General features: G+C 35.9%; 7 protein-coding genes across 10 annotated transcripts; 2 read left to right on the top strand and 5 right to left on the bottom strand.

Moving 5' to 3' along the window:
* The first annotated feature begins 5,680 nt into the window (after window positions 1-5,680).
* On the top strand, window positions 5,681-9,300 carry LOC110937666 (tRNA-specific adenosine deaminase TAD1). Of its 2 annotated transcripts, none has more exons than XM_022180113.2 (11): window positions 5,681-5,881; window positions 5,965-6,085; window positions 6,724-6,878; window positions 6,985-7,125; window positions 7,228-7,341; window positions 7,920-8,086; window positions 8,205-8,281; window positions 8,359-8,478; window positions 8,598-8,682; window positions 8,779-8,904; window positions 9,130-9,300. In XM_022180113.2, exons 1-10 carry the CDS (start codon window positions 5,737-5,739, stop codon window positions 8,890-8,892), a joined length of 1,239 nt encoding a protein of 412 aa, XP_022035805.1. In that variant the 5' UTR covers window positions 5,681-5,736; the 3' UTR covers window positions 8,893-8,904; window positions 9,130-9,300. The 2 variants fall into 2 exon arrangements, with proteins under 2 accessions (XP_022035805.1, XP_022035806.1); XM_022180114.2 differs by having other exon boundaries at window positions 6,985-7,119.
* Window positions 9,301-10,579: 1,279 nt separating this feature from the next.
* LOC110937667 (bifunctional protein FolD 4, chloroplastic) lies at window positions 10,580-13,474 on the bottom strand. Its single transcript, XM_022180115.2, has 5 exons — window positions 13,137-13,474; window positions 12,079-12,407; window positions 11,753-11,989; window positions 11,505-11,672; window positions 10,580-10,942 (listed from the first exon to the last, which is right to left on the bottom strand). Exons 1-5 carry the CDS (start codon window positions 13,345-13,347, stop codon window positions 10,772-10,774), a joined length of 1,116 nt encoding a protein of 371 aa, XP_022035807.2. The 5' UTR covers window positions 13,348-13,474; the 3' UTR covers window positions 10,580-10,771.
* Window positions 13,475-18,400: 4,926 nt separating this feature from the next.
* LOC110937668 (K(+) efflux antiporter 2, chloroplastic) lies at window positions 18,401-26,336 on the bottom strand. Of its 2 annotated transcripts, none has more exons than XM_022180116.2 (21): window positions 26,116-26,336; window positions 23,317-24,844; window positions 23,059-23,230; window positions 22,892-22,982; window positions 22,679-22,815; window positions 22,528-22,587; window positions 22,330-22,449; window positions 22,170-22,238; window positions 21,571-21,636; window positions 21,389-21,478; window positions 21,209-21,313; window positions 20,990-21,118; window positions 20,716-20,925; window positions 20,472-20,621; window positions 20,326-20,379; window positions 20,179-20,237; window positions 20,035-20,101; window positions 19,772-19,948; window positions 19,102-19,158; window positions 18,822-18,896; window positions 18,401-18,736 (listed from the first exon to the last, which is right to left on the bottom strand). In XM_022180116.2, the coding sequence occupies exons 2-21, from the start codon at window positions 24,804-24,806 to the stop codon at window positions 18,614-18,616; spliced, it is 3,501 nt and encodes a 1,166-aa protein (XP_022035808.1). In that variant the 5' UTR covers window positions 24,807-24,844; window positions 26,116-26,336; the 3' UTR covers window positions 18,401-18,613. The 2 variants fall into 2 exon arrangements, with proteins under 2 accessions (XP_022035808.1, XP_035844615.1); XM_035988722.1 differs by having other exon boundaries at window positions 23,317-24,867; window positions 26,116-26,273.
* A 9,079-nt stretch (window positions 26,337-35,415) lies between these two features.
* Window positions 35,416-38,418, bottom strand: LOC110937670 (LIM domain-containing protein PLIM2b). The gene is made up of 5 exons (XM_022180117.2): window positions 38,269-38,418; window positions 37,961-38,060; window positions 36,869-36,894; window positions 36,700-36,792; window positions 35,416-35,985 (listed from the first exon to the last, which is right to left on the bottom strand). The coding sequence occupies exons 1-5, from the start codon at window positions 38,401-38,403 to the stop codon at window positions 35,629-35,631; spliced, it is 711 nt and encodes a 236-aa protein (XP_022035809.1). The 5' UTR covers window positions 38,404-38,418; the 3' UTR covers window positions 35,416-35,628.
* Window positions 38,419-40,743: 2,325 nt separating this feature from the next.
* Window positions 40,744-41,577, top strand: LOC110934083. The gene has a single exon (XM_022177276.1). The coding sequence runs from the start codon at window positions 40,744-40,746 to the stop codon at window positions 41,575-41,577; it is 834 nt and encodes a 277-aa protein (XP_022032968.1).
* Window positions 41,578-42,596: 1,019 nt separating this feature from the next.
* On the bottom strand, window positions 42,597-48,426 carry LOC110937671. 2 transcript variants are annotated; one of them, XM_022180119.2, is made up of 14 exons: window positions 48,320-48,426; window positions 47,663-47,722; window positions 47,343-47,544; window positions 47,037-47,111; window positions 46,862-46,963; window positions 46,731-46,762; window positions 46,528-46,641; window positions 46,268-46,382; window positions 45,306-45,496; window positions 45,104-45,220; window positions 44,432-44,512; window positions 44,127-44,356; window positions 43,465-43,504; window positions 42,597-43,361 (listed from the first exon to the last, which is right to left on the bottom strand). In XM_022180119.2, exons 1-14 carry the CDS (start codon window positions 48,341-48,343, stop codon window positions 42,816-42,818), a joined length of 1,929 nt encoding a protein of 642 aa, XP_022035811.1. In that variant the 5' UTR covers window positions 48,344-48,426; the 3' UTR covers window positions 42,597-42,815. The 2 variants fall into 2 exon arrangements, with proteins under 2 accessions (XP_022035811.1, XP_022035812.1); XM_022180120.2 differs by lacking the exon at window positions 48,320-48,426 and adding an exon at window positions 48,217-48,289.
* A 2,162-nt stretch (window positions 48,427-50,588) lies between these two features.
* On the bottom strand, window positions 50,589-55,877 carry LOC110937672 (phosphomannomutase). The gene is made up of 12 exons (XM_022180121.2): window positions 55,713-55,877; window positions 54,099-54,183; window positions 53,394-53,438; window positions 53,196-53,262; window positions 52,858-52,934; window positions 52,675-52,710; window positions 51,843-51,898; window positions 51,662-51,761; window positions 51,485-51,580; window positions 51,305-51,394; window positions 51,157-51,208; window positions 50,589-50,894 (listed from the first exon to the last, which is right to left on the bottom strand). The coding sequence occupies exons 2-12, from the start codon at window positions 54,165-54,167 to the stop codon at window positions 50,833-50,835; spliced, it is 750 nt and encodes a 249-aa protein (XP_022035813.1). The 5' UTR covers window positions 54,168-54,183; window positions 55,713-55,877; the 3' UTR covers window positions 50,589-50,832.
* Between the last annotated feature and the right edge of the window lie 14,656 nt (window positions 55,878-70,533).

A 70,533-nucleotide genomic window follows, 5' to 3' on the forward strand; every position in this document is an offset into this window, starting at 1 on the left:
ACGATACTTATGAATCTGTGAAGGAGAGAGGTATTCGAGTGAAGAAGTTGATAAACGAATTGGCTGTGGTCCCTGTTGAGTATAACAACCCTTTTAATTTAAGTATTGCATATATGGTCCCTGTTGTTATAGAGTTTTACAAAGAGGGGTTTTAACATAAAAAGTTAACTGGGTTTAGTTGAAAGGACACCGTCCGTTAATGATTGCAAAGATAAAGGACATAGAGTGTATTTTTTAAAGTTAAAGGACAGCGCCTGTCGAAACATTGAAACATAAAGGACGAAAAGTGCATTTTAGCCTAATTTTATATTATACAATTATTGGGTCAATAGATCTATTACCAAGTTACTACTTAAATATACATGGACACAAGTATCTATTTTTAACCACTCATAAATCATCACCTAAGTTCTCGCATTATATTATATAACCCTACAAAAATCAATTTGGGTTGCCTCTTAAGAATGAAAAATTGTGACTTTTAGAAACCACATATACATACCCTTTGCTTAATTATAATACAATGCTAATTTATATGTAAAAACTTTCATTTTCTCTACAATGCTAATTTATATTTTAATTTGTATGTGTTTAAATAATAAAATATAATTTCAACTTAAATTAAAAGTACAAATTAAGATTAAAAAAAGATCACATAAATTACAAACATACATACACTAACAATGAAATCATAGGATATTAGATTTAAATAACCCTAACTTTCACTCATTGACCAATATCACTCTAAACTTTCGATTTGTATCACACCTCTCCCAACTTTCAACTTATTTTCCTCTAACACACTCAAACTAACTGAACCCTAACTCCGTTAGTTTTTTTTTTTTTTTTTTTTTTTGCTGATGTTGCACTTTGTTTGATGACGTGGCTGCTGATGTTGCACTTTGCTTATTCGGATCCACATGCGTTCGGTCCATCATCAGTATTTTTTTTTTTTTGCATTTGTCCTTTGAACATTTTGATGGATCCTCTTTTCTATCCATAATTTTTCTTCCTTTGCTCAGTGAGTTTGTCGACAAGTTCTAGTGCCGTCTTTGATTTTGATTTTGTCTTTGCCTTTGACTTCTTTTTGCCGATTGAAAGAGGCAATTCTTCAAATGCGGGTGGCTCGTCATCGAGATTAGTCCCGAAGTCCTCAATCGAGATCAGAATGCCATTAGCGTTGAGATTAGTGTCGGGAGTGTGCGTGTATGAGGCTAATGTGCTATAGTCTCCCGAAAATAAATCGATGTCTTAGTTCTATTTGGTTAGAAGGTGACCGGGTCGTGCCATCTTGGCTCTTCTTTGACGATTTTCCACACATGCTCGTACTTAAATACTACTTTGCACTCTTCATGGTGGCTACAGTTGAAAAAGTCAGTAAACTTATGAGTTGAAGTTGCTATCATGTGTTAGTGTGACTTTAAATTATAGGCAGATCGACGTGAAGAATCACTTTTATTACATAAATGCTTATTGACACGAGCCCAGAAATCAATGCTTATTGGGTACCCAAAGTTGAGTTGTTGCCAATATTTGAGTCAGACAAAGATGTGAGTATATGCACGAGCAAGAATTTCTTCATCTGTTACAAACCAGTTATATACTGTGACCATAGGCTTACAAGATGACGAGACTTCCCCTTTTTCTTTCTAGCAACACTCGTGGATGGGGCCGATGTCTAGTGGCGGATCTAGAAAATCTTTATATGGGCAACGTTTCATATAAAAGGGGTAACGAAATCGAAAAAATGTCAAAATTTTCCAAAAATATACACTACCGCCAGAGCGTCAAGGGGTAGCGGGGGCTACCCCTAGTAACATGCTAGGTCCACCCCTGCCGATGTCCATCACGATTGAGTGTGCACAAAGGATGGAAATTGTTAAAAATTATGAAATTGTAGATACCCCAAGTTCGGGTTATGGAATGGTGAAAATCGGGTAGTTGAAACTTGAAAATGTTTGAAACCAAAGTTTGGAGTCGAGGTTTGGTTTGGCTTTGGATTTGTGGAATGAATTAACAATTGTTGAAATGGGTGCTATGATCCATTATTGAAAGAGATATGATTGGTATGAGGAGTGTTAAAGTTAAGACCGCCCGTAGTGGGGCGTTTTTTTTTTAAATTTTTGCCCGAAAACGCCCAATAACGCCCAACCCCCCATTACAGGGGGCGTTTTGGGGCGTGGTTTTCGAAAAAAAATCGTCCCGGCGTTTTAAATATAACGCTTAAAATCACATGGGGCCCACTTTTTTGACCGTTCTCAAACGGTAACATTCCTTTATTATTTTTTTTAATTTAAAATATTCCCACTATAAATATATACCCCACATTCACACCATTTTTTATACAAAAACTCACTTTCTCTCCCACTTTCTTCTAACTTTTATAAAAAAAAAACCCACTTTCTTCTAATTTTTATACAATCATGCATCCATACCGCCCTCCTTTTGGTGTCCCCGCTAGACCCGCAAACCCGAACACAACCCAACCGCAAACCCCGTACAACCTTCAAGACATGGACCCGAGCTTTTTAACTTACGCGGCTTACTTGAGTGGCGCCCCTCCGTTTGTTCCACCCACTTTCGGCTATGGTCAAGCCGCCGGGTCTCAACCGTCACAACCCGAAGCCGAACCCGATGTGAAAGTCGTACCGGAGACGCAACCCAAACCGGTGCAAGAAACATCGAAACGCGGCAAAAGGTCGCATAAGAAGAAGGATAAGGACGCACCGCGGCGTACAAAAAATATAATCAAATGGACGAAGGAAGAGGAATACGCGTTGACTCGGGCGTTTGTCGACATTTCGGAGGACGAAGAGACCGGTAACTATTTTATATAAATATTATTTTACTTATTTTGTTAATTTATTTTTTAACAAACAACTTATTTTTTTTTTTGTAGCAAACTTTCAAACGGGCCCGGTTTTTTGGGATAGGGTTCATGCACTCTTCTTTAGCACGTGGGGTCAAGGCGAACATCGGGACAAAGACTCCATTTCTAGCAAATGGACCGACATCAACAACAAGTGTCATGCGTTCCAAGAAGTCTTCCAACGTAACTACGATAATCGGCCGAGCGGTGAAGGTGACGTGGGGGTTTTAACGAAGAGTTTGGAGGAGTTCGAGAGGACAAAATGCCCTTTCACGTACTACAAGTGTTGGGAGCTACTACGAAAAAGTCCAAAGTGGGCGGTAGTTAATCCAATGACGTCTAGTAGTAGACGTCGGGCTAAAAGGTCAAAAACATCATCCTCCGTTGACCCGTCAACTCCGACATCGGATGCCCGCAATGTTGATTTAAATGAGGCGGTGGACGTTGACGAGGGCATTCAAGAAGAGTTGGTCCGACCCACCGGTAGAAGAAAGGGAACCGGGAAAAAAACGGTCGAGTCGTCTTCCGATCTCGAGTTAAAGGATGACTTCGAGGAGATGAACCGTCGTCTCCAAGACATTCGCGACCTCGGCCACCAACGTTATGAGATTATGAAGGAACGAGTGGCCGAAACCAAAAAATTTAACGAGATGCAAGAGGCGAGACAAATGGAAAAGGACATCGAGTTTTTGTCCAAACCTATCGACCACCTACAAGGCGATGCGTTGATCCTTGCGCAAATGCGTCGCCAAAAAATTAGAGAAAAATATGGACTCTAGATCATGTTATTTTTTTATGTTTTTTTTTATTTTTTTATGTTTTTTTTTTATTTTCTGTTTTTCAGCTTTTTTTCTGTTTTTTTTTTTATTTTCGGTTTTTTTTTCAGTTTTTTTTTTATTTTTTTTTTTCAAGTAATGTAATTTTATTTTTAAATTAATGAAGTTTTTTTTTGTGTTTTAAATTAAAAAAAAAATAATTGTGAAATGATTGTAAAATGATTGAATGGGGGTTATTGGCATAATGCCCCACTACACCACTTTTGCTATAATGCCCCCTTGCTGACTAGGACGCCACGTGTCGTATAATGCCCTATGATGGGGGCATTATAAGCTTCTACCACTACACATGGTCTAAGTATATAATTTTTCTTTAAACAAGTAGCTATTAAAGGCATTATTACTAGTTTTATCGTTTTGAAGATTGGTTGTTAAAAGATTTTAACTTTTGTTTTAGTTGTGGCACCTTTATTTATCGTCCGTAACTAGTTTGGAATCTTGGACTTGATTTTCGAAGGGCCCTTCGGACTTCCTCCACAATACCCCTTGCTCGGATTTGGGGGATTTAAAAATTTCGGACGCTTTCACGCAACAAGTATTGTGGGTGCACTAAACACTAAACTAGAAATTTTGAAGACATGTTTGGGATTGCTTATTGAAACTCCTTGTTGACTTATTAACTTTTATAAGTGAAAAAAGTGTTTGGCAACTTATTAACTTTTATAAGTTAAAAAAGTGTTTTGCAAAGTGACTTGACTTTTTAAGAAGTTGGGGGGAATGTGATTTCTGCAAGTTAAAAAAGGGCAAAGTGACTTTTGCCCCTCCTTAGGGGGTAAGGAGTGGAGGCGGCAAACGGAGATCACCGATTCGGCAATGGGCGGCAAACCACTGCCAACCCCATTGCCGCATACAATGTTGACGAAATTGGGTTAAAATCGGTGATGCTTTACCGATGCGGGAAAGGAGAAAGGAAAGAGAGAGGGGGGTGTGGGGTGGGGTCCATTCCAATCTCAACCAATCACACTTTTTTCCTTTTTTTTATTTAAAAACTTTACCACTTCACCAAATGTTTAAACCATTGCCAACACTTTTCAGCAAAGTTTAAACATTTTTGACTGATTGACATGGCACGCTCTAATTAGTCGGTTTTTTGGTTTACCACTCCAAAGTGTTTAACCACTCCTTACACCCTTATGACTTTTTGAGAAGTTGAAGGAATGTGATTTTTGCAAACTTCGGAAATGAATTCCACATAATATATGGATAAAAAGACATTTCTATGTTGTATTTTCTTCTAAAACTACCATCTCACTCTTTTAATCTTTAGCTATTATTATCAAATCCATTTTTTATTGAACTAAATTTCGTATAATGTAAAAATATTTTAATTTAACAAGGAATTTAAACTTTTACTCACTAGATTATACTAACATCACACGGTGTGGGCATATAAAAGTGGCGTGGTGGTCTTTCCACGTCGAGAACACCACCCTTTGTGGTGGCGTGGACATGGCAAGGCGATGAGGGCGGGGAGTTTTCCACCGGCGTGGGGGCATTGGATTGTGAGGTGTAGGCTCTTGATTGGTGGGTGGATTTTAAATTTTACTTTTTTATAAAAATACACTAACAATGCCGCTCCCACTCCTTTTTTATGCCCCACACCACTTTTCTGACGCGTGTTGACGTGGCAGCCACATGTCGAATAACGCCACCATTTCACGCCCCCACACACCGTGTGGTCTAAAATATATAACAATCAACGTCTAAAGACAAAATAAAAAAAAAACTAGAAAGAGCAACCAAAATAGTTAGAAGTCAAAGTGGAAATGTCTATTTCCGTGAGACTCAAACCTTCACCACTTTACTAAGATAAACACCAGATAGCACTAGGCCAATAGACGATCGAGAGATTCTTTCTAAGGATGTGAATGAAGGAAAATGTAAAAAGTTTGTCATTCAAGACAAAACATGTTAACTAAAACATAGTAAAGGGACTATATCTATAACTTCCTTCATATAAATACGATTCTTCTTCACTTTATCAACAATTATCCACTCCATCGCCCTTCATTTCAATTCCCTCCATCTCCAATGACTTCACCGGAGAAGAAACAATGGGGAGACAAGGTTTCACACACGGTCTTCTCGGCCTACAACCGTCTCCCCAAGAAAGGAAAACCCCAAGGCCGTGAAGTCACCGTTCTCGCCGCATTTCTCACTTCTTCCCCTTCTCAAGGTTCCCCTCCCTCAATTATCCATCTTATTTCATTTCCATTTTATTATCAATTACAACTTGAAGCTGAATTGGTGAATTTGCAGAATTGAAAGTGGTTGCACTGGGAACAGGAACTAAGTGTATTGGGCGTTCGCGTTTAAGTGTTGCTGGTGATGTTTTGAATGATTCTCATGCTGAGATTGTAGCCAGAAGAGCTTTGCTAAGGTTCTTTTTTTTTTTTTTTTTTTTGAGACTCTGTTTTCTGAATTTATAGCATTTTTATCTGATATTAAGGTTAATGCATTGTCACCCTTTAATGTATGATGACAGAATTGGTGAAATCTGGTTGCTTTTTATGAAGATAGAACTATGTTTTTGAAGCCCCTTTTAAGAGCAGAGTTATACTTTGACATTCATAGCCAAACAGACAAATATTGACTTTAAAGTTATTTAATTTTGGAAAAATGGTTTGCGAAAGCTTAATTTTTACAACATTTACTGCAAAGTGATAAATGTAGCCTAAATTTGATAATAGTTTTCATGCTAGAGCAGGCTTCTAGGACTGGGAGACGGGAGAAGTAGCGTTGACCACATAAGTCAAACACACATCTTTTTTGTGAGTTTGTGTAATGATATGAGTATTATAACCTTTAGACAGAAGAGTGAGTGATTTAGTCGTCGACGGATTGTTGTAGCCTGTATGCATGTATATGATTTCATATATTGTTAATAGTCTGCGACTTCATACTGACTTTTTGACCTATCAAAATTCGCTAACATCAAGTCATATTTTGAGACCAGGATGTTGTTTTTACTACTACTACTTTGATTTTAAAACAAAAAAAAAAATCAATCTTTTCCAGATACTTCTATTCAGAGATCCAAAAGAGTAGCATGCAGCTTCCCGGTGCAGCTGCCGCAGACTCCCTATTCTATAAGGAGGCAGGAGGTTTTGGCGGTGGTAAATACAAGATGAGACCGGGCTGGCAGTTGCATTTATACATATCACAGTTGCCTTGTAACTTTTCCAGGCTATCTTTTCTTTATTTTGTAACTGAGTTTATTATTTATAACCTCTTGGAATAATTCGTTAAATCGTTTTTCGTATATTCTACTTGTTGTAGGTGGAGACGCCTCCCTGAATTCACAGCTTTTCCCTTGCTTGAACAGCTCTGTAAAAGAAGGTTGTTCTATATCCTCGACAGGCAAACTGAATGATCTTATGGAGGAAATCTTGGAGTCAGCTATGAAGAACAATGGTAACCGTAACTGTAACTTGTGATTTTATCGGATCAGTTAACATATCAAGATTTTATTGTTCAGCTATTCTTCATCACCTGCGTGTACTAAGCAGATTTCGATTTCAGGTGATTGTTCTCATGTCATCGGCACTGTCCAAAGGAAACCTGGTCGCGGTGATGCAACTTTGTCAGTTAGCTGTTCTGATAAAATTGCGCGTTGGAACGTTGTTGGCGTCCAAGGTTCGTTATAAAATCTTTAACGTACCTGACTGTCCTTTTTTTGGCACCAAAATGAACATTTGACCAGTCAACGTTACCAAAATGAATAACGAACGCGTCTGTGGTAGACACGTGTAGATTTTGTGTGAGATTGTGCCATGGGTTTCCGCGCCTACTTTTTTTCTTTTCCACCACGATGTTTAAACGAGCATGACTTTTTTCATACGATAGTATTTTTTTTTTTTTTTATAAAAAATACACCAAATTAAAGGTAATAAAATTCTCTTTAATTTGGTGTAAACTTTTTTCAAAAATATTAACGTATGAAAAAGTTATGATCGTTTAAAAGTCATGGTGGAAAAGTAAAAAAAAAAAATAACTAAAGATGATGACACGTGTAAAGTTTCTATTGGCTGAAGAGTATGAGTCTTTGCCAGACGCAAAAATCAGGGATTGCGTCTACCCCAGACGCAATCCATGTTCAATTTGGTAAAGTTGACTAGTCAATGTCCATTTTGGTGATTTTCCCTTTTTCCTAAAATATATTCTTCTTCTATAGACAGGTCATTTGTAACTAAAAGCTCATTTATGTGTTGCAGGGGCATTACTTTCTCACTTTCTACAGCCGGTTTACATTTCGTCAATAACTGTGGGGCAATCTCGTAACTGTTCTGATAAGGAAGTAGAAGAGCAGTTGACAAGGGCTTTGACCGACAGAGTACTACCGTTATCGAAGAAACTAACAAGTCCTTTTAAAGTGAATAAGGTTGTAAGGTGCTTAGATAATCCTTTTAGTTTAGTTTCTACATTAATTAATCATTTACAAATTACAAGTACGATTTCTCATTTCCCGCTAAATATTAATGTTTGTTTATGATTGGCAGCCGTTATTTTCCGTAGCTTCGATACCTCTTGAGGTGTTTCGCCATGCTGAAACTGCTGCATCCACTTTAACATGCGGGTAAGATGGTTTAATTAAGAGTTTAAATGTGATTAAGTTAAAACTATATGGTTATCTTATTATGAAAGTGAATTTAGATTTTCAATAAGTTGGAATAAATCTGGCCTGCATGAAGTCATTCTCGGAACCACCGGTCGAAAACAGGGGACATCGGCAAAAGGGGCCACTTTCCCCTCTTCGGAGTCAACTTTATGCAAGTAAGCTAACTGAACTTATATTCAAATTTGTTATAAGTAGTTAAATACTCATGCTTTTCGTTATTCCTTTTAGCAATTTGCGGTTATTTGTCTAACCTTATTTATTTTTTATGAATTAGGAAGAGGATGTTGGAGTCATTCTTGTCACTTAGTCGATCGTTAACCAGTTTTCCATCAAATGAAACCTCGTACAAGAGACTAAAAGTAATTGTTTTGATGGCTCACTTAGGATATACAAATATACATTAGTTTACCGTTTTAGCTGATTTTGGTTGTTTGATACATTCAATTGTTGTACAGGAGAAGGCTGAAGAATACAATTCGGCCTTGAAAGTATTTAAAGAAAGCCCACAGTTTAGCAATTGGCTTGTGAAGCCATTACAGTTTGAGCCTCAAGTTCTTATGGGACAATGAGTTGAACTTCAGGTATACTATTTTTTTTTTCCCAAAAAATCTATAGCTAAAACAGGAACATGTTAAATGGGTCAAATGGGTTAAACGCTACTCGAAGACTTCAATTTTAACAACTTGGTGACAATTTTGAAAGTCAAATCACATTAGGGTGAAAAGTAATGCAGGTTATTAACGACGTTTCTATTATCAGAAATTATAAGCATGTATAATTTGAACATGAAATTTCACATTTTGTAGATTGCTGTTGGAATGACTTGTTTTCCAGGCCTCAAGTCTTGCATCTTCTTTGCCATTTGTGATCCTGCCTTAATTCTTTTTGAGATCTTATGTTTCGTGTAATTCAAAGTTGTAATATCTACTTTGCCAAAAGAATACCTTGCAATTTAAATTAGTCTTTGTTTCCGGCCTTACATTCTTCAAAACTAGCTAGTGCTAAAAACTTTTTCTCACATTTCCGCTTAGACCATCAGCGATGGTTGTTTTTTAGAAGCTACATACAGCAGGTAGATGCTTGCCACAGATACCACATTACGCAGGTCCATTCTAGCTCATTTTTAAATGTTGTGTTTGTTTGGACGAATGCCCACAAGCCACAAACAAAAATGTGCAGGTGGCTTCAATTTGTAAACTTAAAAAAAATTGTAAGCTTGTATAAATCTTAAAAAGAAATTGTAAAATCTTAAAGCGTAATAAACTTTTAGTAATCTGTAGACTTTGAATATATTAATACGATATTAAAAACTAAAACGTTTATCATAATAAACAATTTAGATTAAAAAATATATGTAAAAGGCAGTGATGATATGATAAATGTGATAAACGTAAGAATGTTTTTAGGATAAACGAAAGAAGGTTTCGAAAGAAGGTTTTGGATGTTGCGACAAGTTTTTGATCTCTTCAGTCTTCACCAGAGATGCTGCAGTCAAAGTCTCACAGATAAATTTGAGACAGGTTCGACGAAGCGCGGAGAGAATTTGAGTGATGAAGAAATCATTGTCATCTAGTATTCTACTTTATCTGCGTTTTAACAGTTGGGACCTAGACCAAATGACAAGTTGAAGAGAACAAACCATGTTTTTGTGCACCATGTCATAGTCACAACGGAACAACAAAAGCGGGTAGTTTATGAGTTACGATGGGTAAACCAAAATCTTCTTCATTAGGCTTTGGACTGTTCATAAAGCTCGCGGCTCGTAGCTCACTCGAAAGAAGCTCGAGAAAAACTAGCTAAAAAAACTCAATTTGAGATGACGTGAACCAAGTTGGCTCATCTTGTAACCGAGTCCGGCTCGAGCTATTCTCGGCTCGTCCCATGGCTCGGCTCGTTAGCTCGTTCTTAGGCTCGTTTAACTCCGACGTAAAGCTCAAGCCGAGTTTAGCCGCCTGAATTAATTTCGAGCTTGAGCTCGACCCCACTATGGCTCGACTCGGCGCGACTCGTTTACAGCCCTAATTAGGCTGTTGAAACTTGAAAATTGAAAGGAGCTAAGCGTAGTATAACAAAATCCTCCTATCTAGTATGCATCACAATACATTCATCATTAATCCATTGTTTATAGGTACAAAAAACATATAGCCATATCAACTCAAAAACAATTACAATAAATTTATAAAAATATAAACTTGGTAGACGTAACTAGTAAAATTTAACTTGGACAAATGCAAAGTTAAACTCTCTTTTCGAACCTTAAACTAAAAAAGAAAGATTTGATTGATCATTTATCACAAATACAAAACTTCATTACAATTATTACGATATTGTGCATTCTGCAACGTCAAACACTACATATGGAATATCTATCAAATCTTTTAGGTTAAAAAAAAAAACAGAGACAACATCACTCTCTCATTGGACTGGCACCAGTACAAAAAAGAAAGATCACCTGAGGTTATGAATTCTTTTGGCAGACAAAAGAGTGTTGGAGAGAAGCATAGCTATTGTCATTGGCCCAACTCCACCAGGAACCGGAGTGATCGCCGAAGCCACCTTGCTTGCCTCCTCATAGCATATATCCCCCACCAACCGATATCCTCTCGCACATTCTGGATCCTGTTCACACAATAAACAAAGTTATAGCTGCCCTCATAAGCCAAATATTTAGAATCAGTTTTTATAAATTTACACTTTTTTTGGATTGAAATCATCTGAGCGTTTGTTCTATTCATGAAATTTAGATTGGAGTAAAATGTCATTTTCGTCTCTGAGTTTTTGTTAACTTAAAGGGCAATTCGGTCTTTTTCATGGGTATTCGATCTTTTTACATAAAGTGAAAAAGTCCGAATCACCCTTTAAGTTAACAAAAAAAGACAGAAATACCGCCGACTTAATGAAGAAAAATGGATGGAGTTAACAAGCCAGATGCGATGCAAGATTTCAATGCGGAAAAACAAAACTTTGGATGAAACTCACAAAACTGGCCAAACGTCAGGGACAAATATGGCATTTTACTTTTTAGATTGAAAACTTTTCCAATGGAAACACACAACTGTTATAGTGTTATGCTAACCATATGCATTTCTTTTCAGTGTTAACCCTTTTTAGAACAATAAGTTACTCGGATGCCTGAACAAATGAAATGAGAAAACACTATTAGTTGATACTAACTACTAACCTCAACAGGATTGATACCAACGTCAATTAAAACTGCACCGGGTTTCACCCAGCTACCCCTGACCATATTCGGCTGCCCGACTGCTGATATGATGATATCAGCCTGTCTAGTGATCTCCTCGGGATTCTTCGTTCTTGAGTGCACAATACTCACAGTAGCATCTTCTCTCTACAACAATAACGATATATAATGTTACATTTATTTATTAATGGGCCAATACAGGTTTTGAATAACACGTATGGACTTACTTGAAGTAAGAGGGCAGCAGGCATCCCGACAATGTTGCTTCTGCCAATCACAACGGCCCTTTTCCCTTTGATGGGGATGTCATATCTATGCAACAGCTCTATGCATCCTTTAGGTGTGCATGGAACAAACAACGGTTCTCTTCCCCGCATGGCTAAACGACCGATATTCAAAGGGTGGAATCCATCAACGTCTTTCTCTATGCAAACAGCGTTTAAAACGTTCTGCTCATTCATATGCTGATCCAACAAGTACATTACAACTTATCAATATAACACAATTTTACAAGGAAACAAACTATAAGTTGATCATAAACTCAGAATCTTACAGAAGGCAAAGGTAGTTGAACAAGTATTCCATGAACAGACGGGTCATCGTTGAACTTTGAGATGTGGTTGAGAACTTCTTCTTCGGTGGAATCCTCAGCCAACCGCACTTCATAGGAATTAATACCCACAGAGTCGCAGGCTTTCTTTTTGTTACGTACATAAGTGGCGGAATCTTTCCTATCCCCAACAAGAATAACTGCCAATCCAGGGACAATCCCAATCTCTTCCTTCATTCTCGATATTTCAACGGCGATCTCCTCCCTAATGTCTTTTGCCACACGCTTTCCATCAATAACCGTTGCAAGGGTCTCGTTATTTACCTGTATAGCTGCAAGATAAATAATTATGTCGAGTGAAGAGACATGCCTCAAACTAACAACAAGAAAAACACATTCTGAAAATCTATAACTCAAAACGGTATCTCAATTATTTATCTTGCAGGTTCTTTGTTCTTAACTCACAGCCATATGCATCTTGGTGACATTTTGAACATATACTCAACATTAGGTGACAGTGACAGGAACTGAAAATATGATTAAATTGAAACATTCGGTCTTAATTCAGCCATCTGAGAGCTAGGGTTTAGGGTTTAGGGTTTATAAAAGCATGCAAGCAAGATCACGAAACTCATTACAACAAAACTGAACTTCATGCATCTGAAACAGCTAAAATAAACTATGCAGTAAAACAGAGAGAATTAAAACCGACTATGCGCGTGCATTTAAACTAACTTTCAAATATTATAAATACATTATAAACTTCAAAAGTACTAATATTAAAAAATTTCTGCTGTTAATCCTGTACCATCAGCATCGAATTATCGATGCCGTTAGTTTACCTCTATACCATCCGCATGTCTACTTTTGACAAACGGTAAGGAATTATTGTTTAGGATAGCTATGTCAAATAAACACAAATACATGCAGTTCAAATAAAAACTAAAATTCAAGCCCAAAATTTCATAAAATAAAAACTTAAAACCTAAAATCACACAACTCATTTCAACTTCAAATTTAAACCTCAGATTCAGAAATTAACAATAAATAATAAAAATTACCACTCGCAGGTGAAGATGAACAGTGAGTGACGATAGTTCTGGATGTAGGGCTTGAGGTGCCAAAGTGAAGAGAAGTTGAGCGGCGAAAATTGGAAATAGTGTTTGGAAACTTGTGAAGTTTGGTGTTATTGAAAAGAAGAAGCCGTGCTGTTGAAGAAGAAGAAGAAGAAGATGTGAAAATCATAGTTGCGGCCGTATCGATTAAAGCCATTGTATGTAATTTACAGATTGATTGCAGCCTCAAACCTATAATTGCTCTGAAATTGGAGTTAGGGTTTAGGGTTTTGTAATAGTGGCGTAAATGTTCATAAAGAAAGTTCTGTTCCAAAAGGCGCAACCGCATTAGAGTACTTGTACGGTACATAACTACATATACAAACATTCCAATTTCGATACTTTTGATTTTCTGTCATCAGAGGCTATGCACCTACTTAGTCGAGTTCAAAGGGTCATGCATAGTAATGATCCCGAGATCGAGATCTATGAACGTAGTTTTTAAAAGACTTAGTTTTGCTATTAAAAAATGACAACGGCGTAACTTATTGCTCGTTTACCAGTTATCTCGATGTAAATTCAAAACACAACTCTAAAATTTAGATTATGTTAAGTGGAATGGTTATCCCTTTGTTTGTTTCTCAATTTTCTTTTACACTATTAGTAAATTGGATTTTGATTAGGTAAAATTCATTCGATTGTGAGTCTTGAGGGAGCTATGGATCTTCTTTTACAACACAACTAAAAGAATCTAGGGTATGTTTGGCAAAAGTAGCTGGTGGCTGAAAGCTGTAAGCTGGTAGCTGTAGCTGGTAGCTAGTAGCTGTAGCTTTTTAGATATATTTGATGTTTGGTATAGTAGCTGGAGCTTTTAATAAAATGTATAAAATGACCAAAATAGACATAACTAAAAATTTAGAAAGTTGATGCATTAAAAAGTTCCTTATTTTTAGAGGTTAAATTAGTCAATTTTTCCCTAAAAGCTTATAGCTTCTTCTAAACTCTACTACTAGTAGCTTTCAACCAAAAGCTTCAATCTACTAACCTAAAAGCTTAAAGCTCCTTCAACCAAACAAGACTTTTAATTGAGTAGGAGTTTTTTCTTAAAAGCTTAAAGCTAGAAGCTCCTAAAAGCTCCTAAAAGCTCCATGCCAAACATACCCCTACTGACTAGTGTCATTCCTCACATTTGACAATATATATATTATATCCAGAACAATACATAAATAATTTTAGTATCAATTAAAATTAAAATTATATAGTAAAAGTCATAGGTTGAGTAATAAAATATATCAAAAGTCATAGGCTGAATAATTAAAATTCAATTTAATAAATTATAAGAGTTGTGTTAAATGTTGTATCCTTTTAAAGTTGTCAAATCATTAATATTCTATATTTTCATACTGAAAGAAAAAAAGATGTTATTAATTTGATGTTTTCAGATAAGTAAGTCTAACCAACCCATGTAAATGATAATGGAAGTTAGGTAAACATAAATAAGCGATGTCATTTAATCGGCTTGGGTAGTCAAGGTTTTTAAAAAATTGTCACTTTGTTTGGTTACCAATTTTTTTTGATGGAGGTGAAATTTTATAAATAGTAAAATGGCAACTTCTAGCAAGAAACAAGAGCCATGATTCACACCAAAATCAGAGCCGGCCGGAGAGTAAGGTAAGACCATGTGTAGTGGTAGAAGCTTATAATGCCCCCATCATGGAGCATTATACGACACGTGGCGTCCTAGTCAGCAAGGGGGCATTATAGCAAAAGTGGTGTAGTGGGGCATTATGCCATAACCCCCATTCAATCATTTTACAATCATTTCCCAATTATTTTTTTTAATTTAAAACATAAAAAAAACTTCATTAATTTAAAAATAAAATTACATTACTTGAAAAAAAATAAAAAAAAAACTGAAAAAAAAAACCGAAAATAAAAAAAAAACAGAAAAAAAGCTGAAAAAAATAAAAAAAAAAACATAAAAAAATAACATGATCTAGAGTCCATATTTTTCTTTAATTTTTTGGCGACGCATTTGCGCAAGGATCAACGCATCGCCTTGTAGGTGGTCGATAGGTTTGGACAAAAACTCGATGTCCTTTTCCATTTGCCTCGCCTCTTGCATCTCGTTAAATTTTTTTGTTTCGGCCACTCGTTCCTTCATAATCTCATAACGTTGGTGGCCGAGGTCGCGAATGTCTTGGAGACGACGGTTCATCTCCTCGAAATCATCCTTTAACTCGAGATCGGAAGACGACTCGACCGTTTTTTTCCCGGTTCCCTTTCTTCTACCGGTGGGTCGGACCAACTCTTCTTGAATGCCCTCGTCCACCGCCTCATTTAAATCAACATTGCGGGCATCCGATGTCGGAGTTGACGGGTCAACGGAGGATGATGTTTTTGACCTTTTAGCCCGACGTCTACTACTAGACGTCATTGGATTAACTACCGCCCACTTTGGACTTTTTCGAAGTAGCTCCCAACACTTGTAGTACGTGAAAGGGCCTTTTGTCCTCTCGAACTCCTCCAAACTCTTCGTTAAAACCCCCACGTCACCTTCACCGCTCGGCCGATTATCGTAGTTACGTTGGAAGACTTCTTGGAACCCATGACACTTGTTGTTGATGTCGGTCCATTTGCTAGAAATGGAGTCTTTGTCACGATGTTCGCCTTGACCCCACGTGCTAAAGAAGAGTGCACGAACCCTATCCCAAAAAACCGGGCCCGTTTGAAAGTTTGCTACAAAAAAAAATAAGTTGTTTGTTAAAAAATAAATTAACAAAATAAGTAAAATAATATTTATATAAAATAGTTACCGGTCTCTTCGTCCTCCGAAATGTCGACATACGCCCGAGTCAACGCGTATTCCTCTTCCTTCGTCCATTTGATTATATTTTTGTACGCCGCGGTGCGTCCTTATCCTTCTTCTTATGCGACCTTTTGCCGCGTTTCGATGTTTCTTGCACCGGTTCGGGTTGCGTCTCCGGTACGACTTCCACATCGGGTTCGGCTTCGGGTTGTGACGGTTGAGACCCGCCGGCTTGACCATAGCCGAAAGTGGGAGGAACAAACGGAGGGGCGCCACTCAAGTAAGCCGCGTAATTAAAAAGCTCGGGTCCATGTCTTGAAGGTTGTATGGGGTTTGCGGTTGGGTTGTGTTCGGGTTTGCGGGTCTAGCGGGGACACCAAAAGGAGGGCGGAATGGATGCATGATTGTATAAAAATTAGAAGAAAGTGGGTTTTTTTTTATAAAAGTTGGAAGAAAGTGGGAGAGATAGTGAGTTTTTGTATAAAAAATGGTGTGAATGTGGGGTAAATATATATAGTGGGGATTATTTTAAATTAAAAAAAAAATAAAAGAAAGTTACCGTTTGAAAACGGTCGAATATGGTGGCCCCCACATTTTTAAGCGTTATAATTTAAACGCCGGAGGGGATTTTTTTCGAAAATAACACCGTAAAACGCCCCCTGTAATGGGGGGTTGGGCGTTTTCGGGCAATTTTTTTTAAAAAAAACGCCCCATTACGCTTGGTCTAACTAAAGCATTTCCTTTAGGCCACCACTCCTTAAAGGCCTCCCTTCTGAATAAAAAATATATTATTATTTTTTTTGTTATTGGTTTATATACTTATTAGAGAATTGGTTTATATAGTTATTAGAGAATGAATAAGCAACAGAGAAGTTTTTGGAATGATTTTTTACTTTTGAGATTCCAACTTCATATTCTCCTCTAGTTTTCTTTTGTTTTCTCTTTTCACATGTTTATATTTATACATTGGAGAAATTAAGAATACCTTGATTTATTTACATGTTTATATTCTCCTCTAATATATACATTGGAGCCTAATTTTCTGTTTCTAGAAATGGTTGTATTAGCTTTTATAAGTTTTATTTCATGATTTATTTACTAAGTTTTTTTATTTTTCAGTAAGTATATATATTATTATATTCCTAAAACATCATAATCTAGTTTCCGTTTACAAAAACATCACTCTAATATATAAGAAATTAAGAATACCACCATACACTTGATTTATAGCAACAAAAAATAATATCAGTTAAAAACCAGAAAAGGCTTCGCATTTAGAGTTCACTTTAGGTCTCTCAAAGCGTTGAGTTGGCTCTGACCAGAGGCGGAACTACAGGAGGGTCAGGGGGTCAGTTGACCCTCCGGTCGACCAAATAGTTCCTTAAGGGTAGTATCAGCCGTAAGTCAGTTTTTGTAGTTTGAGTCCTTTCACCCTCAAAATATCACCGTTAGGGTAGTTATGATGAACAACAGAGAGTAAAAATGAAGAAAAAGATATCCGGCCAACAGCTCCGGTGCTTTGCGACGAACTGATTCAGAGAATGAAACGGAGAAGAAAGAAGTTACTTGGTTAGAAATAAAACATTTTATTGGGGTCAAATAAGCTTTTTAACAATTAATTATTTTTTTCCTTTACCTTCCCGATGCAAGATACAGTAAAAGTAATCCAGAAGTAAAATATAGTAAAGGGTATCTGCCTTCATATGACCATTTAGATGTGGAGTATCCATGTTTAACTTTTTAATATGTTTTTTTTTTTCAAAAGGAATATATTTGATTAGGATTGAAATATGAAGAGGTTTTCTTATTTATTTTTACTAATAAATGATTGTATGGTTTATATTTTTTAAAGGATTCTTTTAAAAATATAAAAAGTATGCTAATTTTCTTTTCTTTCTTTTTTTTTTTTGTATTGAGATCATAATACTATGCGTAACCAAGGTTTGGATATAAGAAGTTACTTTGACCCTCCGATTAAAAACTTCTGGTTCCGCCACTAGCTATGACCAAAACATTACATTGTCCGCTTGAGATACTATCAAAATTAGAATCACACCAATGAGACCATTCTAAGTATAGGAGTTTTGATCTATTCTTCACCCACAAGAAACTTGTTATCTTAATCTCCTTGTTGGTTCTTTTCGATAATAAGATTTTTTTATCCAGATAATTCTTTACAGAACTTTGTTAACTATGATTGATCGAACCGATTAAATTACAATGATGCTATATTTTCTTTTTTTATAAAGATTAAACTATCATTAGAGATCAAATCGACTTCATCGTATTTGAGATGAAAGGTGTTCTTGTTTAGTTTATTGGTAACAAGTGATACATTTTAGTGTTTTACAGATTTACAATACAAGAATCACCGAAACCTAAAACCAGACTAATATAAACTTGTTCGGACTCTAACCTGGACAGTAAACTGAATAAAAACATATGAATGAAGCCGTTTAAAGGTTGAAAATTATATTATAGTTTAATTTAATGATAATAAAAAGTTAAATGGACTAAAGGCTGTTGTTTCATGTAGCAATGAAGAACAATTTCAGCTGTATGTTTCTGTACAATTTGTACTGGAGGGGCAATGGATTGTTACCCACTCCATTAAAAAATCCTTTTTATTCTTCTACTTCTCTTTTTTTTTTTTTCACTTTGTTCGGTTTTTAGTTTATATTGCAAGTGCTCCGTCACTGATCTGGTTATCATCAGAAGAAGAATCTGCAGAAGATTTAGGTTTCGACATGATCCGAGAGAAACCATAACCAAGAGAACTTCCACTTGTTTCCGACAGCTGCATAATGCATCATAAAGAAAGTCATTTAAAAAGGAAATGTTGTGGTACAAGATGCATGAGGCTGCACAGTAAAATTGGATACCTCTGTAAGCTCTGACAGGTGGCGAGATCTGAACTCGTTGATAGTGGCTGCTATCTCCGACATTGGCAATTTAGCCTATAAAACAGAATAGGTTAAGAACATTCAAAACCCAACATGTAGAAACCATAAAAGAGATTAGTTATACTTTTATATAATAGAATATATGGCTAAAACCAAAAGCAACAAGATTTATAGTCTATATATCTACCGTTAAATGCAACTAACTTTGTATTTAAGTGATACCAACTGAACATATTTGATCAATCAACTAATCACTTACTTGTGCAAGAACAGCAGATGCTAACTGTAAGCTTGGTTCTAGGGTCTCAGGCACAACCTGCAACATTATATAACTAAAAGTCAAAGGCATTATATACAATGTGTGAAATACTTCACATAGAGAATATAGGATAAAGGTGATTGGAGACCTTGATCCTTGTTTTTCAACATTTTATTTACTTTTGAGTAAAATGCCATTTTCGTCCCTGATGTTTGGCCAGTTTTGCGACTTTCGTCCAAAGGTTTGTTTTTCCGCATCTGAATCCAAAAGGTTTGAAATCTTGCCATTTTCATCCGGCTCGTTAACTCCGTCTGTTTTTCTCCGTTAGGTCAGGGGTATCTCCGTCTTTTTTGTTAACTTTAAGGGCAATTCAGTCTTTTTCACTTAAAGGGCAATACTTGTACATTCTACTAAATGCTTGTACATAAAGTGAAAAAGACCGAATTGCCCTTTAAGTTAACATAAAGACAAAAGTACCCCTGACTTAAGGGGAGAAAAATGGATGGAGTTAATGAGCCGGATGACAATGGCAAGATTTCAAACCTTTTGGATCCAGATGCTGAAAAACAAACCTTTGAACAAAGTCGCAAAACTGGCCAAACCTTAGGGACGAAAATGGCAATTACTCTTTTACTTTTTAATAAAAGAAAGATGGTAACAGTAGAAATACCGCGGTAGCCCCAGCCTTTTCCAAATTGATCCCATGATCAACATCATGAGCACGCACAAACGTCTTGACGTTAGGGAAATACTTGTTGAGAGCCCAAACGGTTCTATAATTTGCACCAGGTGAATCTAATGTTATAGCTGCAGCACAAGCTCTATGAGCACCAACTTTATGCAACACCTATAAGTTCAGGGGAACAGAAAACCAGTTCAGAATTTGAGTTTACATGTTGCATTTTTACTTAAAGTTGCGTATAGCTTCTTCACCTCTCGACTACCAGCATCACCAAAATACACAGGTAGGTCAAGTGCACGTCCCACTGATACTCGATCACTTGCATTATGAAAATATTTAGACGTCAGTATGTCCGTTATATACTTAACTCATGCAAGAAATAAATGACTTCATACCTATTCACGTCAAGAGCAACGAACGGAATCAGTCTTTCGGAAAGAAGCTGGGCGATGATCTGAAAGAACAAAAAAGTCGACAAAAGTTTAAGAAAAAATTAAATTTACATTTTATTATAACGAATGTAATTGAGAATGATGCTAAACCTGGCCAACACGTCCGAACCCACATATAATGATATGATCTTGTAAATCATCTGTCTGAAAAAAAAAAAAAAAAAAAAAAAAAAAAAACATGCCAATATTATGAACCGGTAACATAACAGAAAATTTACTTGTGTATGGAATTTTACCTCACTCTCATCAGGTAATAAACTACGGACATCATGCTGGTCAAAATTAGATGCTATAAATTGGCCACCAGCAGCTAACCATGGTGTAAGGGCCATTGAAATTCCAACCACAAGAAACAATAAAGAAGATAACTGAGGAGTCATTATACCCTGAAAAAACAAACACAAATTTGAAGTACCTTGTGAATGAACGCGCTATTATTTTCGACCCGTAGAAAATGGTAACAAAAATATTGTAAAAAACCTGATTAACAGCTTCACCAAATGCAACAAATGCAAATTCTCCACCAGGTGCAAGTAAAAGACCGGTTCTAATTGTGGATATTAATGAAACACCAAAAAGTCTACCAACGACAGCTACCATTATGGTCTTCCCAGCAATTAGAAGCCCTAATGACCCCATAATAACGGGAAAGTTTGACACAAGAAGTTTTGGATCGATAGACATTCCAACCTGAAAAAAAAATATTATGAAGTTAATTTTATATTAAGATGGAAACAAAGAATATGAGGAATACCGTCATGAAGAAGAGGCCTAATAGAAGACCACGATATGGAGCAATATCTGATTCGACTTGTAAAGAGAATTCGGTTTCTGCAAGTAGCAAACCGGCAAGAAAAGCTCCAAGTGCCATTGAAAGGCCAGCCTGATCCATTTATTTTGAGAAACAAGGGATATTAATATTTAATGCTGTGGTGATTACAAATGAACTGACCGAAGATGTAAGTCTACTTACACGGGCAGTAAGAAGACTAGTACCCAGAATAACTAAAAGCGTATTTGCAGAAAATATTTCTGCATTTTTCATCTCTGCTATTTGCTTGTAAATTGGTCGAAGCAACTGCAAAACACAACCAAAATCAACCCATTTATATGTAAATGGGTCGGAAGGTTAAATAAGTAATTCAGAACTTACCAACCGTCCTCCAGCAATAATGGCACTGATAGCAACAAGTGCCTTTACAGCAGCCAATCCAAGAGCTTCAGCAATCGCATAGAAGCCAATCTGAAAATTTAAAAAAATAAAATAAAATAAACAATAAGTTAATCTGAAAAAAAATGTTTCATTGCATGGATGGTAGTAATGTATATACTCACCCCTCCTTTAGATGAATTTGGTGAAATAAGAGGTATGAGAATCAGCAAAACAACAACAGCTAAATCCTGTAAGAAAACCATGTTAGATGCAATGTTTTTCGGAAATGTTTTGAAAATTTAAAAAATGAGTAAAATGCCATTTTTTGTCCCTGTGGTTTGGCCAGTTTTGCTACTTTCATGCAAAGGTTTGTTTTTCCGCATATCTGGATCCAAAAAGGTTTGAAATCTTGCGATTTTCATCCGGCTCGTTAACTTCATCCATTTTTTCTCCGTTAAGTCAGGGGTATTTCCGTCTTTTTTTGTTAACTTAAAGGGCAATTCAGTGTTTTTCACTTTATGTAAAAGACCGAATACCCCTAAAAAGACTCAATTGCCCTTTAAGTTAACAAAAAAGATGGAAATACCCTTGACTAACGGAGAAAAAAGGATGGATTTAACGAGCCGGATGAAAATCACAAGATTTCAAACCTTTTTGGATCCAGATGCGGAAAAACAAACCTTTGGATGAAAGTCGCAAAACCGGTCAAACCTCAGGGACAAAAATTGGCATTTTACTCACCCATAAATACATATGAAATCATCTAATTGGATGTGGATACCTGGAAAAGTAAAACAGAAAATGTGGCCCGTCCATGACGTGAAGTGCTTTCCCCCCGCTCCTGCAATACCTGTAAAACAATTTTATCTTGTAAAACTATATCATAAGAAAAGAATATAAAAATATGAACTGGAACACTTATTATTTGTTTTGGTGATGACCTGCAGAACAACTGCTGTAGAAGATAACGCCAAACCATTACCGATGACAATTGCAGCAGGTCCAAGCTGTCCACATACAAAATGGGCAATCAATCCTATCACGACAGCTGTCGCCAACACCTGTGTTACAAACAAAGGTTTAAATCTCTGGTAGTACAACAGTAAATGTAAAATGCAGACTTTATGATATGCAACTACCTGAGCAGAACCCAATCCAAAAACATATTTCTTCATGGAACTCAGCCTTTCAACAGAAAGCTGTAAAGAATATACATACCGTCTCGATTTTCAGCTCAATGTAACTATGTAATACAAAACTAAAATCTGAAAATTGACTTTTTATTCAAACCTCAAGGCCGATATTGAAAAGCAGGAAAACGACTCCAAATTCGGCTATTGCTTTTGTTGCATGAACGTTACGTATAATTGAGAGACCATAAGGTCCAATCAGGATGCCAGCAGTCAAATACCCAAGAACAGGACTTCCTGATAACGATGACCCTGATTAGTGATCAGACAAAATAATTTAATATTTAATATTATTAAATTAATATTGAAGTACCTCCAGGAAGTTTCTGAAATATAGGAACAAATATTACACTGCCAAGCAATAACCACAACACATCAAAAAGAGAAGCTTCTTCCTCATTAATCTGCAGAACATAAAAATTACTTTTGAGATCATTATTGGACAAATAATAAAGGTTTTTTTAAGCAGGAATATCAAACCTCTTGGTGTGGAAGCATTTCAATTATTTTTTTAACTTTTTCAGGTAATTTTTGAATCTGTCTGACCAATGGCTGAGCATTTGATGAGACTTCATCGAGATTCGTAGTTATAATGTTTGGCTGCTGAAATATTTTACCAATCCGTTCTTCTCGTTTAGCGTAGAAAGCAAAACTGTCAATATACCACCAATATTCTACATATTATTAGCCAATAATCACTAAGAAGTGAACCAGAAATTAAAAAAAAAAAAAGCATACCTTGCACCAACAAGCAAAGACGAAACTAACAGTTTCGGTAAATTCTTTTTTACGGATTCACCAAGCTCCTGAAATACTGCAGCTGGTGTAAATTCAGTACCATCTCCTTCCAATGAGAAAAAAGATGCAGGTAAGAAACGAGACGATTTCATCAGTAATGCTTTTGGTGAAGATGATGGTGAGCTGTCCTTTGTAAAATCCTTTTGTGTTTCTTGTTTCTTTGTTTGAACCACATTTTTCGTTTTTTCTATATCACTTTCGGTGTCTTTAACGGTTTGTTCATTCCCTTTATCACTGTCATCAGAAAATCTAGACTCTTCCGACATCTGACCAACAAAACTTGACCCGTTATCTTGTACGGGTCCACTCAATGGATCTTCGATTGCTGCATCACAGTCTTTGTCAGCAATGACTTCATCTGAATTCACGTCAAGTGCGTTTTCGTCACTGAGTGTTTCCCCATCTGAAACCGTACTTTTAGAAGTATCCGCAAGGGAAATGACAAGAACCTTTTCAGCTTTTTGTAGCGCAATTTCAGCATCATTGACACGTTTCAAAGCCTCGAGTTCAAGAGCAACAGCTTCTTCTGCTAAAAGCATTATGTTAGCCACGTCTTCTTCGGCTTTTAACGCATCCGTTTGTGCTTTCTCTGCAAGATCGTTCAGCGTAACAACTTCTTTTTGCACCTCATCTTTTCTGTTTTGTAACCGAATTAACGCTTTTTCACAATCTTCCAATTTCGCACTACACTCCTTCATATCCTTCTGTGCAGCTAGCAGAGCTTCTTCTTCTTCCAACGAATTCAAATTTCCATTTTCGCTTTCAAGGGCCACTTGATGCCTAGCTTCAGCTAAAGAAAGGGCCATTTTGGCTCTCTTAATAGATTCTTTAACGGGGCCCTCTTCTTTCACGATCTCTTCGATCGATATTAAAGCCGAATTAACATCGTCCCATGCGTTTAAAGCTTTGTCCTTTAGCGCAATTGCTGCTTCCGATATCCTTTGAGCTTTATCCTCAAACATAATACTATTAAGTTGTGCTATCTCCAGTTCTTTATGTGCCTTTTGTAACAACTCCTTTAACTCGTCTAAAGTGGGAGCCACCGCTACCGCTTCTGCTTCTTCTCCCTTTTCTTTTGAATCATTTTTCGTTTCTTCTTTCGAACTCTCCGCATTTTTAGTATCGCCAGATTCTACATCCCTTCCATTACCGTTTATAAACGGGATTGAATCGTTTCCCTGACAAGCTGTTTTAAAAGTCCCCCTTGATATCTTAAGTATACAAACTGAATTGAAACGTTCTTGAATTTTAGTAGAATTAAAACCATGATTACTAGAAGCAATCAGTTTCTTTCGGGAGCAAATGTTTGACACGGATCTTGGATTGCTTAGAAAACTATAACCAAAACTTGACTGCAAATTCAACTGCTCAAATGTTCCACCATTAATACTTTGATAACCACGAATCTTGAAACTAGATGATAGATTCATATCTCCCCTTGTTTCCTCAGTTTCTAACCCTTAACTGACTGTAAAGGAAATTCTCATCAGGCTGTAATATAAGTACATTACAGAACTCAATTATCCAACACTTAGTGTAAACTAAATTTCGAAATATTAAATTTATCATGAGAACTAAATCTCCAAATATTAAATGTGTATCCATCATACATGGTAATTAAATTAGACGGAATAATAATAAAAAGTACTGATATGTGCAGGGTTATAAAATCACATTCAAGAATCACATGTTCTCTCTAAACATTACAACAAATCGGTTACGCTTAACCACATCTATAGATGCCGTATTAACATACCTTTAATCATCCAAAAGATTAGGCATAAGATTTACAAATTGGAGCTTCACTCAATTTAAGTTTAATACAAGAAGACAATTCATAAAACATAAAAAGTATTCATCATGCATGGTACACGAAACGTCTGAATATCCAAAATCAAATTCCAGTTACCATAAGTCATACTATAAGCATCTAAATGGTAATTCTCTCATCCATCACTTGTGGTTGGAAAGACTTGGGTTCTCCTAGGAGACTCAAGTTCAATCTCCACTAGTGTCACATTTGGTGGATAAATAAAGGCAATGAAGGTTAGTTCTCCCATACCCTAGGTCAAGACTCAAGAGTTCGAGCCCGAGCCACCTCGGGTTCTAGTCCACCGTGTGTTACGCCAGAGAGATTCTCTCTTGTGGCGGCGTAAGCCCCTGCCACTGGCAGTGGGTGGTATGGTTTTCCGGGGAACGCCGTTAGCCAAACTCTAACGCCTGCGTGGGCCCGGTTAAGACAACATAGTGTGGCCAGAGTGGGGTTAGGGCCCTCTGTTTGGGAGGGTGTGAGATCTCTCTCACAACAAGTTAAAATTCTCACCGTTGAAACAAAAAATGGTAATTATAATTTGTATTATTAAACTTCTAGTTCGCATAATTAGACTCTAATGTCTACTAAATGTACATAATAATACTTTGTTAATTAATTTGAGCGTAACAACATAACTTTTAAATCCTTTGCAAATAATTATCCTACACTATACTCCAAATTAGCCAGACGCACATCATCCTGATTCGTGTCAGATTCTCAAATTATACTTCAACAATCTGAAGTTCAATTTCTAATCACCGACTTTCAGTTATTCCTCAAAATGTACCCTAGATAAGTTACAACAACCAATTACACTCAACATGTATTGTATGTATATAAACAAACACACACCTATACATACATACAAACACACATATCCGTGCGTGTATGAGAAATTAGATGGAGTGATGAAGAGTGAAACTTACCTGATTGATGGTGACATATAGTGAGCGTAATCTGGAGCTTGAAGAACAATCAATGGCGGAGGAAGCTCTAGGTTAGAAATGGAGATGGAAGAGCGGCTGATGACGTAAGAGCGAGTGTCAGTTGTCAAGTGTTTTGTTGCTTAACGCCTTACTGTTGTGATATTTTAGAAACCCGAAAGCTGTTGATTGGGTGATGAAGAAAACTGAAACCAAATTTTGGGTGGTGGGAAACGGAGTAAGACTAACTGTATGTACCAAAATGCCCCTGGGAATATAGAATACTACAAAATAAAAATAAAAAAGTTATTTACAACTCACGTCAAAGTGTAACAAAAGAAAACTCAAAAAAAGTTTATTTTTAGGGGAAATGGATTATATCACCCTAAACTAAGCAAAATTGGCTAATACCACTCTCAACTTTCAATTTGGCTCCCACCACCATCTACTTAACATTTAGGTGTCAGTGTCACCCATTCGTTAAATAATCACTAACTGAGTTTGTTTATTTTGCTGATATGGCTTTTTATCTGATGTGGCAAGGTGACGTGGCATTTTCTAATTATAATTAATACAAATATATCTATATAAAACATAATACATACAGTCACTTTATAAAACAATCTCTTTAACTCTCCTTCTCTCTCTACCTTGAAGGAGACGGCGACGGCACCGTCGGAACTCGGAATCCATGGCTCCAGCAAGACGGCGACGGCAAGATCGCTCTGGTTTCAAGCTTGATTTTGGGTTGTTTTTGTTGAAATCCATGGCTCCGGTTCCACCAACCCTCAAATTCATCACCACCTTCACCTTCCTCTCTTAAAACCCCCCAATTAGCTGATCAACCACCGTCTCTGACCACCACCACGCCGCTACCACCTAACCCCGCTACCGGCAGCCCACTCTACAACGAGAACTGGCGGAACCCTAACCCTAATCTCTCATCATCATCAGGCTCGCCTGAGGAGGTATGACAACGGCGGATCTTTATTAATTACAGTTAGGGTTCCGCCTCAATTCACACTTTCCATTTCTAGGGTTTAGGCCGCACACATGGCGTCAGTGGATGTGGTAGGTAAAACCAGCACTACAATCGCTAATCTCGTTGTAGTTGATATCATCATAGTCAAACAACACAATTTAAATGCACAACGGAAGCAAAACATGAATCACATTACAAACATCATATAAAGTAATATCAAAGTATTACAACCGGACTGTAAAGGATCCACAGGTGGATCAAATAAAAAGGAAACATAGTTCATCAGATTTAAAATGCATCCAAGCTTGCAAGACTTTTATTGATGCTAAGGAGAGGTCAGCCTATTTCAATTAGTACTTGCACTTAGCCTTTTTGGGAAAATACGTCAGTTTACACCGGTAAATACAAATAACTGACTCATTTTGAAAAGGTTTAAGAAAATTGATTTGAATGCACAAGGCACAAGACATTTTATAACTTGGGATAATTATTTATATATAAACTTGTAAAAGAATTACATGTTCGTTATATGTTCAGTAGCCCGGGTTGAATACTGGGTTAAAGATTAATAGACACACCACATGATATAGTCCCGCGGCGAGTTATTCTCGAAACGGACAGTTATATCTTTTTATATATATATGCACTGGCGGGTGTATGCCTACACCCCGTGCTAAGGTCGTGGCCATTCAATGAATGATGCCAAGAATATCCGGGACATGGTCATTAACCCCCCAAGGCTTTAAGCAAACAAAACAATTTAAACGGGTCATTTCAATAAATTAACCATCATACGATTAAAGATTCAATGCCCGACCAAACGGTATTTTATATACCGTACCCCAAGTCCGTATAAGGGAAAATAAGTTAAAAGTATTTACCTTTGCAAGTATAATTCACAACATCAAGTGCACGTAGCTTTTACTGGGCTCCTAATCTGGAACGAAGGTTTTTAATAACCTATTAGATTCCTAACGGGTCTTAATTAAGCCTAAACTTAGACCGGTTAGTTTTAAAGGAAGATATACGGTTCAAACGCACGATAAGCGAAGACCGGAATAGAATGTGATGTAGACCCGACAAGTTTGAAGACTTGTGTAATATGGGTAAACTAAACACATTCTGGGATTTGAGATAAAAATGATAAGGTTTGACCCGTTTCGGTCAATTTATGCAAACTAGTTACATAAACCGAACCGAATGCGAAAATACGTAACGGGTAACCATAAGAGTCATATACAGGTTTCCTAAGTTAATATGTCTTAAATATGTTGTGATATCAGTAAGATATCTTCTATTATGCCCGAAACGAATTTAAACTCAAACTATGCCCCGTAGGAGCATTTTGGTCATTTTAAAGGTTATAAAAGAGTTTAAGTATTAATCTGGGTTACAAGTATGATATAATCAGTAAAAATACCTGATTTAATAAGTTATAACAGTAGGGTATTACATATATGTGAAATTTATCATTTATAACTAAACTAAGCACCGTAGGGGCATTTTGGTAATTTCACATAAGCATAAAAGGTCAAAACTGGAAATCTGAGTTTAAAACTTTTGCTTAATGTTGAAATATAAAAATTTACTGAAAATATCAGTAGGTATCAAGTCTTATATATTTAAAATAGTCTTAATACATACTATGCGTTTAGAATGCGTAAAAAAGGCGGTTTTAAGCGATTTCCGGGTTTTATAAGAAAAGCTGGTATTTTTATTATTCCAGAAGGCTTAAAATATTTTATTTATCATATGAGATCAGTAGAAAAAGGTTTGGTATCAAAATGATTTGTAAAACTCATTTTATAGGCCAAAAGGGCAAAACCGACAATAACCAAATCAAAGGTATAACTCTATGTTATGCTCAGCCTAAAAATAAATAAAAATCTTCAAAAATCGCAAAATATTATTTTACACTAGTAGGTAAAAAGTTTGGTATAAAAAATTGGGTTTAGATAGGCTTTATGCTAATTACGCCGTTTAATTAATAAAAAGCTTTTCATTTACGCTAATGAGCATAACTCCTAATCTAGACCTCAAACTGATGTCAAATATTAGGGACAAGTTTATAAATCAGTAACTAAGGTTTCTATTCTTTTACATTTTCAAAAATCACGTTTTAAAGTCAAAAGGGCATAATAGTCAACATTTAAGCATTTAATGGAAACATGCATATGAATCGGATAACTAATGAACCAAGTTGTATAATCACAGAGGGTTATACTAACAGAAAACATGGTCCTAATAAAGCTCTAAGGCATTTCTAAATCATGCTACATTGGGTCAGAACTGAAAGTCAAAGCAAAAGTCAATTTATGCGACTTTCGGTTCCGAACCGAGCCTAAACTGAAAATTGTCGGGTTGAACATGTTAGACATGTTCTTATATTAATTACCAAGTTATATGAATGATAAAACAGGTTGTATGGCTTCTACATTGTTAATTATGTGTTTATTTGAAAATTAGCTTCATGTTGACTTTTTAAGATTAACTTTGACCCGACAATTGACCTAGTTAGAGTGGGAATCAGAGAGTACCCTTTTAAGGGTTTATTACCCACATAATTACAAACTCAAAGCTACTCTTAATTCGAGTATTGACTGGACCATTAGTGATTAATCACTAAGTCAAACCTTAATTACGATGGGTTTGACTTTACGCCATTAAACTAATAAAACTGAATTAAGGGAGGTTAAGGACACTTACCAAGGTCCTAAGCACGATTATGGATCCTAAGAAAGCTTGTTTGCTGACCAGAGAGCTCCAGAAATCCTCAGAATGAAGTTTCAAATGTTGTGCTCAAATGTTTGCAAGTGAACCTCTATATATATGGACTTTGATCTCATAGGATCATGCCAAACAACTCTACTATTGTTATGAGATCCTCTCAGGTGTCCCTATAATGCCAAAAAGCAGTTGCAAGGCCCCTGATTTTCGAAAACCACTCTTATACGGCGGTGTAACTGGTTATACAGGCATCTGTCCAAAATTTTGCGCAGTTACAGGTCTTACGGACCGTAAGCCTTAGGCTTTGCGGTCCGTAACCGCTTTTCAGGAACTATTGCCCAGCTTCGCCCCCTTACGGACCGTAAAGGTTCACCTTTGCGGTCTGTAAGCCTTCATCAGAAGACAAAAATTTGTAAACTTTAAAGTTTTGACCATGCAACTTTGAAATTTCCGAATCCCATGCTTTCTTTTCAGTGTAGGGACCATGAACCAGACTTTGCATGGCCTTGCCATGCACTTACACATCTTGGATTCTTGTGCTGAATGCCTTTTTAAAGGAAACTTGTCGTAAGAACCAAAAACTCAATTCTTATGCAAATTTTGATTATCAAATTAACCGGATTTGAATATGTTGGATGTTTATGGAATATATTAAGGTTTAGGATTTGTAAATAGGTCGCTCAGAGATATTTATTAACATGACGACACTTTTAAATCCTACCATACATCCTTTAACTTGATCCGGGTTCATGACACGTTTATCTTACATGACACGTGTCTTTATTTTATTGGGTATGATTTTACGAGGTGTTACATACGCGTTTCACCCACTTGTCGCATAACGCCCCACAAGGGGCTTTATGACTACACATGGCCTAATGTGAATATATGATATGTAAGTCTTTATAAGTTGTCTACAAGTTTGACTTGCTTAGATAAGCGAGTTATATAGATTGTATTCGTGTCATACATATTTAAGTGAGTTATAATTGCCATACGTAATTCTAGTATGTAATGATAAGACTGGGCATTGTGGAGTAACGCCCCCTCCATGTGGGTTGTTAGGGTGAACAGAGTGGGGGCGGTAAACCCACTCGGTATCGACCCCCTCCACTGCCAACCAACTTTACCGATCAAGTTTAACGAAATGGAGGGTGTTTTCGGTGACTGCTCACCGATTCGGTGAAGGGAGGGCAATGGGGAGAGAGAGGGTGTGTGGTGGGGTCTATTTCTTCTCAACCAATCACACATTTTTCCTTTTTTTTTTAAATAGTTTACCTAAACCCCATTAGGTAAACCACCGCCAACGTTTTTTAGCATTAGGTAAACAATTGACGTGGCACTGTTTGATTGAGTGATTTGGGAGTTTACCTATTCCAAGTGTTTAACCACTCCTTTCACCCTTAACGCCTTGGAACACTGCCCCATGGGTGTTAAAAGGCGGCGCCAAAATGGGGAGAGCCACCCTGTTAACGGGTGTGAGAGGGAGTTAGGGATGAGCATGGTATCGGATCGGTATTGCCGGTACCGAAAAATGGAGAAAATGGGTATCGGAGCTGGTATTTACCGGTAAATAGATCAAAATACTAGTACCGAAAAATGAAAAAAACGGGTAGCAGTTCCGGTACCGAATATACCCGGTACAGTACTAGATCGATACCGATGCCAAATGCTCATCTATAATGAGAAGAAGGTGGGGCCTATAGAACCTTAGTCAATTATTAATCTTCTTTTTCTTTTAACAAAATATTTTAGTTAAATCATAAAGATCCTGTGATGGATAGGTTAATTTAAACATCATTGCTTATTAACACTGGGATGAAACGCTTTTTAGTTAAATCATAATAATGAATTTTCTAAGGAATTATTCTGAATATCTGGTTGTATCATTGTGTTAAGTACGAAGACAATTACACAAAGGAGTTTTGTCACGTGGGCAAGCGGTAATGGACAAACAAAGATCATGACAATCTATATCACGAAACAAAAATCATTTTCTTCTATGTAATTTTTATGATTTGCAATTTTGCATAACGAACAAGGATAATGAAAATCTATATCACAAAATAAATATCCTAAAACAGGATATTCCGTTTTATCAAATACAACATTTAGTGTTATTTACATTTTTATTTTGTTTTAACTTATTCAAATCTATCAACTATAGTAAAAGAAACCAAGTTTTGGACACGTGTCATTCATGAAAGTCATCTATTTTTATAGATAATTAATATTAATTAAAAGATAATTAAACAATTAAATTTAATATAAATTTAAACAATTCATATAGGAGATAATATATATAATATTTTAAAATAGAGTAAATTACAAAAATTGTCCTTTATGTATGTCACTTATTGCAAATTGTGTCCTTTGTCTTCAATAATTACAGAAAACGTACATGATGTTTGCAAACCCTTGCAAGTTATGTTCTTTAGCCCTAACTCAGTTAATTTAGATGATTTATTTATTTTATTAAACTAAAATAATTAAGGATAGAACCTATTTCAAAAATGTTTAAAATGTGTTTATTGGTTCTATAAATATATTTTCGTGTTCAATTCTCAACTCAAATACAGTAATCACTACATTTACGTGACATTTACAAGAACAATCACCGCAATCACCCCATCCATCGTATATCGAGTATATCCGTTAGTTTTTTTTTAAGATATAAATTTTTATTAGATTCATTCAACTCGTGTAATAAACGTGGTTTTTTAAAGATATAACATTTTTATTTTTTACTATACAAAATTACATTTATGCAACTCGTGTAATACTCGGGGTTTTAAAAATATAACTTTTTTATTATGTAGTATATAAAATTAGATTTATTCAATACATATAATACATAGGATTTATAAAGATATAACTTTTTATTGTTTGGTATATAAAATTACATGTGTTCAACCCGTATAACACAACCTCCTGCTTTAGTCTCCCTAACGGTCGAACTTAGTCTCGCTCCTCAGCTCGACGAGGTTCTTAAAAATATAACTTTTTTATTATTTAATATATAAAATAAAATTTACTCAACCCGTACAATACACGGGGTTCTTAAAGATATAACTTTTTATTATTTAATATATCAAAATTACATTTATTCAACCAATGTAATAAACGAGATTTTTAAATATATATTGTTTTATTATTTGGTATATAAAATTGCATTTATTCAACCCGTGTAATAAACGAGATTTTTAAAAATATTTTTTTTATTATTTGGTATATAATCCTTATTAATGAAATGACTTATTTAGATAAATTAGTAAAACAAAAGAACAGTTATATTTTCGTTACTTATACATGTGATTTGATACTTTATTAGTAATTATTGTTTATATCCAAATAATATATTTTATCTTAACAAATATATACGGTCAGGGTAAAATGAAAACTTCTACGAGTTGTGAGAACTTAGAGAACTCAACATTACAAAAGGTTTTTTTGAATTTTTTACAGAGGGTGTAAATGAGTGGTTAGAGACTCAAGGTGTTAAACGTGTTGATTTTGGATTCAAGTGGTTAAAACCAATAAAACATAGGGTCTCAAAAAGTAATTTACTATTAATTAAATTTGAAATTATACGTTTGATCTCTAACTATATTAAATAATATTATACTTATTATATTATTTGATACATTTATATTTGTTATAGATAATTATTAATTAAATTTGAATTTAGACGTTTGTCTCTAACTATATTAAATAATATTATTCTTATTATATTATTTGATACATTTATATTTGTTATAGATAATTGTTAATTAAATTTGAATGTAGACGTTTATCTCTAACTATATTAATTAATATTATATTATACTTTGTGTATAAAATTAATATGTAGTATTAAGGGAGGAGGCACCAGAGAGTGACACGTATCCAAAAAAGATTTTGTTTATTAGTATAGGAAGATTTATTCAACCCGTGTAATACACAGGGTTCTAACCTAATATATATATATATATATATTGTTATTGATAAAAAATGTATATAAATAAGGTTATTTAAAATCAACCTTATTTGATGTTAAACATTGGAAAAAAAGAGAATATATTGTTATTGATAAAAAATGTATATATCTAACCTAACTTATAATAAAATACTCTAAATAATGTCACATGGCATTCTCTTGTTCAACCTCATAAATTTTATTTATATTAATTTAATAATTTTTTTAATATTAATATTAATTAATAACCAATATATAGATTTCACTTATTTTTATCCTTATCTTTATCTTTATCTAAATTTATAAATAACTTTAATTTTGCAATTTAGACCCTTTGTGTTTTACTTTTAACCCAAAGTTTTTCATCTTTTGCAATTTAATCCCAACTCTTTTTTATTTTCAATTTTGGTTAACCATATTTTTCATTTTTCCCAAGTTTTTCGTTTTGTTCTAAATTTTTTGCGTATGGGGTTCAACATTTTTTCGTATATTTTTGCCGTTTGACTGGCCCGTCGCGTCACATCGATTTTTCTGCGTTTGACAAGTTCGTCCAGCACGCGGGTCCTGGATGGACTTAGTTATTTTTTTCTATATTTTACGTTTCGGTTTAATTTCTCAGCAACGAGCGTGCGTGATTCAAAGATTTGACGTCTGCTTTTCGCTCGGCGTTATTTCTTCCCGTTTTTATTTATTTTGTTTTTACGAGCTTTTCCGGTGTTGGTGGTCGCTGACAATGGTAAAGTATTACTACTACTTAACACAGTTTTATGACAACCGTTGCAACACATGGGCTTAATACTAGTATATATATATATATATACACACACATTCATGTATACAAATTATGGGTGTGAATATTCAATACGACATAAAATGAAGACAGAGAACGTGAGTTTAGGTTTAGCCTAAATGAATTTGGGTAGGTTTTGGTTTGAGGCATGAGAATGTTTAGATAACACGTAAGTTTCAAATCAATATGACTGTTTCAAGGGTTTGAGCGTTTATATTTATACTAATTTTTATGGGCATTTTATGTCAAACTTAAAAAAAAAAGACCCGATGACTATTAAGTTGATAGAGACATTTATACTTTTGGGTGTAAACTTATAACTTTAGAGTAGTAAAACACAGAAAAAACAAGGATTAAATAGAACGTATACGTATCAACTCATAAATACATGAGTGAGAGTAATTTCAAGTTTACGTGAAGCTCTTATTAGTATTATGTCCCGACCAGTCATTCAAAAATTAAAGATTTGTGTTAGATTGGACCGTCAACCCGTAAACACAAACCTTTTAACACATGTGATGGCTCCAAATCGAACACAGACTGGCGAGGAAAAGGATTTAGAAGGCCACATTATACGACTTACCCTCAACTCTTCAAGCACTCCAAACGACCCTTTAAACAAGCCCCAAAATTCTAGCATACAATAAATCAGTGTCGTTTTCTCATAGATTTTTTGTTGTTGTTGTTGTGATGTTTACTAATATAACTAAATATTTTTAACTAATAAAAAACAATTACACTTGTACATAGTAAATGATAAACGTTCGATTCTCGCAGTGCTCTACATGAATTTTTTTTTTTTGAACGACAAATTTGTATCACTGACGGACCTCTAGTATATGTATGAAATTGTCATCAAAATATTCATGTATACCAAAAATTTACATATATACATACATACATCAAAACTGGAAATTTATTTGAGACCATTATATGAATCACAATCTAGTGATCAAGAAATGGTGTTTCCCACTAAAGAAATTAATGTGACTTCTTTTCTTAAAATATACAAACTAATCCATGTGACACACAATTAACCAAAATGTGTTTATTGGTGTAGGATTAATCTGTTTTGGATTCCTCCTCTTCTTTTTCTTTTTCTTCCTTTTCTTCTTCTTTTTCTTCTTCTTTTTCCGGTTGTTCATCCTCCGGTTCGGGCTGGCTATCGCCAGCGTTAGCGGCTTCACCTTCATCTCCATCTCCTGGTGGTTGTTCTTCGGATGAGGCGGGGCCGTTTTTCTTTTGGTTTGCAGCCTCAAGGACATGAGAGTAGGTACCCTTTTCCATAAAAAGTTGAGCAAAATGATGCCTACAATATAGGATACCATCAAGGGCAGCATATGATGAGTGTGTTAGAGGACACCCTCCATGAGCACATTTGAAGCAAGTCTTGTGGTATGATTCTCCTTCCATTGTCACCTATCATCACAACACCATTCATATGTTGTACCATGGAATATGCATGCTCAAATTTCGGGATCCATACACTTTGTAATGCACAAGGTGCAAGTTCATGTTATATAGGGCCAGCCCAAACCAAGTGCCGGGTGGGCGACCGCTCTGGGCCCAAATTTATTTATTTTTATATATATACCAGAAAAGTTAAAGTCCAACTGTTTAGAAGCCCTACTGTTTCGAAGCCCAACTATTTTTGCCAATCAAATTCAGAAGCCCAACTGTTTTAGTGTATAATGGATTAATGACTTGGCCCAAATCAATAAACAAACATAATGGATTAATGAATAGGGCCCAAATTTTTTGTTTCGCACAGAGCCAGAATTTATTATTATTATTATTTATTTTTTTTTTTTGTGATTTTCGCAGACGACCCTGTTGTTATAGCATGATGGTATTGGTTAACCTTCCTTTGGACAATTTCACCCAAAAAGGCTCAAGCTATACGGGTCGTAAACATATCAGGTAATGTGATATTTGTCGTGTGAGGTGAACGTATATATACGACCCGCCTACACCTATATGGGTCGTATAAATATAAGGAAATGTCAACTTTATCGTGTGATGTGAATGCATACGAGCTATATACTTGTATACGTCCCCGTATACAGGTTGTACATATAGCAACACCAGTTTAATTGGTCATTGATTAAATGGATTAAAAGTATAAGTAGAAACCTTTTCGAGAGGATAAACGGTTTTATCACAAGCTCTACATTTGTCTAGAGTTCCGGAGAACATAGAGGATAATTTGCTTGGTGTCCTTGTCTGCTATACAAAATTGATTTTATTGTTATTTTATAAACTAAAATAAAGTTTTGAACATAGAATATATCAACATACATACCAGTGACGGATCTCTTTCTGGTTTTGCTGCACGATTAAAATAAACCAAAACGATTAGAGCAAATAAACGTACATGGTGGATGTACCTAAAAACGTTCTGGTGGTTGAACCGGTAGTTGAACCGGACAATGCACCAAATGATGGTTAAGTCTATGAAGACGAGATACCGGATCATGAATTACCCAATATAGACGGTATCTTACGCTATCATAATGTAACCGAAATAGACCGTTCGCATTATAACAAATGGGACCATCCGCGCTTTGATCCTTACATATTCAAATAGTCAAACCGCGATAGCCGCTGAACGTCCACCCGTGTATTATTTTTATTTTCTGAATTGGTTTTATTAATTTTTTAAATTTTAGTTGATGTGTGCTTTTTTTTTATTTAATATATATTATTAATTAATAGTCTATATGTATTATTTTATAAATGAAATAAATATAAGTCAACATAATATGATTTATATAAACTTTAAATAAATGTAAAAGTACATGACGTAGGAGTTTGGTGTTGGAAAAAGAGAATGTTTTTTTAGGTGCGTCAAGTTAGAAGTTAGAGGTTAAAGCATCTACAACGCTACACTCCATAAACATTTACCTCACCATGCCACACCATATGTCATACGTCCCTAATTTCCCACAACTTACCAAACCTCCGCACACTAGCATTAAAAAAATTAAAAATATACGTGAGAGAGGAGGGCCTCACCACCTTGGTCCATTGAAGGTCTGGTTTCTACGAACGTGGGACCGCTAGACATTGGCGAAGCTTGGGGGGCCGATTTTTCCCAATTCCGGGGGGCGAAAACGTATATATCTAAAAATTTCTATACGAAGGTACTGTTTATAACACTACGTGTCGAAAAGTTCCGGGAGGGGGGGGGGGACGCCCCCTCCCGCCCCAAGGAAGCTGCGGCCCTGCCGCTAGACATCCAAACCGATGCCAAGTCACCGCATTGTGATGCTCTAAGGATCAAATCTTTGTATTATTAAGATTTAACTTGTCACGACAATTAAACGTGACAACTTAAAAGCTATTATGAGAAAAGAAATATAGTTTTTCATTATAACAAATAAAAAAAACTCACTTGTTTGAAAGTTCTTGCTGAAATTCCCAGATTCCTTGAAAAGTTGTTCAAAATGTGTCTTGCAATAGAGGACCCCATCCATGGAAGAGTAGTTGCTCATCTGCCAAGAAGTTTATATTCATTTCATCTTGCAAAAGTCAATTATAGATTCATAGATCATAAACTATTTTCATGTTTAATTTTTTATTTCATATATATTTATTTATGCATGAAAAACATACAATTGACAACAATGACATAAAATATGGTTGAATGAATATGATTATTATGGAGCTAATCAAGTGATGCAAAAGGATTGAAACACAAACCACAAGCGTTCCTTTGCAATGGCTACATTTGAAGCATGCTTTGTGATACGTGACTCCATCCGCCGACAATAAATCAACAAAATAAACCGTTTTATCACAAGCTTTGCATTTGTCTAAAGTCCCCGTGAACGACATTTTCTTGGCTTTCGGTTTGTAACAAGAGTAAAAGTTGTAAACAAGAGGAAAGGAATTGAACCCAACAAAGATGGGTTGCCAAACAATTAAAGATCCATGTTAAATAATTGAATGGACAATAAGGAATACAAATCACACAAATTCAATTTGGTTTTATTGTTTACAACGGTTTAGAGGTTGAAATCTGAATGAATTTAAAGTGCCAACACGTGACTGGAAATTTTGATCAATTTTGAGAAATTAACGGACAATTTTTACGACTTTGATGCAATGAAAATAGGATGGTTTTTCCATTGTTTTTAAAGATTTGTTAATAAAACATGCATATATCAAGTATAAAGTCTTTGATCAAAACTATCCTGAATATCACCTCTATTAAAAAAGCCACCTTTACGTCTTATTGTAAGGGTTGAGATTCTGTACAAACAGTGCTAATTATAAGAACCGTAAGAACAGATCTGAACCATTGTTAATTTAAATCAAGGGTTGATATTGATTATAAATAAAACTCTTATAATTAAAAATTACTACTAACAAATTAGGGGCAATTTTGTAAAATTGCTAGTCATTTGACCATTTTCTATTAAATACAAATTCCACCAAGGTTTTTTAAACTAAAATAACTTTTATATACTTCATTATTTTTTTTAAAAATATATACCATAAAATCAAGTATTTTTTTATCTTTAATATGAGTACCATATTGCTATACCTTTTTGTATTTATAAAAGTGTTTTTTTAAAAAAAGTTAACAAAAGGTGTTTTATATTTGTGCTAATAAGGTGCTGATTATGTGTTAATTACAAAATAATACAAACAAACACCAAAAGTAGATATAATCAGCACATCTGGTGTGCTGATAATGGAGAACGATTGAAGATGTTGTGCTAATGTCGTTTATGTTGATAATGGAGAACGATTCGAGGACGATGTGCTGATAATGAAGAACGATTAATGATGTTGTGCTAATTATATAGTGTTGTGCTGATTATATTTTTTGTAATTATTTTTAATTAGTTATAAATAAATATGGTCAAAAAGTCTAAATTACCCCTAAACTAATTTTTTATTGATGGACACTTGTCAATTATGTATTGGTTCTTATGGTTCTTAAAAAGTTAAGTGTTTGTATTTGATCTCATTCCCTTATTGTAATATTGTTATAATAAAATTCATAAGCAAATAAAGAGTTGTAATAGTATATTTAAAAAAACGTGTCTTCCTCTCTAATCTTATATATTGTATTTTCCGAAAGGCTTTGCGTTGCGGGGCGCCACCCGCTAACGCCCCCACCTCCACATAGGCAAATAACGCCCGGTAGCCCACAATGTAGTCAGTGGCGGACCCAGGAATTTTTTCATGGGGGTGCGGAACATTTTTAAAAATTTTAGGCCTCAAGGTATATAAGTAAAAAAATTGGTTCGTATCGGGTCGGTTCGAGTCGGGTCGGGTCGGGTCATGTAAAACATCATATTCACCATTAAAAAAACCAAACATGATCGTATATAACCCACCATAAAAAAGACAAAATATCACCATCATCACTAACAAAATATAAATATATAAGACTGAGGGGAGTGGGGCGACTCCCACCCCCAGATCGCCTGGTATCGCCTGGAACACCGCCCCCGGGGGCGACTTGGGTGGCGACCCCCTCTTGCCCGACTCAACCACGTCGCCCAACTCTCACACTTTCCCACAATGTATCCGTTGCCAACGGATAGTTTGGCCAAGCTTTTTTATTTTTTATTTTTTAAAATCCAACCTTTATAAATAATACCCCATATCAAACACATTTTTACCACAATCTTCTCTCAAATCATCAAAATTTATACCAATCTTCTATCAACTCATCAAAATGTATCCCCACAACATCCCTCCTTTCAACCAAAATACACAATCTTCCAATCCACAACCCGATATGGCGGACCCAAACGTTTTAAATAACCCCGCTTTTTACGCCTATTTCAATAATATGCACGTTGCTAGCCCTACACCACAAGTATACTACAACAATACGCCCATACCGCAACATATGGGGTTCACCACTTGGAACACACAACAACCCGGTGGTTTTCAAAACGTTGGAGGATCGAGACAACAAAATGGTATAAATTTTTTAGATATTTTTTTTGTAAAGAATATGTTTTTTTTTTTTTTTTAACTTTGTTTGTATTCCATCTAGTGGTTGATTTAGATGACGAAGAAGTTCCGGAGACCCAGTTCGATGTCGGTCAAAATGATGTTGAACCTCAAAAAAAGAAACGTTCACACAAGAGGAAAACACCGGGTGAAGAACGCTTGAAAACCAAACCGATACCATGGACTTCCAACGAGGAAATGAGCTTGTCTAAGGCTTGGCTAGAAATAACCGAAGACCCGAGATGTAGTAACTATCAAAAGGAAAAAACATATTGCTCTCGTATTTACAACGTTTTCCTCAAGTTGGAAGATCAAGAAGATGGATACCGTGATGCCGATGGTATCGGCGCGAAGTGGCGTAAAATGCGTCCTTTGATTCAAAGTTTCAACCAAATATACACTCGCCTAAGTAACTCGCGTGTGCGCCAAAGTGGTTCCGACGATGCGATGCTCCAAGCAAACGCCCAAAATGAATTCCGAGTCGAACACAAGAAGGCGTTTCCTTATCTTGCTATTTGGCAATTTTTAAGGAGTTCGAAATTTCACACAGTCATCGTCTTCGATCCATCTAAAACTCGTGGCCAACCGTCGGCTAAGCGGTCAAAAACCTCATCCTCAAACGACCATCAAAGTACCGGGTCGGACGCTCGGTGTCAAATAAATCTCAACGACATTGAGGAAGACAACGAAGAGCCACATGAAGAGGCCGAAGCGTTTCAACCACCACGACGACCGGTTGGCCGAGATAGGGCCAAAAAAGCCGCCCAACCGTCTTCTAGCGGTGTACGAATCGACTACACCGAAACGTTCGAAAAAGTGACCAATAAGTTAGACGGCTTGTTGCAAACGAGCCAACAACGGATCAACTTAAAAAAAGAACACGGGGACCGAAAGCTAAAGCTGAAAGAAAGTCGTCAAAAAGCACTTGATTTGCAAATATTAACAACCGACACGACAAACCTTACTGGAGCCGAGCTCGCTTTAGCCGAGCAAATGAAGCAAGAAATTCGAGAAAAATATAACCTTTGTTGAAGTAATTTTTTTATTTTGGTTGAAGTAATTTTTTTTTTTAGTTGATGTATTTTTTTATTTTGGTTGAAGTAATTTTTTTTAGTTGATGTATTTTTTTATTTTGGTTGAAGTAATTTTTTTTTAGTTGATGTATTTTTTTATTTTGGTTGAAGTAAAAAAAGACTTTTATAAAAAATAGGACTTTTTTTATATCTTTTACATAAAAAAGACAAAATAAATCAATCCACGTGTCGCAAGACGCCCCACCCAGCAAGGTTGCCTCACTCCCCCTTTTTTGGTCAAAATCCTCTTATGTGACGTGGCGCCACGTGTCGCAAGACGCCCACTCAAAAGGTTGCCCCACTACACTCAGTCTAACCAACCACAAAATAAAATATCATCACTAAGACTTAGTAGTGGGCTAGTTAAAGGTATTGGGTATTTGAGTTTAGTTATTTAGGTATGAAAAGTTATATAATTTAGGTAGTAAAAAAAATTTTAAAATATAAATGGATAACACTTTTTACCTAAAGAGTGCGGACAAAAAAATTCCAAGGGGTGCGGACGGGATTTTCGACGGAACTTAACACTAAATTTTTTTTCCCGGGGGTGCGCCCGCCCACCTTGGACAACCCTTAAGTCCACCCCTGAACGTAGTGAGGCCTCTTCTGTTAATGTGGTAACGCCTTGAGGGCTAAATCAGGTGGTGTCCTGTGTCCGCCCACAATGCATCAATCAAACTTTTTTTTTACATTTTACTTGAATCATTACATGATAATCAATGGGTGCGTACTTAAAACTCATTGTTTACGCGACAGCGATATGGCGAGGCGTTAACGTAAACCACAACACATAGCCTGACACAAGATGTTAATATAGGGGTGTGCTAAAAAAACCCATAAACCCCTATTGATTTAATTGACTTTTAGAGCGATGTGTGATGTAAATTCAATAAAAACAATTTTTAGGGGTGTCTCTATAGTGTTTCATTCCTATTTAAACTAATCTGTTCAAAAAGCTTAAAGCTCACAATACAGTTGTTCTGTTAAAATCAGTTTTGCATTTCATAATAAGACCAACACTCACAGCAGTTAAAATGGTGCATCAAGTACAGGAACCGAACGGCAAAACAAAAAAAACAAAAAAAAAAAAAAATCACCAAAAAACACTTGCCAAGTGTGCAAAACCCCACAGCCCACTATCCAACTATGTATGAAAGTCGAATGATGTCTTATAAGTTATACTGTATGACACTTGGATCACATGGGAAGCACAACTTCTTGACACAGTATGAGATCAGATATAGTTTTCCCATGCCGGTCAATTCTTCTAGAACAGTTAACGCCGCCGTCTAGAATGTTCCTAACAACAACATTCAATGAAGAGATACCTCGTACCTCATAAATCTCCACACTAACATGTTCATCGACCCATTTGTCTCTCGTTTCTGTATCATCTACTTCCTCCGGGAAAGATGACTGGTTTAGAAGAGGTGAAACGACTCTTTTGACCCAATCTGGTGTTATGACGGTTTTGAGACGTTTAATGTCCGGTGGGAAATATGGGATCAGGGAGAAGTTAACGTCGTTACCTTTGTCACCAGCTCTGCTATGGGCTATGTCATAGAGATGGACCTTTTCGTTTGATGGTGCAGGTGAGAGTGAGACGTGATTCTCGGGAGATAGAAACTCTTTTGGATTATTAGATTTTGTTTCGGTAGGAAGCGTGTTGGTTTGATGATTGTTTGATTTTGTTGGTTGGTTTTCCTTTGCTGATATTTTCCAGTATATGTGTTCACGCCCGACCTGATTATTTAAACAAATAAATGTCCTTTAAACAAATAAAGGAATATATATTTACTCTTAAAAATTAGTTAATCAAAACCGGAGTATAGGAAAGAGACCATACCAATCCTTTTTCAAGCAGGATCTCTTTCTTGTGTCCCGTGCTGCATTTTATAATACAAGAGCTAAGCAGTTAATGCGGTAAAAAATTGGATATCCGTCAAGGACCGATATTTGAGATATCGGTAATCCGGTGGGATATGAGTAATTTTAATATCATGCTGAATTTATATATATTTAGTAATTTAACACTAACAATTCAGTATACTCTCCTACTATTAACAAATTAACCTTTTGCGACTTGCAAAACACTAACAATTAAAGCAAGTAGGAATTGATTAAGACTTATCACACTATCATTTAACAATTAAGACTTAAAACACTAATAGCAACAATACGAAGAAAGACGAATGCTAGAACTAAGAAGGTACTGATATCGGGAAAATCGGTGATATATCTGTCCAATATCAGTCAATATCACCGAAAATATCGGTACCAATATTCTGACCAATATTTTGCACCGATATCTCACCAGGGGACCGATATATCGGTGATATATCGCGATATTAACTACATAGTACAAGAGTGAAGTATGAGTTAAATACAATAGGAGATGATTAAAGTTTTATTAATTTATGCCATTTAACATTTACATTTTTATGGAGCCTGTTAGCATTAATATGTCATTAAGGGTCCTGTTAATATGAAGTGAGAAATGGGTCAGACCTGATACCACCACCACCAGCCGGTCCGTTCGTGTAGAGAGCCGTGAACTCCTTGGTGAATTCAATAGCATGTTGTTCTTGCTCAAATAATCCATCCATTCTTAACCGAATGTCGTTAGTTACTAAGGTGTAATTTTCAAGACTTGTTGCCTTGAGACTGTCTAATCCAATTATATATGACATTATACGGGCACTAGTACCTGGACATACCTCTTCCATCCATGACTTCACCTACCAAAATAATAAGATACAATTATGTCACATATGCAGTGAGTCCGTATTCGTTATATATGGATCTCAGAATACCAAATATTCAGCGGCTTTAGCTCGTTCTACACATTTATATCCACCGTATGATATCTCTCCCCATCCTTTCCATCCAGCTTCCTGAATGCAAACGCATGACATAAACAAGATTCTAGTTAACCCTTGTAGATTCGAAACCAACAAACTGATTAATCATGTATTATAATGATTTATTCACCACAAGAATCACATTATCTATACTATAAATATGCTAATTTGTCACATCAATCAACTTTCGCATTAACCAACTTTAGCCCCTCAACTTTAATAGTGACATGTTTAGCCCCTAAACTTTGGTAATAACATGTTTAGCCCCTTAACTAAAACAATTTAGCCCCTCAACTTTAATAATGACATGTTTAGCCCCTTAACTAAAACAACTTTAGCCCCTCAACTTTAATAATAACATGTTTAGCCCCTCAACTTTAATAATGACATGTTTAGCCTCTTAACTAAAACATCAAACAACTTTAACTCTCGCGATTTGCTTATTTTTATCTATGTTTCAAACCCGTTGCGGAGCATGGGTGGTAACCCACTAGTTTTTTTTAATTAAAATAGAAATATTTAACAACTCCTAACTTGTTTATAATGTTATTTTAAGGGCTTCAATTTATCAGTTACATAGAATGAGATTCCAGATTGAAAAAGATAATAAGTTCCCAATAATACCTTTGAAGCTAGTGCTAAAAGATTATCGGGTACAGATGTTGCAGCTGGTTTTGCTCCGGTACAAACAACTTTATCAGTTGATAACGAGTGAAATGAAACGTCTTGGAAGTCTATAACCTGTTTCCATAATGTTTTAATTAGTTTAACTCTTTTTTGTATTTAATTTGTTAATAAAAAATAGTGATGTGGAGATGCGACTCACCACATCGGGGGTAATATAAGCACCTGGATCCCCAACCTCATAAAGAAGCTGTTGAGCACAAGTACTGAAATTTAACACACCCCCGCTTCCATCTGCTTTAGCTACACACATGTTCCCGTCGTAATTAACTTCAGCAAAGGGAAGAGAAAGATCCAGGAGATTTGCACAAGATATATTTCTGTATTTGTCTCCTGCAATCACAATATAAACCGTATGCATCTCAACCTTCAAGAACTGTAAGCAGAGATACATTTGACTTTTGAGGTCAAATCATCAAATTTATAACTTTAAAGTTTAAACTAGATACGTATCCCTATAAATTTGACTATATTGATAAGTATATTAGACGGATATGACAGACTACAAACAGAAATGATTTCTGGGACTACAAATTTTCCCGAACAGTAAAATGCCATTTTCGTCCTTGAGGTTTAGTCACTTTTGCGACTTTTGTCTAAAGGTTTGTTTTTTCGCATCTGGATCCAGAACGTTTGAAATCTTGCCATTTTCATCCAACTCATTAACTCCATCCATTTTTCTCCATTAAATGAGGGGCATTTCCGTCTTTTTAGACATTTTTACTAAAATAAAAAACACTATAAGAAATAAAAAAATCCACCTCTGTTGACTTTCTCCCCACCCAAACCCTTTAATCATCACAAAAAGAAAATGTCTACAAAAGACAGAAATACCACTCACTTAACGTAAAAAACGGATGGAGTTAACGAGTTGGATGAAAATGACAAGATTTCAAACCTTTTGGATCCAGATGCGGAAAAACAAACCTTTGGACGAAAGTCGCAAAAGTAGCCAAACCTCAGGGGCGTAAATGACATTTTACTCTTTCCCGAACCCATATCATCCTAGTGAATAAAATGTAATATGTTTGACCGTAAAAGTCAAAGTGTATGCATTCGAAAGAGGGAAGATATAAGAAAACTTAAACTTATTATAGAACCTACCTGGATGCATAAAATATCCTCCAGTGAGTTGACAGCCGCATTCTAGCAGGTGTCCAGCCAAAGAGCCCTGGGCTAGCAGCGGGAAATCATCCCAGTTCCACCCGAGCTCATAGACCTTGAAAAACACCGACAAAAGACGATGATTTATTTTAATCTGAACATCCCGTATTCTCTTTAGTTGTGTATTACGAAATTCACAAATTATTAAGTGCAAATTTCTTGATAAACATGTCATATATGAGGAAAACATCATTTTATACCATTGGAGCTAGAAATAAGGCAGCATCAGCAACCCGAGAAGTGATGACAACATCAGGATTGTACTTCTCAAGACACTCCACAATAGGCGCTGCCCCTAGATACATGCTTATACCCTGTATGCATCATCCAATGTGAAAAAAGAGGGAAATCGTTGTAATTATCAATGTCGCAACAATAAGAGTGAAGTAAACCGAATCCTTACATCGCTTAGATTTCTCAAATTAGAACAAAGACCTGTGGACATGTGGCAAATTTAAAAGAATATGATCAATGGTGAAACAGATGAAAAAAACGAAAACTTCACAAATGTAAGTTATAAGAACGACATGAGACCTGCTTTGGCAATATCAAACTGGTGCGCTACACCTACAGTAATCTTAATACCCAATCTGCTTGCAATTTCCAAAACCTTTTCTTGAGCAGCCAATGCATTTGCTTCCAAGAAAAACAAAATCGCATTTAATAAAGCGAACAAATTGCATAGGCCAAACTGATTACGGTTGCTTACTTGCACCCATGTTAGTAATAATGCAGACTCCTTTCTCAACAGCCAACGGAAGGAGCAATTGCATCCACTCTGAAACTGCTTAATCATAGACCAATAATAGAAAATGGTCAATGGATATGCAATGAGCAATGTTCCTCTATCTACAAAATTAGAATCTTTTTGTTAACTAATTAATGAACTAAATCTAAATCACGTATGATAGTTCATTTATCCACGGTTCCATTTGTCGAAAACCCTAAACCCTAAATGAGAATAAAATGTAGCGTGACGTAAGGACTGAAGTAAAAATGGACGATGAAAACATACTCCGGGGGTCAAAACCTTCACCGCCCGACAACACCGCCTGGTAGCGGTCGGCAAGGGTGCGTTCTGCTAAGCATTCGAGTACAAGGTAGTTGAGATCATCGACTTTCTGAAGTAACTTAAGAGCTGCTAATGGTCTATCACCACCAAAACCAGCACCACAACCAACAAATACTTTTTCCCTTCGCCTCACAGGGTTTACTCTCTGCATATCAATACCAACTTATTGGAAATTTGTAATAACATAATCTTTTTTATCCAAAACACCAACAAAATAAGTATAACGAGTGAAATTGATTTCTTTAAGGCTGCTAAGTACTAACCAGCTTGATCTCGCAGTTACGAGTCTCGGGTTCACCAACATCAATGTATCCATCTGACTGCTGCAATAATATAATATTCCGGTGAGCTTGTATTACTTAAAACAGAAATTATAAGATGAGAATTTGGGGGTGTTTGGATGTGCATTTACAATGTGATTATGAATAATCATAACTTGATTATCAGTATAAAATCACATTTACTTATAATCATGTGCAACAATCTCTAAGGTGTAAACTCACTTTCTAAACACACATCCGAACATGTACACAGTTTGTTTGTTTTTTTTTTTTTTTTACAGTCAATCACAATTTGTTCAGTTAATCACAATTGGTTGAATTCATAAATAAAAAAATAATATAACAAGCACAGTAGCTTCGATTATCATTCTCAAAACCCTAAAAAGTTGTATTCGTATATTGTAGTCAAAATTGGCACGTAAGACGTACAATCAGACGATCAACAAACAAGTATGAAGAAATTCACCCTAATTTTCAGTAATAAATAGGAAAAAGAAGTGTAATTAAATTGTGGCAATTACAATGACTGATTATACCATAAATAGAAGATACGAAGAGAAAAGAGTGAGTGAGGGTTTGGAACAAAAGAAAATTGAGTAATGTCAAAGAGTAAGATTGTGAGTGAGAAAACGAACGTACTGGTTTATCATAATCTTCAGCCATAGTATACGTATATGTATATGTATAGTTTTGGGATGTAAATGCAGATGGAGTTTGTTTTATAGTTGACACCGATGATCCAGCTGAATAATAATAAGATTATGATCATCAACAATTTCAATCATAGTAAACGCAAACTACAACAAAGCCCCCTCAACTACTGGATAATTACGATATCAGTCCTTTATGATTTTTATTATCTTGATGGCCTAATATATTTATTTTCCAATAAGGAATCGCACATTATTGCTGTCATAACGAGCTAAAAACGACCCTGTTATCTTCATGGTAGTATATTGTTCCTATTGTTATTTCTATCGGTATGTTGGGTGCTTACACTCCGGTTTTGACAAAAATTATAGGATGAACCACTAACTACGGTTTCAGAAAACAACAAACCAAATCTGACCGACAGGCCGACAAGTTTTACTCGTATGGCAAGTTTAACGGTTTGGGTTTAGCGCTTGGGACCCGATTTTTTTTCTTTCAAAATCGTTGATTTGTATTATTTTCTTAAATGAGAAAGATGGTTATGATTATTATACATGTACATAACTATATATTTTACAGATAAAAAATTGTACAAATAATCAAGGTTAAATGGTCTCAAATTTCAAATCAAACCGACCCATTAAGCAGTCAAATTGTATGGTGAACCTAATCGTTTAGATCTCAAACCAGCAAATCTGACCGACTTGTTTGGTTTCAACAGTTTTCTAACATCTCTACTAGTTTATATTTGTTGATTTTAACTAGTTATTAATTTCTCTTAATTTATGGATTAAGTGGTTTAGAATCAAATAAAGGCTCCTAAAAATAAGAAGTGTACAAAGGCTCATAAAAAAAACCCACTACACACACACACAAAAAAAAAACCACCCAAAAACCTAAATCCCCCACCAGTGTAGCTATTAGCACGTGTCAGGGAACCATGTAGCTCCTGAGGTTGAACCCGTTTCTGAGAAACTTGCAAAATTAGCCTGAGACTGAGTCGGGGCAGAACACGGACCAGATTGGTTTGGACACAATCACAATATTGTGTGTTGAAGCCCAAGAAAACTGTCTATTGGAACCAGATTGTGTATTATCCCTGGTCCGATTATAATTGCCTCAGTAATTACCCCGAGAGCTTCCCCGACGATTGCCTCGATGGTTCTGGTTCGGTGGTCGGGCGGCATAGAAGGCTTGGGGTTGCTGGGTCGTTCAACTGGTTTCCCATTTGGGCTGCTAACTGTTGTAATTGTTGTAAGTTTGCAATTTGTTGTTGCGGGGAATTGGTGTTTGTAGGCTGCTGAAGAGTGGTAGCAGCAAACACCTGAGGCAATGGGGCAGGGGTAATAGGGTGTGCTTTGTTGATCATATAGTCATGATCAGATAATAAGCCGGGCAATTCATTAAACGTGATTGGTGGATGTCGGCCTAGAAGATTGGATCCAAGATATATGGCGAACCCTCCCATAGTTCGACGGTCGACTGGGCAACCTACCCAATCTAAGTCAGAATAGGCACGGACCAATGAAGTGGCAACATTTTGCCAGTTGACATCTGTAAAGGCTTGCAAGACGGAACCCGAAGAATGACGTATAAGGAGACCCAAATCCGCGGTCCCCTTCAGGTACCGAAGTATACGTTTAACTGCCAACCAATGATTTACAACGACGGTTATATGGGCAAAGGGAAAGGGAACAGTCGACTGTTGAGCTCGTGGCTTTTATACCATGTAAAAGCAAAGGGTTGGATTTTATTGAATGAATAGAGAGGTTACAATTAGGCAAATATAAAGACTAAAATATTACACATTCAACCCTCTAACAAAAATAAACATGACAAACTTTTGGTTTAACATCTTTCAATCCAAAAACTATGTGGCAAGACCCATCAGTCTTCTTGACCATCGTCGGGTTTGCTACCTAAGTGGTCGAAGAAAATCAAGACGGACCAACAACTCGTCGACTCTTTTTGTTTTATATGATGTTGTTGGATTTAGCATTTGGGTTGTGCTACGCCAGTTCCCTTGCGACCCCGTTATATGTTATATGTCACAAATTATATCTTCTCTGCGTTCTTCCTAACAACGTGAACTTTATTTCTAACAACTGACTAGCCCAACGACATTCATTAACTTACTAAATCAACTTCTGACCCTTAATATTGAGACATTAGCAGATCTAACACAAACTCGTGCACACGAACACACATACGTGCAAACATTTGTATGTGCGCGTGTATGTTAAAAACGACTGCATAGTTAAATGAATGAAAACGTTGGCTAAATGATGCAAGTCTCTTATAAGATACATGTTTCTTCCCATAAAACTCTTGTCTACTTGAAATGCGATATAGGTGCATTCATTTTATTCAAAATTTATATAATTACCAAAACCAAAATAACTGGTCTCTATGCATATATAAAGTAAAAATATTGCATACAATGACTTTCTTCCCAAACCTTACGGTGCGGGAAATCCTAAAGCAAAATTGAGTCGGGTATCTCAGTCTTGCTTGTGGAGGAACAGAGTAGCACACTGGCTCAGAGTATCATCGGGGCTCGTAACTGAAAAGCAAAGAACAACCGGTTGACAAATTTTAGTGTCACTCAACCTAAAAGTAAGAGTTTAAATCAGATTTTACCATGAAAATTGCAATGTTTAGACTAGGAAAATAGTTTTAAGATATATGTTCACCATCAACCATGCCTTAAAAACGCTTCAACAATGACTAGAGGTAGCAATTTTGTTGCATACAACCTCCTAAATCGTGTTATCGAAAGATACGATAATTATTGGACTAATATTATTTTTATAATCATAACTAACCTGTGTGGCCAACAGTTCGTTCGGATTCATAAATCTCATGATCATTTCCACCCTAACAAAATTCAAGTTTTAGACAATACATATAGTCATATATTAATATCAAAACAAAATAACCGAGAAATGTAATGGAAAATTGTAAAAGAGCTACCTTGTAAGTCTTATCTCCAAAGAAGTGAATTTCTTGAAATTCTTCCAAGTATTTCAAACAATAAGTTTTGTCCCAACCTTTGGGGAACGCCTATTAAAAGCATAAAGCATTTTTTTTTTTAAAATAACCAAAAATTAAATCATAATTTCATGTTTTTATCATAAGTAAGAAGTTACTCACGTCAAAGCTAATTTGGCCACCAATGGAGAACGTAAGGTTAAGATGAGCAAATTTTTCTCGAAGGACTTCCACCATTTTCGAGCGTATATTATGAACCTGAATTATAATCTAATATCAGAATCAAGTTGTGGATATAATTATATAAACTTTTGTTCTAAATGAAGAAAAGTTTTGTACCTTATCATATCTCTCAAATTCATCTCTTTCTTCTTGGCTGCAGTTTCGCCCGATTGGTGAAACGTTAATCATCCCACTTCGAAACTCAATAAAGGTCCCCCTATAATTAAGATTTAAAAGTTCATTTATGATGATGCTAAAAAGATTATTAATTGTTGCAATAATTTAGGTTTTCACTGACCTTTTTATTGGGATATCTAAGTCAGCAATGTAATGAAGGGTAAAATTGACAAAGTCCTGCATCATGGCGTGTATGTTTTATCATTAAAACTTAAAAACTACAGAAGACATATGCTAACATTTTATTTTGCATGGACATCATATAACGGGTGTTTGCTGTTCATTAAGACTAATTATGGTCAATTGTAACTGCATTAGTCAGTTTGTAAGTGTTTGAATAGAAAGTTATTATGATTTAACCTTGGGTTATCTTGAGAACGCTCAATATTGCGAGAACCGTGAGAACGAATGAAAAAATCGCGAGAACTTGTTCAAAAAAAAAAATTCAAAATCGAATACAATATTAGAAATTAAATTTACATGTTTAAATTTACATGTATTCGTAAATAAAGAAAATTTACGCATGCGTAAGTTTGCCATTTACACAAATGTGTAAAAAAATTATGAGGAGTGATTTTGAGAGGAGAGACTAATTATTTAAAAAGTAATTTCTTTTTTTAATGTTATTTTAATTAAAATGAGGTTTGTATTAAAAAAAATTGATTTTGCTTGGTTTTTTCATTCGGTCTCACGGATCTCGCAATATTTAGCGTTTTCAAGATAACCCTCCCCTTGATTATTTAAAATCAAAATACTCATATTTGAAGAAGCATATCATTTTTTGTTTTTTTGAAAACTGATTATTAAGATGAATGTCAAATTACCAAACCTATTCTTAGGTTCTTAAGCTTCGATTTACTAATTTTGATATTTCAATCCGTAATGATCCAAACACCCCTATATATTTAAGAACACTTTGTAGATCCATAAAGACACAGAAGAAAACTCTTTACCTTGATCTTTTCCTCCCCTAGGTATGTCTTTAGGCTCTGCACAAGAGAACAATTGATCAATTAATATAAAATAAGGTACATAAAGAAAATAGTTTTTAAGATCTATAATGCGTGTAATGGTTGAAAAAAGTTCTTTTCTAGGAAAGATTGAATATATTGTTTTCTATGTTTTATTGAAAGTACCTGTGTTCCAACTAATTTTCCATCCTTGTAGGCCACAAGGCCGTTCTCAGCAAACACATAATCATAGTCATTTATAACTGCATAGACATAGCTAGATTGTTATTTATATGAAATACTTTCTATAATATCTTATAAGAAAGGTGACATAAACAAAAGAATCAGCGAATTTTATAAAACTGGCCTCAAGAACTCGGGTCAAAAGCACTGATAAATATTTTATATGGTCAGTGGAGAAAATGTGAAATACATCTAATATTATTATATGTTAAGATTTACTTGAACTTCAACATTATTGTGTATTCATTATAGATAGAAGAAAAACAGAGCACGCAGTTGACCTGTTGACCCTAGCTGTTCGGAGATCTTAACAAGATCAGATCCTCCAACAACGCCAACGTTAACAACCTGCAAGCGGAAAATAACCAAGACACTGAATAAAGCAAAATAACAAAACTCGAGTATCCCCCCCCCCCCCCCCAACCCACCAACACACACAGAGAAACTTCAAGATTGCAAGACATAATAATTTTATGTACCTTACGCAATTCCTGCATGAATTTCAACATCGTTGGAGTAACCCCCTGCAATTTTAAATTGCTTTAAACACAAAATCCATTGTATTCATAAGTAAAAACGGAGTACTTCGTACTCAATGATGGCATACACGTATTGTTTGGTCGTGTACCGAATTTTAATATATTTACTTTTATTAAGATATACAAACAGAAGCATAGGTATGCACTTGCTTGACAGGATAACAAATGCTAATCTAAAAAATTGCAAAACAACTCCCTTAAAAGCTGTTCCAAAGTACTAAACTTTGTAGAATGTTGTGTTAAAAAGTTTATACTTGCACCCTTTTGCCTTCTGTTATATGACTTTTGGTTTTATATACAAAAATCACATTTGATTTCAATTTCATAGAATCATGTCTCAAGAAAAAAACGATAATTTATACTTTAACGTCCTGAGTGCACATTTAAATAAATATATCGTCAAATATAAAAACAGAGTGCGTTCACCCAATAACTTCGATTATCATATGAAAATAAAGCTTTTTACATTATTATCGCTTAGTTCTCACATAATAGTTTCAATTAAATTAGCAAGATTCCTTCTATAATAGTAAACCGTGTTTAGTAAAAAGGATCATAATGTTCTACCATTAAACAAAATTGAATTTTAAGGAAGCTTTTTGGACTCTTTAAAATGCCTTAGTGATTAAAAAAGTAAAGGTGTACCTTCCTTGGAGCAGTAAGAGTGCCATCTACATCAAATAAAGCGATTAAACCAGGTTGTCTCAAAGCCATCCTTAATCAAAGTTTACTGCAAAAAAACACACAAACAGACAACAAAATGAATCAAGTTTTGTAAATCAAAGAAGATGCAACAATCATGAATTGTATTATACCAACCAAGTTTTGCCTATGTGCTATGCTCATCGGTTCTGGTGCTATGTTTTTAGTTCCACAAAATTATTCAATATAATGGATAGGCGTACCACCGCTAATGACACTATGCAGTTGAATACAAACCCACGGCAACTCATGTCAACATTAATGCTTTTAGTACCATTATTCTCTAAAAAGGAAGGTTGCTTATCTAGATTTTCTATATTTATCATTTGATCGGCAAAGCATCAAAGTTTCCCAATAGGGTGTGTGAGTGTGCTTTCATTCATGAGTCCATATGACCATGAGCCCATCATTTATGTATCTAGATCTTTAATTCTATACATTTTTTGCTGGAAAAGGATAACTGTAACAAAAAATGTAAATCTCATCTCTCCTTTGCTGATTTTGTATCCCCGTCACTACCTATATATGAAAATTGATTTTATAAAAAAGGTGAACAAAATACCTACAATCAAAACATGTTCTAGAGACTTAAACATCCAAATTGCATTCTTAATGCTAGACGTCTATCTCCCATTAAGTTCTTACATATAGATCATAGTTGTTAATGGCGAATGGCGAATAGCGACAAGGTATATGCTACATAGCGAACAACGATAAATAGTGGGCAGCTATTTTATAAATAGCGATGCACTTGAAATTTAAACAAAAATTATATGTATATTATATCAAAATATCCTAGTATATATGCTATTTTACATGTATATTTAACAAAAACCTAAAATCCAGCTATTTTATAGCTATATTTAATGCTATTTATATTAACAAAAAAAAAATAATAATAAAATAAACTATCGCTACAACCCTACTAGCGAGCTAGACCTATACGCTACGTAGCGCGCTATAGCGATCGCTACGCTCGCTATTGAAAACTATGATATAGATCATCTAACTTTTCCGGCGTGGCATAAGCGGTGATTCAAACTTGGGACTATTAATTTTCAACTTTAATCTGAAACGATATCAAGCGGTGTTCCACCGCCTTTGGTATATTATATCGATCTATATCACAATCTAGTCAAATGTTGAAGATGAATGAAATCCCCAAATATATATCTTTTTTTTACTCAAGTTATGAAATTCCTTTCCAAATGCTACACATATAGGAAGTGATTCAAATTTCTGGCCTCACACTACAATTCATAATCTTAAAATAAACCACTAGCTATCTTGTACAGATCTATAGCACAATCAAATTGATAGCATACATGAAGTTATGAACAACAGCATTACAATTGACTCGAACAGTTGAACTTCAATTGATCTACTGAAAATGCTAGAAATATGTTGCAATTTTCACAAATCTAAACATATAAAAACAATCAGGATACAATGTTGTGATATAATTGATCAGATAAGTTCTAAAACCCTAGTCTACTGTACCACCAGATACATACTATAATATAACTAGATCATCAATCAATGGTAGAAAAGTGTTACCGCACAAATTGAAGATCAAAGTGAATGTCGTTGTAGTGTTGGAATTCAAATGCAGGATGTTTAGATCTGATTTTGTGAGAGATTATTATGATATAAAGAGGGAGGGAGAGAGAGATTGCTCAAGTGAGACTCAAAGGTGCAGACTCACCCAACTGCTTGCTTACTTGACTATTATTGTACCTGGCTTTTTATTTTTTATTTATTTTTAATTTTGAATTGCACTTGTGTACCGGATTTACCAAAAGAAAAATAAAATAAAAAATATTCTAGAGTGATTTTGTGTTGGACCGTGGAAAGTTGAAACAAATAATGGAGAAAAAAATGTTGGTTTTTGAGAATAGATTATTTGGTCAATATTAAGTTATTGAAATCAATATCAAATTGATTATTTGATTATCAAATATGATAATGATTTATAATTTTGTAACAATTAAATATTATTATTTTTTTTGAACAGCAATTAAATATTATTATCTTAGTTAGATTGGAATGTTTGTGTAATTTTAATCTTATTATTTGACAGTTATTGTGATGTTTATAACATCTAGGTGTTTGTATAAATCCATTAAAGTTGAAGGAAGTTGCCATTTGCCATCAAAAGTCAACACGGAGCACACAGAATATGCATAAATTACGATTAGTGTTTAGAACATGCCTAATGGTAGAGAAAAATAATGCTCGGGCATTATTCGACACTTGTTGTCCCAGTCAGTATGGGGCGTTATTTCGAAAGTGATGTAGTGAGAATAATACCTGATAACGCTCCTTCCAATTATTAAACAAAAAAAAAAAAAAAACAGAAAAAGCAAAGAGATGGTGATTGGTTGGTCAAAGTTGGACACATGCAAAAAGTGGGAAGTTGTCAGAATGCTCAACATTGATTGGTTGCCCCAATTTGTACATAGCGTTATATTTAAAACGCTAGAAACCAATTTTTGAAAATTAAAAAAAAAAATCCCCCATGTAATGGGGGGAGGGGCGTTTTTAGGCGTTTTTTTTCATTTTTTTTTAAAAAACGCCCCACTACGGGTGGTCTTAGAATAGTTAAGTAAATCACTAAATGGTATCCATTTGCGAAAGTCGTTAGGTGATCCTAAGTTGGTCGAGCGGGAAGTTGAGAGTACTTGGCCTAGGTGGAGAGTAGGAGTACTCACTCACACATGGTAAATTATAAAGAAATTAGTTTTCGAAATTAAATATATGTCAAATAACATAAATTACTAATAATTATAACAATACACGTGAAAATAATATTCATTCTTTATTCTTTAATACGAAAGTCATAAAAATTATGCTTTAAATGGTTTAAAGTCAAACTCGGCCTTGACCTACTAACTTCGATTCTGGTCGATGTCGACCACATTTGATCTATTCCGAGTAATTAGGCGGAGTTGAAGAAAGTCGTCTCGGCAGCCTACTTTAGAGCGATTACTCATAGAGTACTCGGACTTGAAAACCTTGTTTTACAACCATGCTCATCTGTTAATGAAGCTTATAAAAGTCCTTATAAATCCAAATTCATTTGTCCAATTTGGCCTACTTGTGGGTAGTGCAAAAGTGGGTTAGATAGGTAGTTAGTTCCATTGCAACTTATTAAGTAAAATTCTTAAAGCTTATCTCTTGGTCGATCACATGTAAAGTAAATAACATAATATATTACATAAGTTATTAGCGATATAATTTTATTTTTTACAGAGATTTACGAATTCAGTTTTATATACGAACTCAGAGATTTTATGAATCATTATCGTCTGATTCATAGAGATCGAAGGAAATTACAGTTCATGTTTTTTTAATCATCGTTTTTCTACATATTTCGTAATCAATTTAATGGAATCGGGTCATGCAGGTTAGTACATGGTTTTAATCTAATAATACTTTTAACGCTCAATGATGATTAGTTATAATCGACAGTTTTTATACGATAGGTTGTTATGAGTATGATTATGTTAGGATAATAGGGTTGAGTGTTTTAAGTTCTATTGTCGTGTATTTATCACAGCGTTAATATGGTACGTTATCATAAATACGGACGACTGGTTGCCCTTTTTTTTAAATTATGTGTTGTTTGATTATATATGTTTAATTGAATTGTGTTTTTTATAGTGGTGGAATAAGGGGTTAAATTTGTGGTGTTGTATGTCATAGTAAATACGTATGTGCAAGGTCGAACAAGATTATTTTGTGTCTTTATTAGTGTTCAAATAAGGTTTCAATTTGTGGTGTTTTATGTATTAGTCAATATGTAGCTGCAGGGTTGAAACAGGGTTTAGCAGTATGTAGTGCTTAAATGACCATCATAATTTGGAAGGTGTTATATACCACGGTCGAGAGTGTACGTGCACGTACCCCTCAAGGGAAAAAATGATGATACCTCATAAGGAGAGGAAGAAAAAGGAGAGGAAGAAGCAGACTATGAAGCGGAGGAAATGTCCGAGGATGAGTAGCTTAACAATTTTTTTTTCATTTTTATTGTTTTTTGTTAGTTTTTTGAAGTTTTTTCCCCTGGTTGCAGAGTGACATATTCATGAGTATTTTTCAGGGTGTCTTAATAAGACAGTTAGAGTATTATTTTGTTTTTTAGTAGATGTCTACACAATTTATATGATTGTGCATTTAGTATCCATTTTACCCATATACCGATCAAAACCAAAAAAATACGTTTCTTGGGAATCAACATCCTAAACAACAATCGGCAGTGACTATCGACCTAAACAACAAGTACACGTAGGAAATGTATGAACAAACAGTGGTTTAGGGTGTTTCATACCTTGTATCTTATGTTACAATTTAATCCGCTGAGGCCATCCCTGATAAAGTCTTGGACTAGCCAGTAAACCCAAGCATTCCAAGTACAAACCCTAGCAAAGCGACCTTCGAACGTTTGGCCCGTGACATTCTCCCACTACCATTTCACGTAGTTCCTTGTGCATGCTCGCAATCTCATACTTGCTTGCAGCCCAAAGATCGTGCATCACCCCGGATGATTGAGTATAATTCATTTTGGTTAGGTAGGACACCAAGTAGCACAACAACAATGGTCTTCATCCGAATCGTTCATTATATTGCATCGGCTTACTTTAGTTTGACCCCGACGTTCGCCAGTAGTATCAGGAATACGGGAAACCTGAAAATTGTAGCAACTTTCAATCTGGTTACGACACTGCTTGTACTATAGTTGTTGAACTAAATCTCAGTGGGCTTCATTGATACTAAACTATTTTAATGTTTTTTTGGCTGATGGTCATATGGATATCGATGCGGGCCCAAGTGTGGAGGAGCGGGCCATCTTGTATTTGGAGGCCCAAGATCGTGTGACAAAAGGGGCTTCACTAAAATGGCTCTAGCTTGAGCTACGGGGGTCTGTTTTGGGCGTGCGACCAGGCAAAACGATCGTGAGAACGAGCTCCATCTTGCTGCCTACGGAGGTTTGGGTCATCATTCGGGCCTAAAAACGCTTATTTCTACGAGTTATTTATCTTTTTATGTTTTTTTCAGTGTTTTATGCATTTTGTTTTTGGGCTTGTGTTTGGCCCATGGCCTTTTATGGCCCATTTCGAATTTTCTGTCTTTATTTATATGTTTCTCTTGTAAGTTGGATGGTCAGAAATCAATTTCGAGTTTACTCACTTTTCAATTCAAATTCTCTGTCCTTTGGGTTGAATTTTGGGGGTTTGGGGAAGATCATCACATGTATTCGCAGAATCAACGTGATTTGTTCTTCGTTATCGTAACACATGCAACATCAGATATTCCATTTATCATAGAATACAACCTGATTGTGATAATTGTTAGTGTGGATTTTGATGATTTTCAAAGTGGTAATTGGTGTAAGCTAATGATGGTCAGTTATTGCTAATTTAGGATGGCTGATGCTAAGCTTTTGTTTAAATTTAGTCACATGGATCGGGGCACGTTTCGATACGTGGAACGGAAACTAGTTCGCGGTTCGTCCATTTCTAAAATCCGGTACTAGGGGGTAGGTTCATTCGGAACGCCAACTCGGTATGTGGTATAGTGTACCATATAGTCTGGTACATTGTATCATAAACAAACTAATTTTACACTTTTATGAAAAAAAAAATTCACAAGTTTAGGAAATAAATGTAAACCAGTGAAAGATATGAGGTTGAATGGTAAAATTACACAAACTAAATTAAACCTAAATTCCTAACTTCCGTGTCAACATCCATAAACTTCCATGGGGAAAAACTTGGACATTCAACAAAAATTTTATAACAACCCTAATGTAAACAGATACCCTCATAAATTTTTCAACACCCTAATGTATCTTAAAATGTCTCAATATGTCCTTATATGCACCCCGTATGTGAAAACCGAGCCCAAAGTAGATTATAATATATATTCGGAGGTAATTGGGACGAACACTTACCTTTGATAGAATTTTCTTACAATAACAGTTATCACATAAGTATCAATGCTGCACCATTCGAAGCACTTTATGGACGAAAGTGCAGAACCCCAGTCTGTTGGGCAGAAATTGGGGAAAAGCAACTATCTGGACCTGAGATAGTACAAGAAACTACTGGCAAAATTATTCAAGTCAAAGAACGACTGAAAGCAGCACGTGATCGACAAAAGAGCTACGCTGACAACGGGCGAAAACCACTAGAATTCCAAGTAGGTGACAAAGTATTATTAAAAGTTTCACCTTGGAAAGGAGTGGTAAGATTCATCAAAAGAGGAAAGCTAAGTCCCAGGTATATTGGACCCTTTGAAATTATTAAAAGAATAGGACCTGTAGCCTATCAGCTACAACTGCCAGAGGAAATGGCAGGAATACATGATGTATTTCATGTATCCAATCTCAAAAAGTGTCTAGCTGACGAATCACTCATAGTACCTCTTAAGGATATAGAGGTTAATGAACAACTCAAGTTTGTAGAAAGGCCTCTACAGATTGAAGATAGGAAAATCAAGAATCTCAAGCACAAGAGACTAGTTTTGGTCAAAGTGAAATGGGACTCCAAAAGAGGACCTGAGTATACATGGGAGCTTGAAGCAGAAATGCAAAAGAAATATCCACACTTGTTCTAGTAGATCTCGAGGACGAGCTCTAAAACAAGGTGGGGAGGATATAACAACCCTAATGTAAACCGATACCCTCATAAATTTTTCAACACCCTAATATATCTTAAAATGTCTCAATATGTCCTTATATGCACCCCGTATGTGAAAACCGAGCCCAAAGTAGATTATAATATATATAATAAATTAAAAACAATAAACAATAAGTTGAGGCGGGCCGCATAGGACCTCACCTCAATGTTACGCGGGCCGTATCAAAGCCCATAGTTGGTTTCGGTGAAACTTAAGTTCAGGCGGGCCGCGTATGATATCGTCTAAGTTCATGCGGGCCGCGAGCGATCTAGAATGTGGCGCAGCCCTGGGCCGCCACCTGGCCCAACACACGGCAAGCCTATATAGGGACCGGGCCAAGCTATACGTTGACCGGAGGGTGACGCGGGCCGCGTAAGGCTTAGCCTTACCTTACGCGGGCCGCCTGGAAGTCCGATTACAGCCCTATAAATAGAAGGCAACGGGCCTTCAGTCCGATCGTTCACTTTCTTTCTTTCAATCTCAAATTTCTGTAGTGGCGTTACTATACCCGGGGATTATACCCCCCTAAATAGCGAGGTTCTGCTATGTTGTAAGTATTATAACCCCTGGATACGTATTAGATACTCTGCCCGATTGATCTAGGGTTCCGTAACGGCTGTCGTGGTTCTACCCGATGTAGTCGTTGGAATGCCGTCTCGGTGAGGGTATTACTAATGTTAAAATGGGTTATTATACTAACACACGTGCATTTGTGTAAATTATAGATTATTCCCAGGAAATCACTACTGAAAACCCTAAGATAGCAATGTGAGTAATCTCCTTTTTTTGTTAACAGTTTTTACAAAACCTTAACCTTTTTACAATGCAATTTAGCAGTGATTGAGTCCTTGTAATTCTACAATTACTGCCGGTATGTTGGGGTTTTGTATACAAAAGGTGAGTAACGTTACCATTGGACAAAGAGTTAGCCAATGCGTAATATGACCCTCTAGTCAGACTTGACACTACTGAATGAGTAATTGGGTAGATATAAACATTGTAATCGCCCTCAATACTGTTTAAATTAAATTAATAATTCTTGATTAAACTGAGATTCACTCACCAGTATTTTCCACTGACAAAACCTTTTTAAAACGCGTTTCAGGTAACACAATGTGAAAGCCAATTAGAAGCCAGCTGGACAGCACTGAAGGCTTGGAAAAGTGGCTATAAAAGTTACCTAAATAAAAGAAAGCGTTTATTCCAATAAAGTGGGATTTACCTCTGTAAATCAGTTTGTAATGAAAACTTGGGTTTTACCCATGTGTTTAATATTATAAAATATGGTGGTTTACTCTGATTTAATATTTCCTAACTACGGTCCTGATGAAAATTTCCGCTGCCAAATAAGTAATAACGTGATACCACCAAAACTGGTTCGCGACTGCCGTTCCCGGGATTTAGGGATCGAGGGTTGTGACAGAAGGTGGTATCAGAGCTATGCCACTGATTCAGCCACAGAAGTGTTCTGCTGACATCAAAATTCAAATTGTTAGGAAATTATGGAAATACGTGCATAATTGTATTTTCTTGTTATGTGTTATCTGACTATTTGTTAGTTTACAGTATGAGCGACCAAGGACCATCTGACGCGTATCATCAATTGTCTGGTTCGCCTAGAAGCGAAGGCACCTCCTCTTCTCAGCCTGCCCTCTCAGGGTACTCTGCTGATACGAAAGAAGGAATCTTTGTGTTTTAGGCTCAGTCTGAAGAGCCATTTCCTCAGAAAAAGAGGGGATGGTTCAGTAGGGGAGCACACGAACGTAGGAAACGTATGAAAAAGTTGCAGGAACAGCGAGTGTTAGCCGCAGCCAAAAGAGAAACTGATGTTTATGCCCAGAATATGCTCAATAGGGGTATAGCCAATATCCACATTTTTAGCAACCACTGCAGCTGACCCAAACCTGGAACAAATGCTAGCACCCCAACCACAATTACCAAATCCTGACCAACCCATGGAAGTAGAAAACCCTGAAAATCAAACAGAAATGCATAATTTCAATCCAGAGGAGATACCTAGGGTACCTGCACCCAATCCCCTAGACCCAAACAATTACGACCCCTGGTGGAACGATGTTAGGGACTATGTGCAACAAAACCCAATACAGGAAAATGTGCCGATGCCCAATTTAGGAGCCTACCCAGGGTTAGATCCTCAAGATCCCTATTCCATTAACGATGCATACATTAGGGAGATCTTAGAGAATCCCTACCCATACCAGGCCCCGTACCAGGAACCTGCACCTCAGATTCCAAACCCAGTCCTAGAACCTGCACCCCCAATGAGTGCAGAAAACGTACAAGAACTTAGGACTTTCGGTGAGGAAATTTTAGAAAGTAGTGAGAGAATGAGACAGGTGGGAGAGCGTCTCGTATGGAAATACGACGAGCGCAATATGGATTTCTGGATGAATCCATATCAGTAAATGTGATGGTGGAGACGGTAGTAGTAGTAATAATAATAATAATAATAATATAATAAATATGTGTGTATGTGTTAAAAAAATAATATAACTACGGATGCATACTACTAGTATTGTAGTTTTACATTTCAGTCGGTATTGTAATTTTTAAATTCAGTACTGGTGTGTAATGATGCATACTATATGAATAGAGTAAAAGTCGCAATGCTCGACGCTTTTGGAAAAAAAATGCTTGTCATGTGATTGGCTATATTCAAATATTATTTGTGATATTAATATTTGGTAAATGTTTAAAATTCAGATGGCCGACGAGGGAAATCAAGATAATCTGAATAACGATAACCAGAGTAACAATAACGTGGTTAACGAGAATCCGAACAACAATAACAATGGAAACCAAATGGATAATAGTGCTGTTCAACACATAGTGGCACAAGGAATTATAGATGCAATGCCATTTATTATTCAAACAGTTCAAGAAGCGAATAATAAAAGTAAGCATAGCAGTAAGCGATCAACTGAACCAGAACACAGCGTGAACAACGGACTCATACTTCAAGCGCCTATTCCCAAAAGAAGAAGAACCATGCCATATGGTTGTTCTTACAAAGAATTCTGGTCCTGCAAACCAATAGAATTCTCGGGCAATGAAGGACCCATTGCAGCTTTACGTTGGATAGAGAAAACTGAGGCAGTTCTGAAAATAAGCAAGTGTGCTGAAGAAGATAAAATAATGTTTGCTTCAAATCTGTTTAAGAATGCAGCCCTAGAATGGTGGAACACTATCCTCCAGTCAAGGGGAAGTGATAGGGTTTATAACATGGAATGGGAGGAATTTAAAAACATGGTGGAAAGAAAATTCTGCCCTCCCAATGAAAAAGAACAGATAGCAAATAAGTTTCTAAATCTTAGAATGATCGGGGTAGACAGTAAAGGTTACACTACCACATTCTTTGAATATGTTAGGATAGTACCAACCCTTGCATCACCTGAACCGGTATTAATCTCCCGTTACTTCTGGGGATTAATTGGAGAGATTAGGCATGTAGTCAAGGCAGCTAGACCCCAAACCATAGAAGAAGCTGTAGAACTAGCCAATACCTTGACCGATGAATTAATCCGTACTAGAGAAGAAGACCAGAAGAGAAACTTATCCCAAAGGATTACTCAAGAATTCCGTTCTGGGAATTGCAACCGTAGGAATGTAGGTTCTACGTCTGCACCTTATTGCAAGTATTGCAAAAGGAAGCATTCTGGAAAATGCCCTATATACTGCAATTATTGCAAAATATCAGGTCACAAGGAAGAAGATTGCAGGAAGAAAGCCAACAACCGAATATGCTTCAACTGTGGAGAAAAAGGTCATATCAAGCCAAACTGCCCAAAATTTACTCCAGTTGCAAACAACAAGAACCCTAAAAATGCTAGAGCATTCGTTCTAACTGCAGATGAAGCCAAGATGATTCCAGACGTCATTGCTGGTACGTTTGTAGTTAATGATATTTTTGCTAAAGTATTATTTGACTCTGGTGCAAACCAAAGTTTTATTAATACTTCGTTTTGCAAACTCCTAAATCAATCATTAACTAAACTACCACAAGAATGTCTAGTAGAAACCGCAAATGGAGAAACCGTTAGGATTTCTGAAATCTTGCAGGGAGCAAGAATAGAAATTTATAATCAAAAGTTTATTGCAAACCTTTACCCAATGAATCTGGCTGGATTCGATGTTGTGTTAGGAATGGATTGGTTAATAGCCAATAAAGCCAATATTTTGTGTGATCAAAAGTCAATTCAAGTAAATTCACCAAGGGGTGAAAAGATCACAATTAAAGGAAATAAATTATCTAGATCCACTAAATTCATTTCTGTGATGAAAACTGCAAGTTGTATAAGAAAAGGATTTATAGTGTATTTGATTTCTATAATCACTAACACTAAAGGAAAAGAATTAAAAGACATTCCAGTAGTATCCCAGTTTTCAGATGTCTTTCCAGAAGAATTGCCAGGACTACCGCCAGACAGGGAAGTAGAATTTAGAATCCATCTACTACCAGGAACAGCACCGATTGCCAAAGCACCTTATCGTTTGGCACCCGCTGAAATGCAAGAACTGAAGAAACAATTAGACGAATTGTTAGAAAAAGGATTCATACAGCCAAGCTCATCGCCATGGGGAGCACCGATATTGTTTGTTAAGAAGAAGGACGGATCAATGTGTATGTGCATTGACTACCGTGAACTGAACAAAGTCACGATTAAGAATCGGTATCCATTACCGAGGATCGATGATCTGTTTGATCAACTTCAAGGAGCTCGATTTTTCTCTAAAATCGATTTAAGATCAGGATATCATCAATTAAAGTTACAGGAAGAGGATATTCCTAAAACCGCATTCAGAACAAGGTATGGTCATTATGAATTTACCGTCATGCCATTTGGTTTTACCAATGCCCCAGCCGCATTTATGGACATGATGAACCGAATATGTAAGCCATATTTGGATAAATTCATAATTATCTTCATAGATGATATTCTAATTTACTCTAAAAGTAAAGAGGAGCATGCAAAGCACTTGCACTTACTTTTAAGTTTGTTAAGAAAAGAAAAGCTTTATGCTAAGTTTTCAAAGTGCGAGTTTTGGTTAGAACAGGTACAATTTCTTGGACATTTAGTGAATCATGAAGGAATTCATGTAGATCCAACAAAAATCGAGGCAATTACCAAATGGAAAACCCCTGAGTCACCAACCGAGGTTAGAAGTTTCTTAGGATTGGCCGGTTATTATAGAAGATTTATTCGAGATTTTTCTAGGATAGCCATTCCTTTAACTAAGTTAACCTGTAAATCTGTTAAGTTTGAATGAGGACCAAAACAAGAAGAAGCATTTAGAATCCTTAAGCAAAGATTAACCCGTGCACCTATATTAGCATTACCAAAAGGAACTGAAGACTTTGTAGTCTATTGTGATGCTTCTAAATTAGGTTATGGATGTGTGTTGATGCAACGCCAAAAGGTTATAGCTTACGCCTCTAGACAGCTTAAGAGTCATGAAGAGAATTATTCAACCCATGATTTGGAATTAGGAGCTATAATTTTTGCCCTTAAGATTTGGAGACATTATCTTTATGGTAGTAAGTTTACCATATTCACCGATCATAAAAGTTTAAGATATGTTTTCGGGCAAAAAGAGTTGAATATGAGACAAAGACGCTGGATGGAATTGCTTTGTGATTATGACTGTGATATCCAGTATCATGCAGGAAAAACCAATGTAGTGGCAGATGCTTTAAGTTGAAAATACCACGAAAAGTCAAAAAGAGTACGTTCTCTTAAATTAAATCTGCAAGTAGATTTAAATGATCAGATTAGAGAAACACAAGAATCAGTAATCAAGGAAGATGCTGAAAAATTAAAAGGAATGATTAAGGAATTAGAACAAGGAACTGATGGAATTTGGAGATTCCACAAAAAGAGAATGTGGATACCTAAATTCGGAAACCTACGTCACCGTATATTAGAAGAAGCCCACAAATCTAAATATACGATGCATCCAGGAAGTGATAAAATGTACCAGGATTTAAGAAAAAGTTTCTGGTGGATAGGAATGAAAAAGGATATAGCAGCTTATGTTTCTAAATGTTTAACTTGCTCACAAGTTAAAGCTGAACACCAGAAACCTTCAGGTTTGTTACAGCAATTAGAAATGCCAGTTTGGAAATGGGAATTGATAACAATGGATTTTGTTACCAAGCTACCCAAAACAAGAAAAAGTAATGATACAATCTGGGTAATTGTAGATAGGCTAACCAAATCAGCTCATTTCTTACCAATGAAGGAAACCTTTAGCATGGAACAATTAGCTAAATTGTATGTAAATGAAATTGTTTCATTACATGGAATACCTTTATCAATTGTTTCTGATAGGGATAGCCGTTTTACTTCTCATTTTTGGTCAAGTTTCCAAAGAGCAATGGGAACCAAGCTGAATCTAAGCACCGCTTATCATCCTCAAACGGACGGGCAAAGTGAAAGGACAATTCAGACCATGGAAGATATGCTTAGAGCTTGTGTAATTGATTTCGGAGGTAATTGGGACGAACACTTACCTTTGATAGAATTTTCTTATAATAACAGTTATCACATAAGTATCAATGCTGCACCATTTGAAGCACTTTATGGACGAAAGTGCAGAACCCCAGTCTGTTGGGCAGAAATTGGGGAAAAGCAACTATCTGGACCTGAGATAGTACAAGAAACTACTGACAAAATTATTCAAGTCAAAGAACGACTGAAAGCAGCACGTGATCGACAAAAGAGCTACGCTGACAACAGGCGAAAACCACTAGAATTCCAAGTAGGTGACAAAGTATTATTAAAAGTTTCACCTTGGAAAGGAGTGGTAAGATTCATCAAAAGAGGAAAGCTAAGTCCCAGGTATATTGGACCCTTTGAAATTATTAAAAGAATAGGACCTGTAGCCTATCAGCTACAACTGCCAGAGGAAATGGCAGGAATACATGATGTATTTCATGTATCTAATCTCAAAAAGTGTCTAGCTGACGAATCACTCATAGTACCTCTTAAGGATATAGAGGTTAATGAACAACTCAAGTTTGTAGAAAGGCCTCTACAGATTGAAGATAGGAAAATCAAGAATCTCAAGCACAAGAGACTAGTTTTGGTCAAAGTGAAGTGGGACTCCAAAAGAGGACCTGAGTATACATGGGAGCTTGAAGCAGAAATGCAAAAGAAATATCCACACTTGTTCTAGTAGATCTCGAGGACGAGCTCTAAAACAAGGTGGGGAGGATATAACAACCCTAATGTAAACCGATACCCTCATAAATTTTTCAACACCCTAATATATCTTAAAATGTCTCAATATGTCCTTATATGCACCCCGTATGTGAAAACCGAGCCCAAAGTAGATTATAATATATATAATAAATTAAAAACAATAAATAATAAGTTGAGGCGGGTCGCATAGGACCTCACCTCAATGTTACGCGGGCCGTATCAAAGCCCATAGTTGGTTTCGGTGAAACTTAAGTTCAGGCGGGCCGCGTATGATATCGTCTAAGTTCATGCGGGCCGCGAGCGATCTAGAATGTGGCGCAGCCCTGGGCCGCCACCTGGCCCAACACACGGCAAGCCTATATAGTGACCGGGCCAAGCTATACGTTGACCGGAGGGTGACGCGGGCCGCGTAAGGCTTAGCCTTACCTTACGCGGGCCGCCTGGAAGTCCGATTACAGCCCTATAAATAGAAGGCAACGGGCCTTCAGTCCGATCGTTCACTTTCTTTCTTTCAATCTCAAATTTCTGTAGTGGCGTTACTATACCCGGGGATTATACCCCCCTAAATAGCGAGGTTCTGCTATGTTGTAAGTATTATAACCCCTGGATACGTATTAGATACTCTGCCCGATTGATCTAGGGTTCCGTAACGGCTGTCGTGGTTCTGCCCGACGTAGTCGTTGGAATGCCGTCTCGGGGAGGGTATTACTAATGTTAAAATGGGTTATTATACTAACACACGTGCATTTGTGTAAATGCGTGTAGTGTAATATATTTTTAATGTATATTTAAGCCCTTTTTACATTTTTAGCCAAGTTTTAAATTTATAAAACACGATATTCACTAACACTAAACACACATATGGGCAAGTGCACCCATCGTGGACGTAGTATAGTGTTGGTAAGATACCGAGGTCGTCCAAGGACACAAGAGCTTTTAGTACCGGTTTATCCTCAACGTCTAATCAAATCAAAAAGGTTAGAAAAGGTTTTTAAACTAAGAAAATAAAAACTAACTAAATGCTGAAAAATGAAATAAAATAAAAACAGATAGACAAGATGAATCACTTGGATCCGACTCGTGTATTAGTATAACCTTTGATTATTTTCGCACTTTTGCACTTGTTTAAGAGAATATCTTAGTTATTGTAGTAGGCCCCTTTTTTGAAGGCGACGTTACCCTCAACCCAGTAGTTTGAGTGAGCAAGGATACAATCCTAAAGGGTTGGATTATTAGAAGATAATGAATTAAGTTATTAATGCAAATTATGGTAGGCCCCGCTTGTCACACCCCAACCAATGGCGGAAACATCGGGATGAGACGAAGTGTGAAGATTGCTAGAGACATCATAACGCTATTTGTGACAATATTTAGAAAATCCAAATTTCATTTCATTTCATAACTTCAAATAGTCAACATTACAAGATATTCAAATACGACAAGTTTAACAAAACAACATGATAACATAACAAAATTTTGATACAACATTTTAAACCCTAACGTCTATATGTGTATCTAGGCATCAACGCTACTTCATTTCATAGCATCATCGTCCTCAACCTGTAACATGTTTAAAATAAAGTTCAATGCAAAAGCAAAGGCGAGTATACAAGTTTGATACGTACATAGCAAAAGATAAGTTTGAACAATTCCTCATAGCAAGCATGTGATTCAAGATAAACATTTAAACATGGCATGTGTCTAACATATCAAACCAAGAAAACGCAATATGCTCAAGACATAACCTCAAGTTTACGGGCGGGTCGTTAATCCTATAGCGCTACATATGTCAAGGTTTGGCTCGTACGAAGTTAATGATAAGTTCAACACATAAGAATAACCCAAGTTTAAAGTATCAAGTCATCACGTATACAAGCATGTTATAGGAACGTTCATGTGTTTAATAAAGTGTTCATGTGTAAGTTAATAGGTAAACATGTTACACCCCAAAAGTGGTAAAAGTAAAAAGGGGGAAATACGAGTATACTCACAAAGTTTGCATATGTTTTCCGATTATCCAATTGTTGACGAGTAGAGATTTAGAGTCCGAATGTATAAGGGTTAAGGTTCAAGTATGTTTAGAGTCGAGATTCGGTGTTTAAAACAACATAAAAATAAGATATGAGAATAACATGGAAAATAATCATTTAGTACATATGATGCTTGTTCTTGACACTAGGAAACTCGAAGGAGTTTAGATGTTTTCATGGAACAAGGTTCCATTAGAATCGTGACAAGTTATCATAGTCTAGGATGATGTAATCTAGTACCCCGACATATGAACACTAGTTCATCATCAAAGATTCGATTATTCGAATAATATATTTAGGTTATATAATATATGTCCAATAGTTCAAGCATGAGGTAGAAGATTAAAATCTTCATTTTGGTACCTCTAAATGTCATAGAAGTCATGTAGGAGGTAGGAAGATCAAGTCTTCCATTTAGGCACCTCTATGTGTTCACCACTACACTTG

Source organism: Helianthus annuus, chromosome 4 (assembly GCF_002127325.2).
Source record: "Helianthus annuus cultivar XRQ/B chromosome 4, HanXRQr2.0-SUNRISE, whole genome shotgun sequence".
Taxonomy (NCBI): domain Eukaryota; kingdom Viridiplantae; phylum Streptophyta; class Magnoliopsida; order Asterales; family Asteraceae; genus Helianthus; species Helianthus annuus.

Bases quoted from the DNA above. Each gene is read 5' to 3' on its own strand.
- LOC110937666 (XM_022180113.2), top strand. From the start codon at position 5,737: ATGACTTCACCGGAGAAGAAACAATGGGGAGACAAGGTTTCACACACG. The intron at 8,087-8,204 runs GTTGTAAGGTGC...TATGATTGGCAG, and splicing joins GTCCTTTTAAAGTGAATAAG to CCGTTATTTTCCGTAGCTTC. The intron at 8,683-8,778 runs GTAATTGTTTTG...ATTGTTGTACAG, and splicing joins CCTCGTACAAGAGACTAAAA to GAGAAGGCTGAAGAATACAA.
- LOC110937667 (XM_022180115.2), bottom strand. From the start codon at position 13,347: ATGGCTTTAATCGATACGGCCGCAACTATGATTTTCACATCTTCTTCT. The intron at 11,990-12,078 runs GTAAGATTCTGA...TTGTTGGATCAG, and splicing joins TTCAACTACCTTTGCCTTCT to CATATGAATGAGCAGAACGT. The intron at 11,673-11,752 runs GTAAGTCCATAC...TTATTGTTGTAG, and splicing joins CTGCTGCCCTCTTACTTCAA to AGAGAAGATGCTACTGTGAG.
- LOC110937668 (XM_022180116.2), bottom strand. From the start codon at position 24,806: ATGAATCTATCATCTAGTTTCAAGATTCGTGGTTATCAAAGTATTAAT. The intron at 21,314-21,388 runs GTAAGTTCTGAA...TGTGTTTTGCAG, and splicing joins TTATTGCTGGAGGACGGTTG to TTGCTTCGACCAATTTACAA. The intron at 19,949-20,034 runs GTGAAGAAGCTA...CTGAACTTATAG, and splicing joins GTGATGCTGGTAGTCGAGAG to GTGTTGCATAAAGTTGGTGC.
- LOC110937670 (XM_022180117.2), bottom strand. From the start codon at position 38,403: ATGTCGTTCACGGGGACTTTAGACAAATGCAAAGCTTGTGATAAAACG. The intron at 38,061-38,268 runs GTTTGTGTTTCA...ACTTCTTGGCAG, and splicing joins ATTGCAAAGGAACGCTTGTG to ATGAGCAACTACTCTTCCAT. The intron at 36,895-37,960 runs GTGAGTTTTTTT...TTAATCGTGCAG, and splicing joins CAGCAAGAACTTTCAAACAA to CAAAACCAGAAAGAGATCCG.
- LOC110934083 (XM_022177276.1), top strand. From the start codon at position 40,744: ATGAGCTTGTCTAAGGCTTGGCTAGAAATAACCGAAGACCCGAGATGT.
- LOC110937671 (XM_022180119.2), bottom strand. From the start codon at position 48,343: ATGGCTGAAGATTATGATAAACCA. The intron at 44,513-45,103 runs GTATTATTGGGA...GTTTGCATTCAG, and splicing joins TTTTAGCACTAGCTTCAAAG to GAAGCTGGATGGAAAGGATG. The intron at 43,505-44,126 runs GTCTGACCCATT...TATAAAATGCAG, and splicing joins GCTGGTGGTGGTGGTATCAG to CACGGGACACAAGAAAGAGA.
- LOC110937672 (XM_022180121.2), bottom strand. From the start codon at position 54,167: ATGGCTTTGAGACAACCTGGTTTAATCGCTTTATTTGATGTAGATGGC. The intron at 53,439-54,098 runs GTACACCTTTAC...TTAAAATTGCAG, and splicing joins CTCTTACTGCTCCAAGGAAG to GGGGTTACTCCAACGATGTT. The intron at 51,395-51,484 runs GTGAGTAACTTC...TGCTTTTAATAG, and splicing joins GTGGCCAAATTAGCTTTGAC to GCGTTCCCCAAAGGTTGGGA.